The sequence below is a fragment of the Pleurodeles waltl genome, chromosome 2_2 (assembly GCF_031143425.1).
Source record: "Pleurodeles waltl isolate 20211129_DDA chromosome 2_2, aPleWal1.hap1.20221129, whole genome shotgun sequence".
In the NCBI taxonomy this organism is placed as follows: domain Eukaryota; kingdom Metazoa; phylum Chordata; class Amphibia; order Caudata; family Salamandridae; genus Pleurodeles; species Pleurodeles waltl.
The window spans coordinates 541,416,188-541,488,276 of NC_090439.1; positions in this window are offsets into that span (position 1 = coordinate 541,416,188).

Genomic DNA, 72,089 nt, shown 5'->3' on the forward strand with positions numbered 1-72,089 from the left:
CACCTCTTCCTGATGTCATTCCTAGTTCTGGGGTGCTGTCCCACGGTGTTGACCCTGTCCACGATTCTCCGCCATAGCTCCATCTTCCTTGCAGTGGATATTTGCTGCACCTGTGCTCCAAATAGCTGTTGCTCTACCCTGACAATTTCCTCCACCATGACCCTTAGCTCCTCCTCTGTGAAACTGGGGTGTCTTTGTGGTGCCATGGGTGTTATGTGTGGTGTGTTGGTGAGGGTGTGTTGGGTAATGTGTTGGGGTGTGTAATGTGGAGTGCGTGAATGGTGTATGGGTGCGAGTAGTGTGTGGCTCTAGTTATCTCAGTGGTCTTGGTATCTCTCTGGTGGCAATGAACTGTAATTGCAAAGGGTTGTGGGTAATGTGTGTGTGTGCTTTATAGTGGTGTGGGTGTGTGGTGTGTGTATGGGTGTCAGATGTCTGTTTTTTGAAGTGGCCAATGTGGAGTTGTTTTGTCTGTGGGTGTCCACTGTGAGCGCGGCAGTATGTACCGCCAATGGTGTACCACCATTGAATGTCCGCCATGATGATTTGTGGGTCATAAAGTGATGAGTGTTGTTCTGTTGGCGTAACGGTGTGGGTTTTGATACTGCAACTTTAGCACTGACCTTTGGGCTAGAGGATTTGTGTATATGGCTGAATTCTGTCAGATTGGTGTGTGTGTTATAATATGATGAACGGATATCCGCTGCCGCTGCAGTAAGTTGGCAGCCGTCAACATAGAGGTAAGCGTGATTTACCACCAATGTCATAATGAGGGCTCTAGTCTCTGTTCGTACAGTTAGGAAGTTCTACAAGGCGGCTTTTGTAAAGCTAAACGCAAACAAGATGAACAGTGGTGGGTAGCATTAAAGGATGCATCATGTGAGACGAATTGTTTAAAGTTTTGGTCCCTGGTTTCACGTGTTCCGGATAAGGGTACAGTGAACGTAACAATGAACATTGCTGCAGCAGACTGGGTAGACCTTTTTAGACAACTGTATTCTGCTGATAACTGTAGTACGGCATGTGAGCCTAACTGGGCTCTGTCCGCCCATTCTGACCAAGTGTCTAATTCTGTAATTAGCCAGATGTTCACTCTTTCTTTTGTTGTGTAGTCACTAGGCACACTCCAGCGCGGTAGGGCATTTTGTCAGATAGCGTTCCAGCTGACCTGTTCTTGACCAACATGGATAGTTAGTCTATGTATATCTAATGCAATAGCAGCAGGGTGCCCTGCAAATAAAAACCTATTAGTTTATAATATTGCTTACAGAAAGTTTTTTGTCATTGTCTCTTGGGGAAGATTCAGGATCAGATGTCTGATTTTGACATACATAGCGCATCACAAGCTGGTTTTTACAGGAAAATCTCTACTGTTGACTAAATCTTCAGGTTTTTGCTTTTATATCAGATAACAGCTTTAATTGGCAAAGAGAATCTTCATGTTGCTTTTGTAGATTCAAAATCATCGTTTGATTTAGTACCTCGTGTTAAGTTGTGGAAAGTTATTTCTGATATGGCAATGCCTTCCCATATTCCCCCTCTACTAGTGTGTCACCATTGGGGCAACTATGCATGTATTAGGTGGGGCGATCAGGGATAGCTAACTGACAAAATACCAGTGTCAAGGGGAGTACGACAAGGCGGTGTCCTTGCTCCAACTTTATTTTCATTATATGTCAATAATATTGCTCCCTTTTTAGCACAGGAGGAGACAGATGTGCCATCTATAGGGGAATATAAAGTCACTGTTCTGTTATTTGCAAATGATGTTCTTTTGATCTCCAAGTCCCGAGTGGTTTACAGAAACTCCTAATGCATTTCGAGGAATTCTGCTGCTCTCTGTGACTGGAGATCAACACTTCTAAAACTAAATTGTTGTTATTCAATCCCCATAAATCATTTAAAGGGACAATTGCACTTGGAGGCATTCCACTTGAGACAGTAAAATCTTTTTGTTACCTTGGTTTACTGATCTCGGAGAATGTGTTCTGGAAACCACACATTGCCAAGGTGACATTGAAAGAAAAGAAGATTACTGGGGCCTTGATTATGGAATCTTTTGTCTCATATACTAAATCAATTTGCCCGGCACTTCAAGTCTATGAGGCCAAGGCCATGAGTTCCACTCTCCATGGTGCGGAGCTTTGAGCTATGTTAAAGCCCAAGAACTATCTATAAATGAAAATACTTAAGTGAGGATGCTTGTTTCTTTTCCCCTGAGCACTCCGTTCCCTCTTTTTAAGGATTTGGGTATCAAGAGAATAGGCCCCAAAGCTCGCTTGCACCCTCTTTTGTATCGGAGGTGGCTCTGGACTACTCTCGAGCTCGCTTCCTATACCGCAGCTCTTCAGGTTGTGTCAGAAGCCGATCATTTGGCTTAGAAATATAAAAGAGTTACTATACTTGCTTGGTTTGCATGAGCTTTGGGACCGTCCAGCTGTTGCTTCATTTCACTCAAAGTACGACTCAAAGAAGCACTATTGGCGGGTGGTAGACTCTGAGGAGTTGTGTGTCGCGACTCATTTGAAACTGTTGCATGATTTAGCTGATTTAAAAAATGTGTGTAGATATGAGGCATTCTGGGATGTAAACTTGGTTCTAGGAACAGGAAGCTTTACTTCCAGTTTTGTGTGGGGACCCTAACATTAAGATCGCTCACTGGAAACTGGTTGTCTGAGGGAGTAACGGTATGGCCAGCATGCAAAGCCCCACTGAAATTCTACCCCATGTTTTATTTGCTTGTCCTGTCTACATAGCACCTTGCGGGAACTAGCTCGCTCCTGCTTGTAGACTCCTAGATATTGGTAGTTATGCTGTTGCTCTTTGTTTTTTTCAGTTTGGATACTCATCCGGTTTTAGATATTGCTGTTGAAAAGTTTCTTGGAGCCATGTGGCTTCTTAGAACTAAAAGTTTATCTTCATTGACATGATACTGCCCCTATTTGCACAGTTATCATGTAACTAAAGGACGTTTGAATGGGGGACATCATGGTCTTACTTTTATTTTTGTACAAATTAATTTGTTAATATAATTTGTTTGTCTATATTGTATTCATAATTTTATTTGTGCTGTATTGTACTTTTATGGCCCTAGACCCCGAAATAAAGTTTTTAAGGAAATGTTTATTCAACAAAAAGTGGACTAAATATAATGGTTAAAACTGTTTGTTTTGATCAATAGAGAGCGGACTAAGTAGAACTGAATATTTTAATTGAATTTGAGTGGTCTAAAATTTCTGTCAGAAATTACTGTAACTGTGGATTTGTACGTACCTCAACTTTATCATGTTGGGATATGGAATTCAAATCAAATCAAATCAAATCATTAACATTTATAAAGCGCGCTACTCACCCGTGCGGGTCTCAAGGCGCTAGGGGGAAGGGGGGGTTACTGCTGCTCGAAAAGCCAGGTTTTGAGGAGTCTCCGGAATGCGGAGTGGTCCTGGGTGGTCCTGAGGCTGGTGGGGAGGGTGTTCCAGGTCTTGGCTGCCAGGAAGGAGAAGGACCTCCCACCCGCCGTGGAGCGGCTGATGCGAGGGATGGCAGCGAGCGCGAGGCCAGAGGAACGGAGGAGACGGGTGGGGGCGTAGAAGCTGAGGCGACGGTTGAGGTATTCCGGTCCCTTGTTGTGGAGGGCTTTGTGTGCGTGGGTGAGAAGTCGGAAGGTGATCCTTTTGCTGACTGGGAGCCAATGCAGGTGTCTCAGGTGTGCAGAGATGTGGCTGTTGCGGGGTACGTCGATGATGAGGCGGGCCGAAGCGTTTTGAATACGTTGCAGGCGTTTTTGGAGTTTAGCGGTGGGCCCAGCATAGGGGGTGTTGCCGTAGTCCAGGCGGCTCGTGACGAGGGCGTGGGTCACGGTTTTTCTAGTGTCGGCGGGGATCCAGCGGAAGATCTTGCGGAGCATGCAGAGGGTGAGGAAGCAGGCGGAGGACACGGCGTTGACTTGCTTGGTCATGGTGAGAAGAGGGTCCAATATGAAGCCGAGGTTGCGGGCTTGGTCTGAGGGGGTCGGTGCGGTGCCGAGGGCCGTGGGCCACCAGGAGTCGTCCCAAGCGGACGGGGTGTTGCCGAGGATGAGGACTTCCGTTTTGTCAGAGTTCAGCTTTAGGTGGCTGAGCCTTATCCAATCTGCGACGTCCTTCATGCCCTCTTGTAGGTTGGTCTTGGCGCTGGCGGGGTCCTTGGTGAGGGAGAGTATAAGTTGGGTGTCGTCGGCGTAGGAGGTGATGATGATGTCGTGCTTGCGTACGATGTCGGCGAGGGGGCTCATGTAGACATTGAAGAGTGTCGGGCTGAGCGAGGAGCCTTGAGGTACGCCGCAGATGATCTCGGTGGGGTCTGAGCGAAACGGTGGGAGGTAGACTCTTTGAGATCGGTTTGAGAGGAAGGAGGCGATCCAGTCCAGGGCCTGGCCTTGGATCCCGGTGGAGCGGAGGCGGGTTATTAGGGTGCGGTGACAGACGGTGTCGAAGGCAGCCGAGAGGTCAAGGAGGATGAGGGCGACTGTTTCACCGTTGTCCATCAGGGTTCTGATGTCGTCTGTGACTGAGATGAGGGCGGTTTCAGTGCTGTGGTTGGTTCGGAATCCGGTTTGTGAAGGGTCGAGCAGGTTGTTGTCTTCCAGGAAGGTGGTAAGCTGTTTGTTGACGGTCTTCTCTGGAGAACTCTTTGACGATACTGAAAAGTTCTCTGCTGTTGTGGCTGTTTTTGTCCAGTCTGTCGGTGAAAAAGTTCCTTTTGGCTGCGCGGATCAGGTGGTGGTGTTCGCGGGTTGCGTTTTTGAGGGCGGTCATGTTGTCGGCGTTGTGGTCCTTGCGCCAGGCCTTCTCAAGGGCGCGACATGTTTTCTTCGATTCTTTGAGGGTGTCAGAGAACCAGAGAGGTTTTTTGGTGGTGGCCTGTTGATGCGTGCGTCTGAGGGGAGCAAGGTTGTCTGCGCAGTTGGAGATCCAGTTCGAGACGCTGAGGGCTGCGTCGTTGGGGTCGGTGGTGAGGGTAGGTTGGTTGACGGCGAGTGCGGAGAAGAGTTGCTCTTCGGGGATTTTGTACCACTGTCGACGAGGGATAGGTTGAGTGCGGAGGTGGCGGGTCTCGCGTCGGAATGTGAAATGTACACAGCTGTGGTCGGTCCAGTGAGAAGCGGAGGTGTGGCTGAAGAAGACGTGTTTGCTGGCGGAGAAGATAGGGTCAAGCTTGTGCCCGGCGATGTGGGTGGCAGTGATATGAATATCCTTTCAATTTTAAAAAATAAATGTTAATTGAATGTAATTTCTGGACAGAGGTGGTCTATCTTTAACCACTCGGGTGCCCTGGACCCAACGGTTGTGTCCTGGGCAGCACCGCTCGGGTGCCCAGGACGGAACCGTTACATCCAGCTAGGGGCCCACGGGCAAAGCACTAGCGCTCCCCCCGGGGGCCTGTCACCCCGCTCACCTGGGCAGGGATGGAAGGGGAATCACTTCCCCTTCCACCCCCGATCCCACTGAACCCCCTCGTGGCATCTGATGACGTCAATGCGTGATCGCACGCTGACCTCATCAGAGGCTGCCCCCACCTCAGAGGAGAAATGCAAAAGCATTTCTCCTCCGATCACGTGGAAGGGGCGAGAGAGGCATGAAAGGAGAGGAAAGGCCTTTCCTCTCCTTTCATATCTCTCTCTGCATTTCTGCTGCCTGATCACGATGCATTGGGCAGCAGAAATGCCACTAGACACCAGGGACTATTTGTTTTTTTTATCATAAGAGGAGCGGCCCCTTGGGCAAGGACCGCACCCCAGGAGGGCAATTTATTTTTAGGCCATTTCTGCCCCCCCGGAGGCAGATTGGCCTATTGTAATTAGGCAGATCTGCCCCCGGGGGGGGCAGAAACCACTAGACACCAGGGAATTTGTTTTGTTCTTTTGTATGTCATAAGGGGAGCGGCTCCTTAGGAAAGGACCGCTCTGCAGGGGGCAATTTATTTTTAGCCCATTTCTACCCCCCCTGTGGGCAGATCGGCCTATTATAATTAGGCCGATCTGCCCCTGAGGGCAGAAACCTCTAGACACCAGGGATCTTTTTGTTTGTTTGTTTGTTTTATGTATGTGGGGAGCGATCCCTTAGGCAAGGGTGGCTCCCTTGGAGGCAAATTTACTTTTAGGCTATGTCTGCCCCCCTTGGAGGAAGGTCGAACAATTTTTATTAGACCAATCTGCCCCCACAGGGGGCAGAAACCACTAGACACCAGGGAGTTTTGTTTTTTATTTAGGTTTATACATAAGGGGAGCGGCCCCTTGGGCAAGGGCCGCTCCCCAGGGGGGTGAAATATTTTTAGGCCTTTTCTGCCCTCCCTGGGGGCAGATGGGCCTAATATAATTAGGCTGATTTGCCCCTGGGGGGGGCAGAAACCCCTAGACACCAGGGATATATTTTGTTTTATATATGTGGAGCGCGCCTTCAGGCAAGGGTCGCTCCCCTGGGGGGCAAATAGTCTTTAGGCCATTTCATCAGCCTATTGTTGTTAGGCCAATCTGCCCCCAAGGGAGGCAGAAACCACTAGACACCAGTGATTTTTATTTTTTGTCCCAATTTCATGCAAGGGGAGCGACCCCTTAGGAAAGGGTCATTCCCCTGGGATGCAAATTTATTTTAAGCCATTTCTGCCCCCCTGGAGGGAGATCGGTTTATTTTAATTAAGCCGGTCTGGCCCCAAGGGGGTAGAAACCACTGGGCACCAGGGAGTTTTGTCTTTTATTTAGGTTTATACATAAGGGGAGCGGCCCCTTGGGCAAGAGCCGCTCCCCAGGGGGGCAAAATATTTTTAAGCCTTTTCTGCCATCTGCCTCCGGGGGCAGAAATCCCTAGACACCAGGGATATATATTTTTTTATATATGGGGAGTGCCCCTTTGGGCAAGGGTCGCTCCCCTGGGGGGCAAATTGTATTTAGGCCATTTCATCAGCCTATTTTTGTTAGGCCAATCTGCCCCCAAGGGGGCAGAAACCACTAGTCACTGGGGATTTTTATTTTTTTGCATCAATTTCACGCAAGGGGAGCGACTCCTTAGGAAAGAGTCATTCCCCTGGGATGCAAATTTATTTTAAGCCATTTCTGCCCCCTTGGGGGCAGATCGGCCTATTTTAATTAAGACCATCTGCCCCTAAGGGGGGTAGAAATCAATAGGCAGCAGGGATTTTTTTTGCACCAATTTCACGCAAGGGGAGCTACCCCTTGGGCAAGAGTCGCTCCCCTGGGGGGGGGGGCAAATTTATTTTAGGACATTTCTGCTTCCCTTGGGGACAGATTGGCCTATTTCTATTAGGCCGACCTGCCCCCGGGGGCAGAAACCACTTAGGCACCAGGGATTGGTGTGTGTGTATGTGTGTGTTTTGTTTGGGGGGCAGCCCCTTGGGCAAGGGTCACCACCCATGGGGGGGGGGCACAGTACTGTTGGCTATATCTGCCCCCTTGTGGGCAGATCAGCCTATTTTTGGAAGGCCAATCTGCCCCCAAGGGAGGCAGAAAGCCCACCAGAGACCAGAGGAGATTTTTTTCCAAAATAAGAGGTTAGGGGTATGGCCATACCCCCACCCCAAATAATTGGGGCCAAAGTTGTTCTGCCCGCTGATGTGAGGAAAACGTTTTTTTTTTGGCCACATTTTGAGGTTTGCAAAGGATTCTGGGTAACAGAACCTTGAAAGAGCCCCAGAAGTCACCACATTTTGGATTCCCCTAGGTGTCTAGTATTCAAAAAAGGGCGCAGGTTTGGTATGTTTCCCTAGGTGCCGGCTGAGCTAGAGGCCAAAATCCACAGCTAGGTACTTTGCAAAAAACAGATCTGTTTTCTTTGGGACAATGTGATGTGTTCATGTTGTGTTATGAGACATTTCCTGTTGCAGGCGCTAGGCCTACCCACAAAAGTGAGGTATCATTTTTATCGGGAGACTTAGTGGAACACTGGGTGGAAGGAAATTTGTGGCTCCTCTCAGATTCCAGAACTTTCTGCCACCAAAATGTGAAGAAGAAGTGTTTTTTGGGCCAGGTTTTGAGGTTTTCAACAGATTCTGGGTATAGAACCTGGTAAGAGCCCCACAGGTCACCCCATCTTGGATTCCCCTAGATGTCTAGCTTTAAAAAATGTGCAGGTTTGGTAGGTTTCCCTATGTGTCGGCTGAGCTAGAGGCCAAAATCTAAAGCTAGACACTTTTCAAAAAACGTCAGATTTCAATGTAAAAATGTGATGTGTCCATGTTGCGTTTCCTGTCGCGAGCATTAGGCCTACCCACGCAAGTAAGGCACCATTTGTATCGGGAGACTTGGGGGAACACAGAATAGCAAAACAAGTGTTATTGCCCCTTGTCTTTCTCTACATTCTTTCCTTCCAAATGTAAGACATTGTGTAAAAAAGAAGTCTATTTGGGAAAGGCCCTGTAATTCACATGCTAGTATGGGCACCCCGGAATTCAGAGATGTGCAAATAACCACTGCTTCTCAATACGTTATCTTGCCCATTTTGGAAATACAAAGGTTTTCTTGACACCTATTTTTTATATTTCAGCAAATTAATTGCTGTATAACCGTTCTAGAACGAAAACCCATTGCAAGGTGCAGCTCATTTATTGGCTCTGGGTACCTAGGGTTCTTGATAAACCTACAAGCCCTATAAATCCCTGCAACCAGAAGAGTCCAGATGACGTAACGGTATATTGCTTTCAAAAATCTGACATTGCAGGAAAAAGTTACAGAGTAAAATGTTAAGAAAAATGGCTGTTTTTTTCACCTCAATCTCAATATTTTTTTTTATTTCAGTTGTTATTTTCTGCAGAAAAACCCTGTGGGATCTACACAAATTACCCTTGCTAAATTCATAATGTTTTCTACATTTCAGAAATGTTTAGCTTTCTGGGATCCAGCATTGGTCTCACCCCCATTTATGTCACTAATTGGAAGGAGGCTGAAAGAATATAAAACATGGGATATGCCCCAGTAAAATGCCAAAATTGTGTTGAAAAATGTGGTTTTCTGATTCAAGTCTGCCTGTTCCTGAAAGCTAGGAAGATGGTGATTTTAGCACCGCAAACCTTTTGTTGATTCCATTTTCAGGGAAAAAAACACAAGCCTTCTTCTGCAGCCCTTTTTTCCCATTTTTTTTTTAAAAACGAAATTTTCACTGTATTTTGGATAATTTCTTGGTCTCCTTCAGGGGAACCCACAAAGTCTGGGTACCTCTAGAATCCCTTGGATATTGGAAAAATAGTATGCAAATTTGGCGTGGGTAGCTTATGTGGACAAAAAGTTATGAGGGCCTAAGCGCAAACTGACCCAAATAGCCAAAAAAATGCTTGCCACCTGAGGGGGAAAAGTCCTGGCAGCTAAGGGGTTACATTTGAAACTTTTTGAACAAGCTTCTGCGAACAGTTTTAGTTTTTATGTTCAATATGGACCTCATTGGGCACCAGTCCAGGAGGTAGGAGCCCAGCGCAGGGCCAAAATTATCTATGCCCAAAATTGTATAATTCATGCTATGGATATGAATCTGCTGCTAATATATTGAATATGTCAAAATATTGATTATGTGGTGAAGGATCTTCCGCTTTTGGTTTGGTTATCTATACTTGTGTTCCACATTTTATTAGAACATTGTTTAAATGTTTTGGCTTAATACCATTAGAATAAGAATGGCTAACTATGTAAACAAGCATTTGCAATGAAACGGGTATCGCGTTTGCTCAAGTTAGAGCTGATCGCGTTGTAAACTCCTAACCCGACTTTTCATCTATCGGCAAAAGTGCTTTTATGTACGTAACCCAAAAAAGTGAAATTAACTGTGTAAAGCGCTCGACTTCTGCAAAGCGAAATCGCGCTAGGAAAATAGAGAAAAAGTAGTCCACGATCCGACAGAAAACAGCACGCCTCACATGTTTTCTGTACTTGGTCGCTGCGCTCGAGGAGGGCTAACCACCAGAAAAGGCATGACGTGGGCATGCCTTCGACTAATGAAAGCAAGCAGATTTTACTAGGCAAGCCCACGAACCAATTAAACACACTGACGTGACGTCGACAGGGCTCTGAGTCCTTTTCTAATAACTAAAGCGTCTTGCTGCAATACGCATGCGCGAGCGCATGCAACGCAGGCTCGACCCTAAAAAGCGGTGGGAGGAACTAAGGGACTGCTTATTTAAGTCGGTAACAGGTGGGAGGAAGGAAAAAAAAATGAACCAGCGAAAGACTGTAGTGATTTATTTCTAAAATTAGAAAGGTTAATAAAGAAGGAATCACAGAAATGGGGGTTGCCATCACTCTTAGACAGTACTTAGAAGTCAATAGGGTCCCTAGAGAGCTTTGTATGAATATTGTTCCAGCAGTGGAAGATCTAGATGCCATACAAGCAGAACAATGGGAAAAGAAACTCTCCGAAACTTCAAGGGAGTTGATTCCAATGTTGATGGAACAGGCAGAAGCAAGGTAGAGATCTGCTTTTTGCTAGCGGTGATTACAATGGGTTATTTTTTAACTCTTGTTTTTACTGTTTGGATTTTAATTTGATTGAACACTGATTTATTGACTTACATGCAGCTGACGCTCTCTGGTCCACCACAGTGCACACCGATTGCTACAGAAAGAGCCTCATCATTTGAAATACTCACTTTCTGTTTGGGCAGGGCTTAAAAGGCTAGTTGCTTACTTTGAGGCCAGCATAAAGGCCGATGCAGGCAAGGATGACCGCAGCGGGCATGCTGATGGTGTGACAAAGGCTAGTCCATCTGCTCCCCCTGTGCCTGGACATTGCCAGGAGCCACAATCCATGCATTTTTGGGGTCGGCTTGCAGACAGGCTCATAGAACCTCTTACACTGTGGATGATTTTCTAGCACTGAAACGTCTTGAGAAGGTGAGATTTTGTTGCAATGCTTTCCTTATCTACCTAGTTAGACCGATTACTTGCCTATTTTGCAAATGGCAGAGCATGGATGAGGCCCCAAAACTATCAGCCAGGTTTTTTGAATGAACATCTTGCCATAGCAACCTGCCTCTGGCTCTGATTCTTCAGGCCAAGCAACTTATGCTCTCAGTCACTCTGAGATATCTCAGGCAAAATACTTCCTATTAAACATTAGGCCCCTGCCAAAACACATGTCTGAACTTTGGGACCTACTTTACTCCTTCTCATCTGACATAAGGTTCCTAATGGAAACCTTGCTTATCTCTACAGTGATACCAGCCAGTGCAACAGCTCTTCTGGGAAACTATTGTATGATTAAAGTAGACAGAGCGGATAGAGCAGGGGGTGGCATTGCTATTGTGTTCAAGGACTTTATCAAATTATCATTAGTAGTCTGTCCATTGCCGATTGGGAAGAAATATGATTTTTTTTTTTATTTGAACTCTCTGCGAATGACAGTGGTCATGGGGCCTTAATTTATCGACCAACTGACCCAAAAAAAACAAATTCAATCAGAAGCTCATGGAACTAAATGCACCTCATCTCCTGGCTTCACAACAGTTTGTACTACAGGGGGACTTTAACTATCAAGGGGAGAACCTCCAAGATTCGGAGGTCCTGCAGCTCTTGACTGACTTTGCCTTGCTTGGCTTAATTCAAAAAGTCTCAGATCCCACTCATAAAGCAGGCCATAACTTGGACCTGATTTTTTCAAACTCCACCTCCTTGGCCTGTGACAGACCATATCAGTTGCCATGGTTGGATCATGCAGTCATTCATTTTCACATTCTGCTGCACTACACGCCTAGAACTGCCAAACATTGTGATGTGTTTGAATTAATTAAAATGGATTTCTACAAGTTTACCAGGAATCAAAAACAGAAATTAAGGTTTCTGAGAAGGTGAATGTTTTATCCATGACTATAAGAGCTTTGGTGGACACACAAGTACTTTTAAGTTTGAGTGAAGACAATGTCTTTGGTTTTGAAGATCTTATACGGATGATGAGTAAAGAGGAGGGAGTGATGCAAGAAAGCAGTCTGCCTAGCAAATCTTGGTTTGGTCCTACATTGTCGAAAGAGAAAGTGATTGATGCATTCTTAATCTTGTTTGTAAAGACATAGATGGTATGTCGAAATGCCCCAAACCCAACAATTTGACAATAAAAGAAAAATATGGATTATACTAATTGAAGAATGATCTGAGTATCATTATAAGACGAGCTATCAGGGGTGGCAACGTTGTGATCTTAACGTTTTGTGATTTTAACATGGAGACTTTGAAGCAATTGTTATGTAAAACTTACTATGAGATCAGTAAGGGTATTGGAATAATGATGTTCAACTGGCAGCCTCTAAATTGTTGAACGTATGACTTGGCAAAGGCATGTTAGATCATGAAGGGTTTAGATATTTGGACATCTAAAATCCAAATGTGCCAATTATTTACTTTCTGCCTAATATGCATAAAAAGGTTAGCAAAAATCTCCCATGTAGACCTATAATGTCAGGCATAGGGAGACATTACTTAAGACTAGGGAGAAAAAGAAATGCAGCACACAGTCACAAAAAAAATAAGATTTGTTACAAATTTCTGTGGTAAAAATAGCAAACTTTGCAAAAATCTTAGAAAACATTGGGATGTATTACTAGTGGTCAAAAATGTACAAAGTATATTAGTAAGTATCCCTTGGTTACCTTTAGGAAAGCTGAAACTCTCAAAAATAGTTTAATTCCCAGTGCTACCTTCGGGTAGCAAAAGAGAGGAACTTGGTTGCAAGAAAAGCCTAAAGATAGCTACCGCTCCAAGAATGATTGTGTATGTTGTAAATGTATTTCTGACAAAACTAAGGATGTGTCAATCACGATAGTAGTAGGAACTTTAAATGGTCTCAAATTTATAACATTGGAACATGAGATGGTGAAATAGAAAAATATATGGTTGAGCAGGTAACTTAGACACAAGTCCCTCTATCTCTGGAGCACAGGAGGCTATTGTTAGAACGTGAATGGAGGCTCAAATCTGCTGAGTTTTAATAGATGTACTTGACTTAGTTTGCATGTTTTATGTTCATGCTGATCAAATATATATTATTGTATTTAGGGTTTTAACGGTTGAAATATTGACGTTTGACTTAGAGTTAAGACATTTCATGGAAAACTGATGTGTACAGAAGCTTGTTTCACAAAATAACATATAGCCGAGCGGATGAAGGAAACTCAAGCTGATGTAGCTCAGTGCACCGGGCTTGGTTGTTACGATATTGGTGAACGAAGGTTCGAGTTTTTGGTGTGGAAGTTCCGATATACTGATTTATGCTTGTCTACATTTTATGTTAGGATATGTCGATATGTTATTTTATTTAATATTTTAACCCACGGGAATGTTGTTGGTTTTTCTCTATTAAGACCAATGCCTGACTTTTACTCACTGACTTGAGTTTTGTGAAGTTTGAACAAGTGGGAATCCGGTACGGGTTTTATTAAAGCCCAAGGTTGGTTGAAGGATTTGAACTTTAATTAAGGTTAATGACCTAACCGTTACTTCAATTAAGGAGAATGTATAAAAGGGGTAAGATGGAACGCGCTGGTTCTAGTTGGTGGTTGAGTGTGGACCGCGGCACTTCAGTACTAGACAGGTAGGAGGAGAACGCCATCGCTTTTTTGTTCTTTGAGAAAGGAGCAGAGAATAAGGATAAGTGTGTTGGAGTTTATTTTTAGTCCACATAGTACGAGCTTTGTTAGATGTTGCGCGTTCGTGGAAGTGGGAGCACCAGGAGAAATCCTGAGAGCGTTTTCCAGTTATCATATTTTTTTTATTTAGTGTGGTAACCTGATTAACTGAAGTTTTCTAAAAGTTTATTTTGACGGAAGAGTGTGCTGAAGTTTGCAGTTGCTTGTCACTACTGAAAAAGCAGGTGTCAGTTGATTCAACTGTGGCCGCGGGAGCAAGCCATGGGGACACAATGAAAAACTGAGCATGTTCCCATTAGTTAAGAGCTTTGTAAGCTTTGCAGGGCGACCGGACTTGCTGAAGCGCTTTAACAGTTTTTGTTGCCAGCATGCGGTATAGAAGCGCTATCAATAGGAGAAGCGGTTGGGTCTATTCCGCTGTTTTTGAAGGGATGATTTAAGGTGGGAGTTAGTATTAGGTTTTCTAAATATAACTGTTTGATTCTCATCATATTAAGCTAATTTTCGTCTATTACAAAATCTTTATTTTTTATTTGGAGGGTCTTTGTTGTTATATTACCTTATGATATTCGCAAACAGATTGTTTCTCTTGCCCTTTTAGGGTTGACTGATTTGTGGGGGTTTTACTGTCTGGTTGTTTGATGGGAGTTATGGTAATTTCATTTGGCTCTCATTTTGCAGCGCTTCATCAGTTTTTGCTTTCCTACCGGTTGGGGTAGGTAGTAGTAGTAAATTTGGCTTGGTTAGGGTTTAAAAGCTGCAGGGAGTGTGCAGCTGGGGGAGGGGTGGGGGAGATGGAAGTTGCAGGCTGGGAGTCGGAGAGCAAAGCCAGAACAGGTTGGAGGCTAGGGAGTGCTTGGATGAGTTTGGGTGGTTATGTATGGAGCGGTGTTGGGGGTAGGTTGGACAAATAAATACATCAATGTTTAGGAGTCAGGTGTCATTTGTATGATTGACGCAGGGTCTTTATTAACTTGCAGTATTGTTTTGTCCCCTTTAATCTATTATCTAAAGCAACCTTTAACACCTGAACTGCAGTTCTGACTGCTGTTGTCTCACCCGACCTCTGTTTTGATGCCACAGAGGTCTCGATATAGCTTACTGGTCGTATGAAAATTGCACATGTTTTTTTTTTTTTTTTTTGTCTTAAAGTTGCTCAAATGCTCACTAAAACATCGTTTACCAACACGTTAAAAGTTAATTGGTTTACTCCACCCGAGAATGATCACTTTCTGCTTTCAATGGAGAGATAAGGACTGCTCTGTGCTGGTCCGTAATGGTTCATGCATTCATTAGACCTGAAATGTCACTTAAACACTGAAATATAAACAGAAGTATGATATATCCAGTCCTTAATTTGTGCCAGTGTTTGCCATAGCTCGACGAGGCACTCATTTCTAAACATTGGCACTCAAGTATGACAATCCACCCACTTAACAGTGCTGTCTTATCAATAAGCCCAGCTGAGTGTGCAGATCCAATTACTTTGAAAACCATATTGTAAGTGGTGCACCTAGTCTATCCTTACAGACTGAGGTGACCTGGAATAATGAGATGTTACACTTGTGTCAATGTGATGGTTGGTGGACAGCAGGAACTGATGTTTGGCCGACCTTGCAGAGACAGTGGTGTGATCTAGCATGGCCTCCTGAGAAGTTACTTGGATCATGCCTCTCGCTTTTTTTTGCAAATCAACCTATTTATATCACATTTGACTACACACCTGTAGCCTTGGGATGGGCACAAGAACATCTGGTCATAATTTCATACTTATGCAGCCATTGTTGTGCTTCACACGTAAAACAAAAACCCTAACTATGCTGATTTGCCACTGTAAATATAGGATTTTTCTATTGGCTAAATCCACTAGGGTGTTTTTAATTTACTGTATCTGCTTACCTGGGCATTGGCCTAAAATTTGTAGAGCATGTGGACTGTTTCCTTCATTTCTGCCTTGTTTTATTCCTTACTAACATCCATTTTATCTTACGCTTACAGTCGGTATTTAAGCTTTGTAATAGTTAAGTGAATGTATTTCGGTGGTCCTGCAGTGACACATGTGTAACAGCACTCGTTTTCTCAGGACCATGAATTCCTGACCTGGTTTATCTGGAGAATGAGTCAATTGAAATTAAATTGAAAACTGTTTACCTTTGTGTATTGACCTATGCGGCATTCCTCAACAAGCCAGTAATTCATAAGCGGCTGTAAGTAATTACATAGAAGAGACACACTTGAGGCATAGTCCACTAGAACTGGCAGGAACACAAGACTGTTTTGGAATTTTGCTCCAGCTTTAGCACAACAAACTTAAACCGAGACCTAGTCCTCGGTTACCAGGTTACATAATAGCATAGTATGTTCCACACTGTCAAGCTCCGCAATTACATAAAATACAATAACTAGGGATAATACGTCATTGATAACTGCAACTTACTCTCACGTGCCCTAAAAATGTACATCCACTCAGGTCTGCAACAGATCTATAGTTAAAAACACTAATAAGATTGTCTAGGTGGACTGTTTGTGTGACGAAATATCATCTAAATAAATATCTAACAGGAATATTATGTCCGCGATATAGTTGGCAAAAATATTGCCCTATTGGGCAGTTTTTTTTATCAACCTCAATTCGGCATTATTTTTGTGATCACTATTAAGGAGACAATATTTGTCAGACGATATCCTGACATCGGTATTCTGGCACCTTGACCTTTTTTGCCACTTGAGCTGAAAAACCAAGTTGGCTTAATCTAAGAGCGTGAACATGTTCACGCCATCGTCTGAAGTGCACAATATAGCTTGGTCGAAAGGAGTATGACAAGATTGACAGTGGGACATATATTATTTGTTTTAATTGAAAATAGTACCTATGTTTTACTCTGCATATTTTCTTTTGGAATTAAGGAGCATTATAGCACAATGGAAGCTTTAAAGCTGTTTTTCCTTGCACATTAATAGTGTCAAACCCGGCAAGAAAACTGCAGCAAACAATTAGTTGCTATAATGGTGCATGCACCCTGTCTAAATTTAAAGAAAGTAGATCAAGTGTGACTTACCATTACAGTTTCAGGGGTTCACATAACTCCACTAGATGTGGAAATCAACACAAGTTGTTTACACATGCAGACCGTCAATTGTGCTTTATCCAGTGAGCTGTCCACATAGCTGGCAGTCTGTTAAACTCAGTTTGGAAATGTGTGAAGGGACTGTTCTCCTTCCAACTTCTCTCTGGTAGGAATGTGCGTCCTCACGGAGAAACCAATTGGCATACATCCCTTAAATTTGGAGGTGTATCATTGCTTTCCTACTTTGGAAAGCGACTGGATTCTGATTTGCAAGAGCAAAATTCTAGGGTGGGTTACTACCTACAAAACACTTGTGAATCACCTCAAACTGAATTTTGTGGTTGTTAACCACTTTGTTTGCGGGGCACCTGCCAAGGACTACCAGCATCCCTGTCCCAGTTTGGAGATCTTGCCCAACAGTGAATTTACAGAGTTGGAAGATTGTTAATAAGATTATGGGCCTTATTTAGAACTTATCAGGCACATTGTAATGGAGCACTTATCTGACATCCTCTAACTTATTAGAAGTGCCCTAGGATATTATGCACTCGAAATAAGGCTGTCAAGTTTGACAGAGTAACCCATTTGCCAAACTCTAAATAAGGCCTATATCTAATATGTGAGTGCTAACATGTCTCCAAGTTGAGTCTGGTTATGGGATACAAATTCCCCCCTGCAAGGGTGTTCATTCTGCATGCATGTTCGTGTGTAACACCTTTGTGAATCAGGGGCATTAAAATGATCCCTTACACTTATAAGCCATTTCCACAATTAATACTTCATCTTCTAGTTTCGTAATTGCCCCCTTTTCACAACTATTTATCATTTAGTGTTTTTGCCTCTTTTTAAATCTATCTAGACCAAATGACGGCTGAGTTAAAAAGTTAGTTTCCGTGTTAGTTTCACTGTTAACTGATTTGCTTCTAACGACAACCTAATCATAAGTGGCCTACGGAGCCCTACAGTGGTGTATCACCCATTTACCCTTATACTAGTAGAAACAACCATAAGCTGACCTATGCACACACTTAGGTCATACCGAGGGCCAGAGGAGCCTGGTATCTTACTCATACAACCCTTTGTTATCGTGAAACTCTCAGTAAAGTTTACGGTTGAGGATGTTCGATGTATCCATGCAGCCAGATCCTAATGTCTACCTTCTCCATTGCTAGATAGTCACTGCCTAGGTCTAATCATGGAATCTTCTGAATAAATTCATGTGACCGATTCTTAATAAGACAATAACGGAAACTCATTGCGGTGACGCCTTAACAGAAACAGGCTGCACAGAATTCGCCTGCAGGATTTAAGATTTGTCTCGACCGTCCCACTGCCCCATCAGTGGTAAATTACCTCTTAACAAAAACAGGAGATTGAGATTTATAGCTTCTCTTGCACCAAGATCCTGTGCGGATCGATGCAGATTTTACCGCCCGTCAGATCAACCACACCATAGGTTCAGAAATCCACCCAGCACATTTGCCAATGCACTGGTGTCAATTGTCGGGCTGTGATTTTAAAAATAAAGCTACCTATTTAAAGGTCACGCAATATCAGTTTACAGGAGCGGTGTGAAGGTGCGCTTTTGGCCTACGGGGTCGTTCTGGCGAAGGTGCACAAGTACTTTAGCCAGTAATATCATTATGGTCAGTTTCTATGCACTTGCCGACGTAAGTCAAGGCTGTAAACGAGGATGGGTTTATTGGAAGAAGCAGCCTATAGACAAAGATGATGCAAGGACAAAATATCGCCAAAATCTAACCAAAAACGATGTCATGAACAGGTTAATGCAGTGGCTCAGTTGTCAGCTGTCGCGTGCATGGTGCTTCTAGGTGAGCATGTACATAACGCCAGCATGTCACATCAATCTATATTTTAACTGTCTTACTAGCATGTCTGCTGGGAATTTAATATCAAACTTAGTTTTATTGTGACACGAGTCACAATCTGCTGTTTAATGGGGCATAGCTAGAAGAGATTCACATTGAGTAATGTAGTTCACGCATTAATGATCACCATTTTCTAAAACAAATTGAAAGGGAGAAGCAACGATTCTATGGTGTGTGTGGGAAGTAGAGCGGAACTGTTTATGCAGCACGCAGTGCAGTGTCGTGTGGTTGCACAGTTCCCTTCACTTGCGTTTTACACAGCATATGTTTAGGTGCATTTTTAGATTCTGGTCGCATTTTGAGGCAAATTGCTAAGTACAAACTCTCGGAGGCAAGATACTAGGGAGGCTTGGCAATTTGGTTAGTCAACTTGGAGACTAGCAAAAGGTTTGCAAGAGAATAGAAGTAAATCGAGAACAGAAATGGCAACATACAGCGGTAGGGTGGCTGAAAAGAGCACACCATGGTAAAACGATATAAAGTTCGGTTTTAGTGACTCAAGGGGCGTCTTCCTGCAGAAAAACCCTGGAGTCCTTGTTCCTTAAGGGTCATGTAAATATGGACCCTAGAGTTTAAAGTTCCGATATATGATTTTGTTCAACATATACACATTTTCATGTTACTCTAGTACCTATTTGTGTTTTTGTCAAGTGTTTGTTTATTGATGTCTTTAAGCACACTAAATTTATCACTTGTAATACTACTTTAATCGATTTTTGTTGGAATAATGCATTCACCTCTTGTCATAATCCTCTAGTTTAGATGACATATGCTAGCGCGCCTGGTCCTTAGTAAGTAAACTTACAAGGGGATGCATATAGGTCGATGAAACCTTTGGATCTCATGGAGCATCTTAGTCTTGTAGTGACTACTGAGAGCATTAAACAGCCATTAACTTTCAACCAACATCTATAAATATTTGTTCATGAATAACCCACAACTCAGTGAAGAGTTCAACAATTTTTACTTCCCTATTGATTACAATACTAAATCATCTGTTACAGCAACTTTATTTAACCAGCTCAATTTTCAATCCATTAATAAATCCACAAAACATAGGTTGAAGAAAAACATGTGCAAAAATGCACCTACACACCCTAAAGAATTTCAGCCTGAATAGCAAAGTTCAGTAGATAGCTTGTCAGTCATTTGTTACTGTCAACGTCTCCCTAAAAGTCTACCTAACCAAGATTAGCATCAGCATGCATGACTTCATACAAAACAATTTAGAGAAAATATGAATTTTGAAAACATCTTTCTAAGTGAAAATCTATAATCAGCTCAGTTGGTACCTAGAAGAAGACACAATTAATCACATTTTCATAGCAACCTATCCACAGACTGGATCAGCAACAAAGTTAATCTTCAGGTCATCAATTGGCCAGCTACACACCAGGCTCTGAGTATGAGCTCAATGACAGAATCTCAAACAGCGTCTCCTGACGTCATCAGTTATCCCCTCATCTTTTAGTCCCTTGTCATGACTTTTTTTTTTTAGGGTCTCCAAGTCCATCCCCCTAATTCCCATTCAGTCAGCAGATATGTCTTTAAACTATATTAGAACATCCGAACGTTGGCAGCTCCATTGAAAACAATGGAGTGCTGTGGGCTTTTACTGGCCGGTAAAAGCCCACAGCACGAACATTCCAATGTTCGCTTTGTTTGCAGCTGTGAACAAAGCCTCATGGAGCCCCAGGGGAATTTAATCCCCTCGGGCTCCGTGAGCAATTTGTTTTTTTTAATAGAACATTCTGCCACTCAAGGCAGAATGTTCTAATAGCCTTAGAACCCGCCGTAGCGGGCTCTACCGGCTATTAAAGTCCCTTTCCCTTGTTAAATGCCCTCTCCTTCGGCTCGGGCATTTAACAGGGGGAGCGGGCCTTTAATAGCCGGTAGAGCCCGCTACGGCGGGTTCTAAGGCTATAATATGTTTACCAAATCTACCAATTTTAACATCCGTCTTTTCACCAGATGCGGATTGGTCCGTTATACGATGTCCTCATCATCCAGCTCTTCATGTATCGAAATTGCTGCATGTTCCTCTTCAGTCAGTGCCTTCATTGTTTAGTCCTGGGAAAGTACGTGTAGCCTACTCTACACATAATTGTATCAAATTGTCTTCATGTCCTGTCCGCCAGTACATTGCAGAGAATTCTAGCTATGCAACTTTAACATCGGGCAGTTCAGGGTCATGTCATACATCCAGCTTATTGCAATGCAGTTAATATTCCAGCTCTCTTGTGAGGCCTAGGAAAACTAGGCCATAATTTCAGCTAAGTTAACACTACAAATTAAGGTAAAACATCGGTTACACATTTACGTATGACATATTACTACATTCTTGTATATTTTTCATCATTTCATAGTTTGTTATTAGTACAATCTTGTATAAATGGCTGTCGTGCTCCAAAGGCACATTTTCAAACATGCACATTTTCTCTACGCTTAATTTCTCTACAAACTTCATTATTCACAAACATAAACATCATTGCTAATTTTCTAATTAGCATATCTGCTTCAACACATAGATTGGGCATTTATTTGGAAACTGACATTTCAGTGCAGTTAAATAAAATTCAAAATGTAAATAGGATTTTCTTTTTTTCTGCCAGAGGAAAGGAAAACGTATTTATATTATGACCTAGCACCTGTAGGTGGATGTTATACCATGGTACCTTTTCATGTCAGCTGGTACCATGAGCACAGGTTACAAACGAAATAGAACATACAGAGCATGCTAATTATCAATGTCAATTTTAATAACCTTATTTTCTTTCTATAATTTTGAATTCTGTGCCTCTGAAGGTTGCAGAACCGATATTAATATAGAAAGCTGCTTATCACATTATAAAAGTCTTTGAAACTATTGTTAATTATTCTATCAAAAAAATCAATATCTGTTTCTATCTCAAACAGATCCAAAGTTATTGAACAAAAGTGCTATTCCATTTCTGAGCAGTGCCACATCCTTCACAACACTTAACCGGTCTGTTCAGATTTGGTGATTGCTGAATTCAGACGTTAACTTGCAACTAATGTAGTGCAGTTTTACCCAGACACACATGGTTGCTAAAGTCAAAATATAGAAATTAAACTGCCATAGATTATGCTGCATAACTTGGCTTTACTAGTTGACTACTCTTGAAGTGAGTTGACCCTTCAGTACTGCAAAATTCCACTGGCCCTGCACATAATCTTCTGCCATGCATTTGTTAGCTATGGTACATATTTGTGCAAGGCAAGCTGCTCTGATGCGTTTGCATGAGTGGAAGGAGCTGAAAAACGCCTTGTCTACTCTATCGATCTCTAACTTTCTTCCTACGTTGTGCATTCGAGGCTGCCTAGCACCAATGCAGACGCTCTTGTATCATTAAGCAAGGATGTCTGTTTACAGGCAGGATCCTTTGTACAGGAAGGGAGTCATTCCTGCACAAAACCCCATGAAGCATTTTCCTCTTTCTAGGAGTGATGAATCACACATGGAAAGAGGAGATAAGGAGGAAAATTTCTCCTTGCTGCTCCTCACAGTAGTAGGCATACCAATGTCAACCAATTCCAGCTTCACAAACCTTAGAAAATCTAGATTAGTGAGAAATACATGGGTAGAGGGACATGAACGTCCCTGTCCCTCCTATGGAATGCCTCCCAGCTCAAAATGTAACATAATGCAGTTTAAGCTGCTGCATTTTTACACTTACAAAGACGCACAAGGCCATGCAAATCAGGCCCTGGCTCACCAATGTGAGGGTAATGCAAAGGCTTAGTATATCTAGGCACAAGTCTATAAAAAAACAAGCTGCTTTTTCACATACATCGAAAAGAGCACTCATTCACTTCATGCATTAAAACATTGACTGCCAATGAAAATCATTTTCTTATTGGTATTAAATGTTAAATACTGAGCTTCACATCAGTTACTGCATCGGCAGGATGAGTACAGCCTTACCTAACACATAAGAATAAGACCGGTCTCTAAAGCAGGAGGGACACCACACTGTTCTCAGATACAGAACAGGCAAAACTGGTAACTAACACACTAAAGTCGAAGTGAGAAGAAGTTGAGGTTTGTTGCATACACTCCATGAACAGACAAACATACAAAAATACAGCACTCTTACAAGAAAGTCAGGTCTCCCACAGAATTAACATATATTCATGTAGTCTCATAGAATGAGGAACAGTCTCCTATGGTTAAATGGGTTCCTTATCTAGTGTAGTGTGGTTAGTTTTATGTATCCTTTGCGCATTAGCTTCTAGCTTTAGGCCTTTGTGCACTTTGCCCTGGAAGTATTTTTATTCATTTGCTTGCAGCTTAGAGCCTCTGTGCACTTTGCTCTACATGCTTTTTATTAGGCTTCGTACTGTTATTTTTCAAATAGCCAGTTCTACGGTCTTGTTTTATATTCATATCACACTGTTTAGCCTACTTCAGCACTGGAGTTCTCCATAACACATTCCTGTTCACTCTGTGCTTCAGATAAGGATACAGTCTGGTACATTGCCAATAGACGTGGTAGGAGTTTAGTCTTTGGCATTTCTGCGTAGGGACATTTTGTGATCACGCGGACATGTTAGTTATAAAAACACTTCCTTGTCCCAATACACGCAAGAGGGAGATTCCGACCAGGGAACCACAACTAGACGCTGACTGCCTCGTTGCAGATGCTGAACCAAGATCACAGGCCTTTGCTCAGGTACAAGGGCTGATGTCTCCCCAGGGATTCAGAAAGGCAAGTTAGAAGCTTAACATGCTGTGCTCGAAATAAACCAAGCAGAGGGAGAGGCGAAACTATTAGACACCATGATAGCTTTATTATGTTTTACTCTCCTGGTGACTATTTCAATCCTACTGTTGTATGGTTCTGGTTATTGCTGCTCACGCCTTTTTATCTATCTAAAATGCAGTCGTTTCATTAAAACATTATTTAAAACTTATACTGGCTTTGTCATTTGTATATGAGATCATACTGTAAATGAGAGAGTTGGTTTGGATCTGAGTGACCACGACTTCCCTGAGAAGTTCCAAAGATGTCATGCGCTCGGCTGCCCAATCATTTCTTCCCCTTGGGAGAAATGAGGCACTGCTAGTTAGCCGGAGCAAAAACCGGATTTAGGGTGACAGTTCCTTACACGTGGGTCTGACTCAGTCCCCCACACCATTATCGATCCTGCTGCCTAGAAATCCAGTAGTCTCATTTAGGATAATGAGAGCCCACGCGACACTAGCACAGGGAAAGTTTTGTATAACAAAACTGTGCATGCATTCATCACGCATGCCTTAGAATGTGGCCTAAACAAACATCATTACTACTCATTCCTTTACCATGCAAGTTGTTTTAAAGGCGTGCATTAGGGAAGTGCTGGACTTTGGAACAGTATAATTTACTATTCCAACTGCAGTCTGTGCAACAGTAGGTAATATGTAGGACTTGCAATCTAACACCAGTCAAACATGTTCCCTAAGCAAGTCACTGTACAGACTGGAGTGGTTCAGGAATATGTGGTAAAGACCCATTCTTTAAGACTGTTTTAAAGGCACTGTGTGGTAAAGGCTATTTCGCATGGGAAGCATCAGAGTAAAATGGTTCACTGGTTGTATAGTCTCCTAGTTATGTGTTCCATAGTTTGGGCTTGGTTATGTCCCTAAAGTCAATCTATTTTCTCCCTTTGTTAAACTCAGACCTACATTAAAAGTGTCTGGGTGAGAAGTTTTTTATTTTTTTTATACTGGTGTCCTCATCACAATATACAAAACACAAGGGTTGAGTAAAGGGCACTACTTTTTTCCATTACTGTTTTGATCAACTATTGCCCCTATTGTCAGGAGCCCCAGTAGATTCAGCAGGACAGACTAGTATAAGGTTTCATCACTCACAGAACATGCACAGTTATGGTATAAGTGACATGTAGGTTACAGACCTCTGGATCAGACGTTTTCTTCACCAAGAGGAATATGTAGCTGAATGAATGTTATTGAGTTTTGATACCTTTGACACCATGGACATTCCACATTAGCAGCATGAAAGCCCTGCTGCTGTCACTTGGAGACCTGCTAGTACTGCTGTAACTCCTAGTGTTAGGTCATGCAGCATTGCTTCGGTCACTCGTTAGATCCAATTGCTCAAGTTCACATGCCCAGTGAACCTTAGACCTTAAAGGCTGACCCCCTTACCATACCAATATATTGACCTTTTGTACTCATGGTGTGAAAACCAAAGGAGTGACTTGTGCTTCTATGCCCCACCCTTTCCCCATATGCCTCTGTTTAAAAGAGGCAGAATCAGTTTTCTCTTTACCCAGCCTTCACCTCTGTCCCTTTTCTAATTGTATGATTCCCCTCTTATTCTTTACCTTCTCCTCTCGTGTACCTCCTTGGCTTACATTTCTATCTCTTTTTTCAGTCTTTTTAAATATCTTAACTTTTGTTTTTCACCTGTTCTCTTATCTTCAACACAATCATGCTCTTCATTCCCACCTGCCCCTCTCACCCTCTTCTATCCTACTTTAAAATATTACACATCACACCAAATTTCTTTCATACTGCTTTCAAATAATCCTCTTTCTTTTACTTCTGTCGCTACCTGCTCCTCCTATGGCCAGCACATAATTTTTGCCGTTCCAGGTGTATTTTTCTGTGCAATCCATTCTAGTAACGGTACCACGTTTTCTGTCTGTACTGGAAATGACAGCCTCTAATGATGGCATACAAGGCATTTGCTTAGAATTCCCCTCTGCAGAAAATGCCCATGCTCTTACGTATGTCATTTCTTGTCACAACTATTCTTTTGAACTACTTTTATCATTCACCCCTTCAGTTTCTGAAATGAATGAGCCTTGCATTTTCTTTTCTGAAAACTATCACTTTCTCTCACATCATACTCATGTTTTTACTCACACATCCATTTGTCCAACCTGATACCCTGGGCTCTCCTCACTTCCTACAGCCTCACCACACACTGCATATAATCTATTCCATCTCATGCACTCCTTTCTCACATCTTACTTTAACATAATTTGTTCCACCTTCTCACATCCTCCTCTTAAAGACCCTCTTTTCTGTCCCACACACTCCTATGATTCCATGTGTTCCTATTATCTCACTCACATTATGAAATGCCAAAACCTCTTTTAGTTCCACCTTTCACTGACAAATTCCACTTACTTGCCATTCATACACTTAACATCCCTTACACTGAGCCTTCTCTTACTCATACCATCCCCATTCTAAGCTCCTGTTTCTCACAAGCCCTTTATCTTTTTTGCTCTCTTGCTTACCTTCACTCATTCATGGATGGAGTAGGAAAGTGGATTATGTGGTGTGTGTGTGTGTGGGGGGGGGGGGGGGGTTAGTCCTCACCACATAATACAAAGTACCCCAGCGATGGTCCTTGGATTCACTAGTAAATTCTTAGCTCGCATCTGGTGTTGTGGGAGGGATCAGTTAGGCTCTACTTAGAGGGACATGTGTAAGAATTTAACAGCACAAACATGGACTATAAGTAATTGACAGGACTCGAAAGAAATATATTTTGTATAAATTTAAACACCAAAATGAAAGTCCAGCAGAACTGGAGATATTTTTTAGAAGCAATAAAACAAAATCACTGCAGAAATGGCATTTAAATGTGCCTTTGACATCAAAGGCAAAATATCACGTTGCAAAAATGCACTTAAAAGGAGTTGCATTGAACCCTTTGGCAGTCAGTATTTTTATCCAGCTCATAGCATCCTGCTTATGGCATCCAGTTGCAGAGTTGTCCTGGCTGTCCCTGGTGTTGAGCATGACTGGCATTGAAGTCAATGATGCCACTCGTGACAAACAACCACTTGAATATTGAGCTGCAGGGAACCCTTGTAGGGTTAAGGTGCAGACGCTGGGACCCGGCTACAAGTCAGTTCACTTCCATCATGTCTGTTGGGGTCTGGGTGCAGAGGTGTCCTGGTTGTGGTTTTAAACTAAGCTCACACTGATTTTACCACACAATGCTGTAACAAAGACGATGCAAAAACCCAGATGTGGGGTCATTGCCGATGTGTCACAGTACTCTTGCAGCATCAGTTTGGAGTCAGTCACCTGGCTGCTGACCAACAAGTCTTAGGTTCAGTAGGCACAGCAAAATGCTTTGAAGTTATCTGGAGGCCTGGGGGAGTGATAGTGGCCTGTTTGTGGAAGGCTGGACTATGACTCCCACAATGCACTTCACCAACTTGATTCAGTACATCCCTCAGTGGGCCTGAGGGCTGGTAATTCTTTGGTTCTGGAGTGCCTTTTTACCTACAATTTGCAGGGGACTGGTACCACCAATCCATGGAAGACAGAGGGTACATTTGACTTCCCCCGGGGTCTCTGGTCAAGACTAACCATTTTCAGCCAAGAACGAAAGTTGATCATGCAGTTGTTACCTTGGGACTGTTTCCCTTAGCTTTGAAGCAGTCAACAGAGTCCAGATGTAGAGCTTCTATTTCCTTCATAGAAATTAGTCCATCAAATCTGAGGTTCTGGAGTCGGCTGTTAAATCCTGGATTTAAAGGAGTTGGGGATGTGGATACTAGTGGCCAATATGCATCTTGCTCCTACAGCTAATCTCACCCTAAAGTGACTAAATCCGGTGAGACAGGTTACCTTTGGCTCCCCAAAAACCTCTATTCTGCCACTCCTGAGATGACTGCATTCAGCATTTAGTGCACAGACCACTGCTCACCCTAGAGGGGTGGTCAGTCTGCTGGGGGTGGTCAGTCCTGCATACCTACATCCCACCTGTCCATGAGCAAATTTACATAGGGCAGGGGGTGGGCTGTTTCCTCACTGGAGGAGAGCACTGATAGCTATCAGGGGTGGTGAAGCCTTTAAAGCTCCCCACCCTGATGGCTTTATTCACTAGCCCAGCTGGGGGGTGGAAGTGTCCTACCTGCCCCAGCCTTTTGTTAACCTCTAGGGGGGAGCACCTAGGCTACCTGGCAGGAGGTCAGAAACCTGTCTTGGTGGTAGCAGGCATGCAGTGGGGGGAATGCAGGCTGCTTAGCCAGCGCACAAAGGAAGGTGGCAAGCAGGACGGCAACCTCTAGTGTGCCATCTGGGTTTATGCTGGCTGTCCCTTCCAACAAGATTCATGTTTGATGAAGAAGGCAGGTTGTTTGACACCAAACTAGACATATCTAGGTGGTACTATAAAGGAGCTAGCAGCCCTGGACAACTGGGGCTTAAATCCCATGTTCTAAGGGCCGGCTGAAAATTCTAGTGTACCTTAATGGAAAGAATGCTATAGAGACATAGAAGCTCTTGCCTGTATGTCTGCACCTTAAATATAATACACCCTGCCTTCTGGTTTGCAGAGGTCTACCTGAGGGGTGTCTGACATATGAATAAAGCAGTGCATGGTACTTTGCCACTCTTTGAGAGGCCAGTTGAACTCAAGCAGTTTGCGCTGGTCTGGCAGTCTGCAAAGGTAGAGATGCCAACAATACTTTGGGAGGGGTCACTCAAGGTTTTACAAACTTGTGCTGCAGCCCAGGACATCCCTTTACCACCTATGCCTTGGGAGCCATCTAGTAGGGCCTAACTGGGGGGTAAAATCTTGCCAATAAGGTAATTATGAAGTCAACACTTCATTTAGGAAAAACATACATTGAGACACTATAGGAGTAAACTAAAAACTGCTTCTAGGGGCTTGGATGGGGCAAAAAAGGATAGCATCTGCAAAGATCTGTTTTTACACATCTTTCCTTCTTTCCCCCTTCCCCCAGTCAAAACACCCAGGAGACTCCACCCAACCCAGGGAGAGTTTACCGTACCTGCTGGTTGAGGAAGAATGTAAAGAAAACTGGCTGCAGTATTGCAGAACCAACTCTTCTTTTTTTTTTTTTTTTTTTTTTTTTACATCTTCCGGTCTAAGTCACTCTTTCTGGGTAGTCTCAACCCATCTCAACAGTATTAAGACCTATTTTGAACTGAAACTCCACTGCAGCTGTCATTTTCTTTCTTCCCTTTTAGTCTGGGTGGTGAGGTGCCCACCTCACCTTTGCTAAGGTGACACCTAGCTTGCCCACAGAAGTTACCCAACACTGAGCAACCCCTCCATGACCAACCAGGTCAAGGAGTTTAACTTCCTATTGACTGGAGGGGGGGGGGGGGTCTGCCAACCCATTCTGTCAGTACAGGTGAGACACCCTGCTGCTTGACAGCTGTCTCCCTGTTTAGGACTCCTTTTGGGGGCCAATAAAGACTCACCAGTGCCCCCCTTGGGCCTTTCTTTCACGAGGACCAGGCAAATGTCTGGAAGGTCAGGATACAATCTAAGGGGAGGTCATAACTGACCACCACCTTACACCAGCTAAGGGCACCTTCCTCTCCAGGAGCACTAAAACTACAGATCTGGGACCTCCACAGGGAATCACCCTTACCATTTGTGTCTGCTCCAGCACAAACCGATCAGGGGACACCAACCTGTCAACCACTTTGGTGTCATTGGTACATGTCTTAGGCCAATGGCAGTGACCCCATTCACCTGAATGGGGTGGCAGTACCTACTACCACCCTCTGGGATCACCGGCTCACCATCTGAACCTTTCTACAAGTTTAAAACTGAGGACCTGATGAGGATTCCTCTCCTATGGGTATTGTGGACAGCCCAGTGCTAACCACCTTTTTGGACAGGCTGCATCCCCTCTGAAATGACCTGCATTCTGATGTCAAAACACAGCCTATTTAATTTTTTTAAACACTTGGTCACCCTGCCTCTGATTGCCAGAGTTTGGTGTTACACTCCTCCTTTGTCAGCATGTGGGATCCTGAGGGAGTCTCTTTGGGCTTACCACCTCCTTTCTTTGCTGTTTGAGGGCCTGATTTCCACTCTTCCTGTAGTTAGTCACCCCCCCCCCCCCCCCCGGGTCTTCTTGGGTACTCTTGACCTAGCCTACTCACCAGCTTTCTTAGCAAACTCCATGGGACTAAAACTTGACGAATCCACTAGATGCTGGCGTAACTTATATTTGGTACAGTTTGTCAATGTGTTCTTTTGTAATTAAATTATAAAGCCCATCATGTGTCAACCTGTTACCATTTATTCAACTCTTAGACTGAGGAGCCCAAAAAGTCCACTCTGGTCTGGTTTTGACCTTTCTGGGTGTCCTCAAACTTAACTATAGATTCTTCAGCAGTAAGTCCAAACCCTTCTGGGTGTCTTCCATATGTTTGTAGGATTCTGCCACTTCCTCAGGAAGGGTCAGAAGTCTATCACTGCCCTTAACTGAGAATCTCCCAAAGTAGTCTCAGTATTGATGACCTAACCTCATTCCGCAAGCCCTCTCAAAGGCTGCAAACCACTTGTCAATGTAATTGTCATCAGTAAAGCGTGGAATGATCCCTTTTGGGATCTTTGGACCAAAGGACAAAATCCTTCTCCCTTGGTTTGTTCTCACTGCCACCATCCCTGGGCCTCAGGCCCAGCCTAACCATTCTCTTCAAGGGCTAGTCTCCGTTCACCAAGTTCACACTTTTTCTGTTCCAATGAGATTTAGTTAAGCTAGTCCCACCCTACCAATGGGGGAGGCACTAAAGTGACTTCTGTCACTTTCCACTGGTGAAGGGTTGAGTCATGGTCTCCACATTCTTCATCTTCTGGGAGAAGGGTATCTTCACCTCTACAGCGTGTCCTTCTGAGGAAAGAGCCTCCTTTCTCTGCTTCATAGAGGCTGAGGGCCTTTTCAGGTCTTCATTTTTTTGCTATAACCAATGCCTCTAGCTGTGTATAAGGCCCTCAGATCATTGATTTGGATGACTGGCAGGATGCACAATTCAAGACACTTGTTAGCACCCATTGTGCTTATTAACATAAGAGTTGTAATCTTATCAACACATTTGGAAAAAACAAATTCCTAACTCACTAGGTGTATTTATTTGGAATGGGGGTCTATACAGAGCCTTAAAATCCAATTAGAAAAATGGAAAAATAGTAAAATAAATTTTTGAGGCTAAAGTCAATTTAGTGGATTTCTCATGCAAAATACGTATGACCAAGTGGTACTGTGAAACAAGATAAAGATCCCACCACTGAAACACCAATGTAAAGTGGAGTGTAGTGGTGGTTAGTCCTCCCCATGTAATAATCTCAATAGCCAAGTGATGGTACTTGGATTCACACTAGTAAATTCTTAGCTTGCTCCTAGTAGTGACTATGAGCAGTCAGGCTTTACCTACAGGAATAGGTATTACTCATTTTATAGCACAAACATGAGCTATCAGTAATCGATGTGACTCCAAAGAAATTTGACCCGAATTTATTAAAAAAAAGCTTATCTTTACATAAATTTAGACACCAAAATGAACAAATGGACCAGAGGTTCATTTTAAGTGATGGAAAATCACTGCTGAAATGGCATTTAAACATGAGATGGAGGTTAAAATATCACGGCCCGTATTTATACTTTTTTTGCGCCGCATTTGCGTCGTTTTTTGACGCAAAAACGGTGCAAACTTGCAAAATGCCATTGTATTTTGTAGGTTTGCGCCGTTTAGCGCCATAAAGCGGCGCAAATGCGGCGCTAAAAAAAGTATAAATACGGGCCCACATGTTGCAAAAACTCACTTAAAAGGTGAGTTGCAATGACCCCTTGGAGGTTGTAAGCTAGTGTAGTCCCTGGGACCAGATCACAAGTCAGCAGTTTTACCTTGCCTGTGGCATTTGGCTACAGAATTCTTTGCTGTCCTTGGTGTCGAACAGGACTTGTGCTGATTTTGCTATACACACAGGCCTATAGTTATACTTTCTGACGCAAAACTGTGCTGACAGTTTTGCGTCAAATTATAATGCCAGCTAATGCCATTTCTTTGCACCCCTTGGGCGTCAAATTTATACTTTGGCACTCTGTGCACAAAACACTGGAGTCATTTTCTTAGACTCAAACCAATGCACCACGTTGTAAAGAAAAACAATGTTAAAGCTGCAAAAATGACTCATCTGGCTTAAGACGTCGCAAACTAAGTACGCACCTTTTTTTGCTGAAATTGCATCAAAAAGCGGTGCAAACGCAGAAAAATGTGCAAAGGAGAGCCAAAATGGATCCCAGAAGCTGAGACCCCAGGAAGATAACTAACCAGCCAGGAGGACCCAAGACCCAGGAGAGGGAGAAAAGGAAGTGTCAGTTCAGAGGAGCAGGAAATACTGGAGAGGTGACGGAACACCATCACTAACTTTTTGTCACCTCTAAATTTCCAATTAATACAGGCCATATGGCAACAAATTGTTGACAAGATAAACAGTGTGGCAGAAGTAGGGAGAACAGTCATTGAGTGCAAGAAATGCTTGCATGACTGCAAGCGCAGGACCAAGGAAATGATGGCAAGGAACAGGAAGGCAGCAGTGCAGACTGGAGGTGGGAGTCCAGCACTGCAGGAGGCCCTGGACCACATGGAGATGGTGGCAGCCATCATCCCAGAGGAGGTTGTCACAGGGATTCAAGGACAGGACAGCGCAGACTACCAGGAGACAACACACAGATGCAGGGTAAGTGACATGGGAACTAAAATGCCTAATTGTTAGTTGCAACCAGGTGTGGGGGGAACATACCTACTACACAATGCATGTAAGCCATGATAATCAGGTAGTGCAAAGGGGCACGGCATGGGGGCGTGGGCTGTGCAGGGCAAACCTGGGACACAGCACAACACTACAACAACCTTTGCATCGGGGTATTCTGCCATGCCAAGAATGTTGGAAAAGCAAAGCCAGTCCAGGAGGGTAGGGTACAACGTAAAACTGGCCTGCTGTCACACGACAGCTGGTATTCTCACTACATGAACTAGGGCTCAATTAAGTCTCACGCCATATCCGCAAGTGGAATTTAACATTGACAACCGATGCCCCTACCAAATCTGATGTGTTTGCAGGTCAAGTAGCTAATGGAAGTTACATGCCCATGGATCGAACACACCCAAATTAAAGGATTCAGGGTGACAACGTTATCAATCCCATGTAATTCCTAACAAAGTGCAAATCCTGTCAAATGCTAATGCCCATAGTCGCTACAAACATCAGCCATTGTCAGAAACATTATGAGGTACATAGCAGTAATGTCATACCCATGCTGCACATGTCTGGGTCCACCCTGTACCTGGGTCACAATTGCTGCAGTGCCACCATGCAACATCCCAACTGTCATACTGCTAAGACAACAGCATTGAGGGGAGAACATATGTTTCTTGATAGTGAAACACCCACACAGTCAGAAGAGGAAATGGAACACTGCTAGGACCATCAGTGCAATCCACTGTAGCACACATTGCCCAACATCACACACTACCAGTGCTGACCCCTCTATTGTGCCATGCCAATGCTATAAATAGTATATGCTAGGTCTCAGCAACATATAGGTGGATGTGAAATATCAGACTGGGGCAGTTCCACATTAAGTGTGGTGCAAGTGCCATCAGAACACCCACAGCCAGTGCAAGGATAACATGAGAATGGAAGTAGGAGGGTTGAGTAGGACAAGAAGGTGGCAACATACAATTTGGCCAGAACCTACACCTAGAGGAAGTGATGCAGACAATTCCCCCAAACTGCCCACACTACATGTGACATGCAGGTGGGGCATAGGCCTGGGAGAATGCTTATCTTAATAACCGGAACAATGAACAGGAACCAAGATCACAATGTGCAACTAATAGGAAGTCAGGCACGTCACATTACAAATGCCACAACAGACACACTAATTGTACAATATCTCATTGGAGAAGACAATGGCTCTCCTGGAGTTATGCCTGTCCTCGACTTCCCTGATGACTTGGATGATGAGCTGACAAACATCAGCCAGCAGACCCTCCAAGATGTCCTTGGAACCCTCCAGACCCCACCTTCAGTTGCAAGGAGGAGCACAGATGTAGCAGCCATCTCAGAGGACCCACCGCCCCAATAGTATGACCTGCCAGCTCCAACCCAGCTGAGGACTGACGACACTGGCACCAGCTTTGAGAGGACTGTAGTTGGAGTACAGCGGGAGCTGGCCAAGGAGGTGCGGGTGGGGATGAAAAATTTCGCAGCCAGCCTAGAGGGTGTTCGTGCATGTCATCTGCAGAACAGGCAGCAGCCGTGCAAGGGCGAACATCTATCTTGCAAGAACTTCAACAAAATGTGAAGGAAATCAGCACACCAAACCTTTCAACGTGTGCACGAATGCAATATTGACCCCCCCCCCCCTCAGGGCTGACCTGGCTGCCTACCACAGTGATGAAGCTGCTATACTTCAGAACCAGCAGCTCCAAGCTGCAGTAATGCCCTTAATAGCCCCACAGTTGGCAGCTACTGGGATTTCTGACTCCACGTCTTCAAAAACTGAAGTGTTGCCCCTTCAAACCCACCACCAAGGACCGAGGAGATGACCCATCAGATGACGTGGAGCAGATCACCTTCACCCGTAAGAGTACCCAGTAGCACTAGTCCCTGCCACATGGCCACTTATAACCAAGGTCCTGTGCTTTGTAACATGCCAGTCTTGCAACAGCTGCTCACAAGCACTGTTCTCCAGCCCACTGTTTACCTTGACACTGTTATGATTGTCTCTCACTACCTCATTGGCAATTCATGTCCCTCTGCACTGTATGACACTTCACCCCAGTATGTCCAATGACCTGTCCTTTTGCACTTGCGTAGTATCACAATAGAAGGCATCACACTAATGGACTCGCAATCCTGGACTATGTAATATATAGCATTACAGCACTTTAAAATAAATAGCACTTAAACAACCACTTTGTCTCTGTGTAATCTGACACATCAAATGTGAGGGAAATTAGTGATGTTTGCCTCATGTCAATGCCCATAGAATGTCAATACAACTGCCTTGAAAGATTGTGGACTGATAACTGTGCACTGGGGTCTGGATTGTACAATCTGCCCTTCCTGAGGGTTATTTCTGAAGTAAATAGACAAATTACAGTATAATGCTGTGTTGGACAGAGAAAATCAGCTTCAAGGGATGTCTAAGCAGAAAGTCGATCTTTAGGTATGTGACATTTGACTAAAAAATGTCATCACACACACCATACAGCAAGAATGTATCTGTACGAGTGTACATACAAATAAGTAACCTGGCAGTACAATGTTAGAAATGAGTTATGAATACTATACAACATGAGATTATACCATCACTCACCTTATCAGGGTTCACATGAACATCAGGCTGCAGGCAGACTTGCCACAGTGTCCTCGATACAAAATCTGGTCTTAAAGTATGACAAATTGAAAACAGACATCCAAACTTAACTACACATTGGGAACCATGTAACCTTGAGTGGTGGGTGCAATGGATGGCAAATTCCTAGCTAAGCAGCTTTGGTGTAGCTGCCAATGTGACAGCTCAATTGGTATTTGGATGCAGGATTGAACACAAATGCAAATACTAAATTGACACTGTTCACCCAAGTCAAGACCCTGATCCCCAAGCATATGACACATACTGTAAATGAGTACCTAATTATTTAACTGTTAAAAAAAAAAATGCTTGCTAAAACTAGGGGAAACACCTTAACTAACCTAACATATCCTAACTACACATTACCCACAACTGGCCCTAACTACCCTAAGCTAAACTTACCTATCATTTAACTAAAACTCTAAACATCAACCCCCCCACCCCCTTATGACGGGACTCATACTAACCGAAACACATACTAACCGAAATGCATACTATCTTATCCTAAACATTTATTTATTATATATTTTATTTAATACACAAACCACAACATTTGCCACCCACAAAAAAACGTGTAAAAATATCATACCCTCCACCCCAACCCACTGATACTAACTAAACTAACAGCCTATCCTAACCTATCACTAAGCCCCCTAAACCCACTAAATATAAGAACCAGGGGAGGGAGGGGAGGGAATCATGGCTGAGGGTCACAATGTCACAAGTTTGCCCTCCGCAGGGTCTTTATCCGATGCACTCTCCTGTTCATCTGGGACACCTCCTGCTGCAGCCTGTCTAGTCTGCGCGACATCTGTTGCATGTCACGTTGCATGTTACGAAATTCTACATTGTCAATGACTGCAGCAGGGGTGGTCTGTGTGCCAGTTGTGGAGGGTTGTGCAGTTGCCGGTGCCATGTTTGGAGGGGGAGGTGCAGGGGCTGCTGTCAGTCATCCAGGAACGGATGATGACGGACCTGCAGTGGTGACTGTCATCCTTACTGCCACTTGGTTCAGAGTTGTGGTGGTGGTGGCTGTTGTGGACACAGATGGCCCCTTTTGGCAAATGCCCTTCAGACCCCTGTGGCTCTCATAGCAATACCACATGCCATGTGGTGGAACTCTGACAACATCCAGAATGTGGTGGTAATGCATCACCCTCCTGGGGAATATCGGGATCTGGTTGGCATCCATATTGGCTGCTGTTAAAAAGGATAAAGCCAAACATTAGTTACATCATTGTGATACAGCTACTGATGAGCAAAAAATTCATCTAATTTAGCTTGAACAGGCAAAATCACAGTACAGATCAGATTCTCCCTGAGGAAGTACATGCCAACGCAGCCTACACATGTCCTAACAGCACAGCAATGCTTAAAGATGTGTACCTACTTAAATGTTCTATCGTTGTTCTGCCCTTAGTCACATAACAAATGCTGCAAGTACGCCACATGTGACAGACCAACTAATGAGTGTCTTCTGGATGACAATCAACGGCTAAGATCTGTGATTTGTAAATGGAATTGCTAGGAGGGTATGCAGTTGCTAATCATGAGTTGGTATCCTAGGTGGGAACAAATGAATTTCAGAATTACATGTGTGTACTACACTTGGATTCTCACACCTAGGTACACATTTCATAACCCTAAGCCTGTGCCTCTGGGGGGATGGACAAGCAACACATACTTTCAAACATAAAGGGACAGCCAGGAAGCTTTGGACAGCTATCCATGGGTTTAGTGAGTCCACTACAGGTAAGAAGGGTGTCCAACTAGGATAGACAAACATTGTACAATCCCATCCACATTTTTGTTCCTAATTGCGGACAATCGCCACCATCATTTGATACCACCAATATCTGTCATACAACAAGCACATAGATGCAAGCACCCATCTGGGCATGAGCTGCATGCACACCTATGACTTACTCAAGTGCCACATACATGTAACACATGTGGAGCTACATGCTGCTAGGAAATCAAATATACAGTCCTACATGTTCAGAAGTGAACAGTGAGGCTCAAGTCTGTGGATGGTAATTCAGCATCCCTGCTCTGTGATATTCAGGGTATGACCTGACTAAATCATGAATGGCTCAATTTTTATTACAAGAAATGTAACAAATGTCACCCTATTCACATGGCCATACCTACAGGGATGCACTGCAATACCAAAATGACTCCGCCACTGATTGTCCAACTCAAATATGGGAAAAAAGTCACACTCCAGTCAAGTCACATCAGATCATGTGCCAGCACATCATACCTTGCTATGTGTCCAACATACATGAGTCACACAACAGCTGCCAACACAACACAGAACTGAAATATCAACACATACTGCATATGTCTGGGTCTGCAAATCGAGCCACTTCTCCAATTGTATAGGGGGCAGGTTCACCTGTAAAACATGGAAGGGTGAAATGTGCTCAATGTCTGTGCACTGTACAACACTTTGAAGTAAAATTACTCAGTCCAGCCCCTCAGGCATGATGACATTCCAACAGACATACCACTGCAAACATGTATAGACCCTGTCACTCCAGTGAGTGATACGCACACATGCAGTGGCCCTAACTATCATGTGGTGACAAACATGATTCCTCAATTGGTTGCAGACTCGGTGTACTCCATTTATTCTTTTCTTGTTATGAGACATGCAAAGCCACATTCCTGGTGCACTGCAATACCAGTCACTCGGGTATTGTGGCTTGTGCATCAAGTGACAATCAGTTACTGTGTGATGCTCATGTGGGTTGAGTTTAGCTCATGATTTATTATGCTTTCTATGGTCCATTACATGTGGGCCTGTGTTGTGTGTAGGTTTCATATGCTACATTAACAGTGTACCCTGAGAAAGATATGCCCCCTATGACACCATAATGGCAGGGATCCTTTGTTGATGACAATCTGACGATTAACCTGGATTGGCCATTTATTGAAAATATTACAACCAAGAAATATATGCTGACAGTGTATATTTCTGTCATCCGTTACCGAATACATGAGCACAGGTGTCATTGCACCTGAAATGTCTCATTGTCCTGTGTACCCATATTGGGTAGGTGAATTCAGTTTGCCACATTCATCATCTTACATCAGCCAAGTTGGGTGATCTGCGGGTATACAGCAAACTGACACTGCCCCATTATTGAAACATGGTTTAGCAAATGTCCGACTGTGGCAATCATGATGTAGGTTTCAATTTGTATGTACCTAGGGAATGGCAGCAGTCACAGGAATGCTGGTCTTCTGAGCTAAGCATACACCCATGTCTGGTAGCCTTCAAACTAGGAAGTTAGCTGTTGTACATATGCTGCACTAGATCAGCAGGGGTGTACCAAATATAAATTAGCAAAGTATTTGGGGACTTTATAGGTATGATGGAATGGGTCAGGGGTCCCTTGCACAACAAAATGCAAGTAATTTGTGACCATGCAATCACCAACTTCAGGTATCCCATGATCCAGTCACTTATGAGAATTGCACGGCTTCAAAAGTTACACAGATGGCAAATGCATCAGCTCTGTTCCAGCTATTGTGCCCAAGGCAATTTAAAACACACGAACAATGAACAGAGGACCAGATATAATTTTAAATCCTCAATTTGTAGCATTAGCTTCATGTTTAACACTACAGCTATGGAAAGCCGCACCAAACATTTAGATATGAACCCGTGTGCATTACTTTTGCATACATTTCTAATTTAATTGTGGCACAAACCAAGTCAAAGTATCAGCCTAAAATATTACCTGAGGTTAGGAAGAACTTTGTACGTATGGCCAGGAATACAGTTCAGGCACGTATTCCAAATAAGCAGCGACCACATTAATTTCTTGCTTTAGATTTCTAAAATACATCTTTCCTGGTACACTCGCAGACCATGAATGAAACCTATGTTTGAGCTGCATTACCATCATCTATTGACGTCAAAGCAGCACTAATTTACAAGATCAAGTTGTGTTTTGTAGGTGTGCTGCTGTTGCGTCAACAAATGATGGTAATGTGTAGAAAATATTGTGTAACTTGGGGCCACAGTAAGTTTAATTTTTTCCACAAGTCTAAAAACATTCCATGCAGCATATCAACTGATCTGCTACTGTCACTGCAGAGCATTTAAATGTACACAATACTCTGAACTGTACTCACCAACAGGGCCACCAATCACAATACCCAGGTGGTCCAGCAGGTCTTGCTCTCTGGCAACAAGGTCAGCCCAGCGGTGCTTCAGTTGGTGGTTGCGCAGTGTTGAAAATTCTCCTCAGATGGTACAGCACCTTGGACCACCTGAGCCTCCGTGTGATACCCCTGTATCACCCTGCCACCATCCTCTATCGGGGGGGGTGGGAAGTGGCACACCAGCCAAATGAATGCCCCAGCTCCTCCTCAACCCTTCTCCCCGGACTTGGCCTACCCAACATGACGGATATAATATTAATAGGAAAGGGTAAAGAGGAAAATACAGAGAAAAGAGTGATTAAAATGAAAGTAAAGCAACCCATAAACAGCCCAACTGTCCCCAAACTAACAATACCCACAAAAAACTCCCAACAGTACAAAGACGAGACTAGACACCAAATATGACCAAAATACACTTACACTGAACAACTGAGACCATTACTAAAACAGATGACAGATAGGATGGCACACAGGGGAAAACAAAACACAATTCGGACTGACAAAACTCTCAGCACAGCCAGACAGTCTAGAAAAATCAGACTGCAAAGTGAAAGTACACGCACTGTACCATTTCTGTAAACAGGATATCCTATTGCATCACTTCATGTCTCAATGCAGTGCGTTTTTATTATGATGCGTGAATTTTATGACGCTTACGAGCTATGCGTCAATTGTTTGACGCACATGCTTTAAAATTCGCCCGCATTCATACTTCCATACATTTTTATTAACCAATTTCATGGGGTACATTGTAGGAATTATCGCTCAGGCCCATGGATGTAAAATGGCTGTGAGCATCATTTTTCAAAGGATAGGTGGCAAATTTTGACGCAAACGTGTAAAAAAAAGAAATGACTAATTTCTCATTTTTAACGTACATGAAAGCTGTAACTGTACAGAGATAGGCTGTTTGCGCCCGCATTGTGTTCCAGTGTTTGGCCACAGGTGGCAGACCACACTATTGTGGACCATAATACTCCTATTGTACTGGATGAGCAGTCTTAACTGATGCGACAGCTACCCAAACATGGATGAAAATTGGTATTACCGAGTTGGAGCAGGTGGTGCGTCAATAGAGGATATCAAGGCTACACAACTTAATACATCCACTCATGGCTTGTGTGTTTGTGTGTGAATTGGCTATTTCAGTTGTTGGGCCTCTGTGTGAACATCACAAGACATGCTTTCATTAATGTGCTTGTATGCATGTGTTGTAAATGTAGATGACCCTCAGATGCTATTGTGTGGAAATGAGTCAGGATAGGTTTGTCATACACGTAGCATCTAATGCTGTGTAAACTTCACCTGACTTTTGGGACAAAACATCTCCCATGACAAACTATGCACAGGATAGAGGACGGTTGATTATGGCAATGTTACAAGAGTAATCATCACATGTTCTGGAATGTTGGATACCCCTTCCTGGTCACTTGTTTGTATACTACCCATGAGTCAGGCATTTGAAAATGCTAAGTAGATAGTGTTTGTGACCGTCCAAAAACCAATCCAAAAATGTAATGTCACTCCACAGTTTGAGTCATATAAATGACCTGTTTCTCTTGTGGCCATGGAGGACCAGCAGACCACGTGCATGTGCTCACATTTCCAGTGGTTAATTTCACAAAGGTGCCCAGTTCAAGTCTGTGGCTTTGTGTACCCTGTGTCAGTATTGGCCTCCATGTTGTCAGTTACGTGCAGGTCTAGTCAGGAGTCTGTGGAGCCATTCCCTGCATTAACAGAGTATCCTTCAAAGCAGAATTGACCGAAAGCCAAAGAGGAATTGACAACACACATGGGGATAGTCCAGCTATGGCACTGCTAAAGTTTTATGAGGCTTACAGCAGGGTAACCTTGGTGTGCTCACAAACTTAATGGATCAGTAATTAGAAACCAGCAGGTTTCATCACAGCAGTTGTGCACAGGGTGGCCTTTAAAATTCCCACTGCAACAGGGAACATCAGTGCCTCTGTGCTGATTAATCTCACAGCTAGTCACCACACAAGCACCATCATTGGTTTGCAGCCATTGTGAATCTGTGTGGAACATCGGGGCACAAACATTGTCCTTTCATGTACATTAGGAAACGTTGGTTGTGCTGGAGGCACCATACTGAATCCTTGGATACAGCCATGGTACACTGTCAGTGTTACTCATGCATACATAAAACCCAGACAAAGGATAGGGCTGGGATTAGGCTAGAAGAATACATGTCCCAGACCATGATACAATAAGTAAACTGATTAGACTATACAATCTATTTGAGGATTCATGGTAGACCTACCAGACACAATACCCCATGAGGAAAGAGGGCATGGAAAGCAACTATGATACAAATGTAGCCACAGGGAACCTCTATGGTAACAGACAGGAACCAGTCAGGCTAATAGGATACAGGCTCTGTCAGGAACTAACATTAACAAGGCAAATGCACAGTGAGCAGACTCTGAATGGGAAAAGCTGGAACACTGTGGAAACTAAACTGTTTGTGCTGTGGGCTGCAACGTTACACAATAACCCAAGGCCTGTGTTACACAAGTGATTTATACGGCAATGCACAAGGATATACATAAAATGGCAGCTTCTAAGCAGTTCCAGACAGCAGCAATGGCAGTGCATGTTCAAATGGCTGGTCGGCATGGAAGTGCTCACAGGTGTGTGCAGCTTCAGTCTCTCGTCCTGTAGGTGAGAATCCAGGTCAAAGGGCCAATAGTACCTTTCACATGGGAAGCAATGGACAGGTTATTACAGGTCCTACAGACTACCAGGCAGTGTATTCTTGGACCTGAAGTCCATGCAGACAGATGAACTAGGACTATGGCATATCATACTAAAGAGGGAAGCACACAAGTCAAAATGTGAGTCTGGGTGTGTGTATAGATGAAGGATTATCAGGGTACAAATAGTCCAGTTACAGGGCCCCCTAGAGAAGGATGGGGAGAGACTGAAAGCATGCCTGTGGCAGGACTTATAACCTGGGATGGCATGTCTTGTGAGCAATGCTTGTCATACCTGGGGCACTCGTGTTATCGATTTTAAGCTTAGATGGACTTCTTGTCGCACATGCTCCTTGCAGAGATAGCTGATGTCACTTACTGCTGTCAAGAGTCTGGTCATACATTCCTGTTACCAATGCAATAGCACATCCACTGCATGTATGAAGCAGTTTTTTACCTTATGATTGATGGCGTCTTAGTTATGTGCCCTATGCTGCAATGAACCATGTTGCCAACATGGATGTGTGCCATAGCTGTGCTACTGGACAGGATATAGGTCACTTTCACTGTGTGAATTGGGTGTACATTCATACCCATCAAATGTGATATGGCTTTTTCAGTATCCTAAATTGTATATCTGCAATGCTCCATGAGGCTAAATTATGATTCCTAGGGATCATGTGATGCGTAAATAATTACCCAGACCATGATTTAGTGATGAAGTGAGGTGTTTAATGACATATGGTAAGACAGTGGTGATGGTGACTAGAGTTAAAAAGTTTTGTACAATGTGTTGTCTCCAACGCAATCCTGCTGCAGTGTTTGAATGGTCCCACTCATGTTGATGGACAACATCCTCCTTCAGGCATTTGGCTCTGGTTCATAGAGGGGAATGTTCCTCCTTACACATGTTGTGCAGGATGGCACAGGTCAAAATGATCTTGCAGACCATTTCAGGTGAATATAAGACGCTGCCTCCAGTGATGAGGCACCTGAATCGGGACTTAAGGATGCCGGAAGTCCTCTCTACTATGGTGCATGTCCTCTGATGTGCCTCATTAGACACACTCTGCTGCTGTGCTTGGGTTGACGAATGGGGTCATGATCCATGGCTGGATCCCATACCCCTGATCAGCTGAAAGAAAATGAGTGAAAAATATTTTGATGTAGCTTGCACCATGATTATTAATTTGCATTTATCTTGTGTTTATGACTCATCTGTGTCTGTGTGGAATCCTAGGCTTCTAGGATGTACTATCAGCATTGGGTTGTTTAATTATCTAAACTGGTGTTTGGCTGATGGACCGGATATCAGCGGTATTTTTGTACACTTGCAGTACATTGTGTACTCCCATGCATTGTCATGTGAAAGAAGTGTCCATGTGCCTTCACTGGAGGTGACATGAAATTGCCACACAGAATTGATTCCACTGTGGTGGTAACACGGTTGCACGATATGGCCTGAACAGCCCATGCAATTCAACATATGTAATAGCATGTGAAAAACAGTGAGGCCCTTTGAGGTGACAATGTACAACACATCTCCATAAGTTGGCAGCACTGAAGTGTTGACAATTGACAATGCACAAATATCCCATGTGTGAAAAGTGCTAGGCAAACCTATTTATCTGCCCTCAGAGTTGGCTCACGTGTAAACATGTACGTACACTACTGAACTTGCGCCAGGTAAGCTGGCTAACTTGGTTGTGGGGGTGAAGGTTTAAGTGTCAGAAGGTCCATGTGCCTCTACATCTGTTGTATGTGTAATTGTCTCAATCCGTATGTGTAGCAGTGTGCATTTTGCATTAGTGACACATCAATGTGTTCTAGCACAGTCCACTTGCTTATTGGTAGCGGGCAATGTCACCTCAGGAGTGATGTGGGATGTTGGTAATGCTTCCATATCACCTTCATTTGAGTCATCCGCATCATGCAATGTCTCATGGTGTTTGACCTGCAGTGAAACACATTACCCACCCCTTACACAGTAGGTATTGCTTGGAAGGGTGTGTGATTGAGTATTACGGATGTGATATTGTAAGATTCATTTTCAAAGTTGTACTGCCAGTTAAGGCCATGTCATATTGGTCACTTGTCTCTGGCGTGGTATCTGTTTTCATCTCATTTGTCCATAGGTGTGTATCCCATTGGGTCAGGATATCAAACATGACTAGCAGTGTCACAACCTCAGTGTCTTCCTGGCCACGTGTCAATGTAGTGATGTATGTTGTCTTACAGGGTTGCTGCCCAGTGTGTATATAACTGGGTTTATGTACTTAACAAGTAGGCCATTGCCATATTGTCCATCCTGGAAGTGTTGGTTGATGGTGCAGAGGCAGAAGATGAATGAATCATGTACACTCCCAGGATACTTTCCCACAATGTTAGTGATCAGTCCCTGGTGATCAACAATGGCATGCACATTGATGGAGTGTGCTTCCTGTTGCGGTATAGATGTTTGGTTGCAGCAGGTGACACAATCCTGACTTGTGTGCAGTGAATGACACCAAGCACATGTGGGAAGCTGCTGATTTGGTAGAAGCCCGGTTTGGTCTCCTTCTGCTGTTATGGAAGCTGATGTGGTGGGGTGTGAGGGAGATGATGGCATCCAGTACCTTGGGTAGGAATGAGGGCTGTGTAATCCCGGCAACTAGGGCACCAGTGGTTTAAAGTCCCTTGCCAACATGTGCAGGACTGCTAGCAGCTTGGTCTCTGGTGGAGTGGTGCTGGGTGTCTGCAAGCTGGGTGCCAACTGTGGCTCAATGTTGCACAGCAGCTGCTGTATGGCTTGCCAGTTTAGTCTGTACCTCCGGATGATGTCATGTTCCCTGAGGCCCAGAAGGGTTGTCCGGAATGTCCTCTCCTGCCTTCGGTGTTGTCTTTGGGGTCCCTGTTGGTGTGGTGAAAGCTGCTGGTGTTGGTTCTGTGCTCTGTCTTCGTGCAGGTCGGATGACTAGCACTTCCAGGTCGGATGACTAGCACTTCCAGGTCGGATGACTAGCACTTCCAGGTCGGATGACTAGCACTTCCAGGTCGGATGACTAGCACTTCCAGGTCGGATGACTAGCACTTCCAGGTCGGATGACTAGCACTTCCAGGTCGGATGACTAGCACTTCCAGGTCGGATGACTAGCACTTCCAGGTCGGATGACTAGCACTTCCAGGTCTTCCTTTTGGACCTCTGATGTTGCTTCTTTGTGTTCCTTAAGTACTGGTGTCTTTGCCCTATTTTAACGCTTGCCCTGACACAGGCGTTAATTTTTGGCGCAAATCGAGCTGTGCACCATTTTCCAACTCTGCCTCCCAGCCATGTGGCATTTTTGCACACGTGTTGAAGTCATTTTTTTGGACATGAACACCTACCTTCCTTGTCAATAACACAAGGCGGTTTCACGCATTCAAAAAATGACGCACACAGTGGAATTTTGGCATTCACGGGGTCGGGTGTCAAAGCATAAATATGGTGGTAGGTTTGCGCTGAATTTGCGTCAAATTTTGACGCAAATTCAGCACAAAGTATAAATATGCCCCCCAGAGCTGTGACAAAGGAGATGCAAAATCCCAGCTGTGGGAGTCATTGCGAATGTCTGTCACAAGTGATGGGCAGTGCTCACCTCTTGCAGCGTCACGTTAAGTAGTCAGTCACCTGGCTGGAGACCATAGGAAAATAGTTATAAGGGGATTCCCTGTACCAATGAGTGTAGCTCAAGCAGGGAATGAACCAATGTAGAGAACTACTATATGAGCTACTCGAATACATATGAAGATACCATGATCTTTATAAGAACAATAAAGTTAAGGATAATATGACCTAAGTATAATAAGCCAATGATACACATATGATATCGCACTGCTATATACTTATTATTAGTTACAGATAAAGTAATCCCATTATATGGTTTTATATATAATTTTTAATTTTCATTTGTCATTCAATAATATACAATTATAAAAATTATTTTTAATTATATACATCATTTAATAAAGAAAACAAATATCTAAATCAGACATACCACTCACATACACTAAACACAATAGGTAAGAAACAAGTCTTATAAACTAATGAAACATAATATCGATGAGGCTAATCCTAATATCATAGTGAAGCTAAAACAATTTTTAATAATGAAGATATATTGACATAAATTCTTCTAATACATTGATAGCATTATCTTTTCCTTTTATGCATTAGACTAACGTGGTTCTATCGGAGTGGTACCGTAGGGACCAAAAGGCCTACGCGCGTTTCGGTGTTTCGTGATGTTATAGGTCACCTTCTTCAGGGCCGTTTCCAGTGGTACTGTTCAATAGTGATCTAGTCTTAGCAGCCAAATCTTCTGATATATTTGATTTTAGATGTGTAGTATGTTCCTTGATAATGTAATCAGAGTCTGATAAAGAAAATTATATGGTAATTTATATAAATGATAGTGCTAGCATATTAGGAGTCACCTATCTATATTTTTAGATATATATCAATCAAAGGTGATGTGTCGTCATCTCAGGCTGAATGCCCAAAAAGTCGGAATTGGCTTTAGGTAGTGTAATTAGTAGTAAAGCATAAAATATAAAGGCCCGTATTTATACTTTTTTTAGCGCCGCATTTGCGCCGCTTTTTGATGCAAAACAGCGCAAACTTACAAAATACAATGGTATTTTGCAAGTTTGCGCCGTTTTTGCATAAAAAAAACGACGCAAATGCGGCTCTAAAAAAGTATAAATACGGGCCAAAGTGCTAAAAGGTGCAGACATTTAGTTAGTAAACATGGATTGGCAGGTATTTTAATAGATGACAATGGTATATCATGAACATAGCTTACAAAGCCAGTGATTAGTAAGTCATAATTACATGGTGCCTTCCTTTGTGTTACCAGCATTCTTTAATTCCCCTCGGTGGGTACATGCATCTTGGTGTATGTTAGATAGTACAAGTAATAAGTTCTCATGCAGAAAAGTCTTACTTGAAAGATCTCTTCTAGCTATTTTGCATGGCAAATGTTGTCCCGGCTGTCTGTCTCTTTATAGGGCAGATATTAATTGGTAGACCAGGAGATTAGCTAAATAAATGACAGAAGCCACAGGATAGATAGATGTATCAATTGATGTTAGAAATGTTCAGGGTATAAATAGATAAATTAATGTTCCTGGTATTGTTTGTAAAAGCCAGAATTCACCTGTACACCTGCTGGTAGCAGTTGTTGAAGTTAGGTCCTTGTATTAGGTTTTGGTAAATCCTTAAGATTGTAACGATAAAGGGTGAGTCCAAGATATATTTATCTAGGTATAGTAAACAAAACCGTCATTAATGGTAGAAAATAAACAAAGAGTAAGAAAAGATGAAAATGAATAAAAAAATGAAAATAATAGAAATATGAATATACATGAAAATAGCAATGGAGATAGAAATAATACTGAAAGATAATTACCGTAAAAATAACAGTAATGAATATAAATTACCTATAGACACAAATATACTGGCAAATTCTAAGCAGTTCTTTTTAGCACTTTATATTTTATGCTTTACTACTAATTTCACTACCTAAAGCTAATTCGGACTTTTTGGGCATTCATCCTGAGATGATGACACGTCACCTTTGATATATATATCTAAAAATATAGATAGGTGACTCCTAATATGCTAGCACTATCATTTATATAAATTACCATATAATTTTCTTTATCAGACTCTGACTACATTATCAAGGAACATACTACACATCTAAAATCAACTATCAGAAGATTTGGCTGCTAAGAATAGATCACTATTGAACAGTACCACTGGGAACGGCCCTGAAGAAGGTGACCTATAACATCATGAAACAAGCTCGTAGGCCTTTTGGTCCCTACGGTACCACTCAGTTAAAACCACGTTAGCATTATCTTTTCCTTTTATGTATTAGACTATCAATGTATTAGAAGAATTTATGTCAATATATCTTCATTATTAAAAATTGTTTTAGCTTCACTATATTAGGATTAGCCTCATTGATATTATGTTTCATTAGTTTATAAGACTTTTTTCTTACCTATTGTGTTTAGTGTATGTGAGTGGTATGTCGGATTTAGATATTTTTGTTTTCTTTATTAAATTATGTATATAATTAAAAATTTCTTTTATAATTGTATTATTATTGAATGACAAATAACAAAAATAAAAAGTATATATAAAATCATATAATGGGATTACTTTATCTGTAACTAAGTATATAGCAGTCCGATATCATGTGTATCATTGGCTTATTATACTTAGGTCATATTATCCTTACCATGATCTTCATAAAAATAATAAAGTTATCTTCATATGTATTCGAGTAGCTCATATAGTAGTTTTCTCTACATGGCTGGAGACCAACAAGCCTTGGTAATGGCACATCAAAATACATTAAATGTCTGGGGACAGTGTGGTATCAGCCTGTAACTTTGTGGAAGCTGAACTGTGACTCCCACAATGCACTTAGGTCTGCAGTAGATTTTCTGCAGGCCCAATGGTCAGAAGTTCTTTGGTTTGGAAAGTCTTTTTACCTGCAAGTTTCTGGGGACTGGTGCCACCCCCGAATGGGCTGTTTTGTCCATGCCCAAAGGGCTGCATACATCCCTGTAGTCTGGAGCCAGAACCGGCAGGGCAGCGACTCTGCACTTCAAAAGCCTCTGAGGTCTCTTACTTCAAAGGCACTTCTGGTTATAAGTTCTAGAACTCAGACTCGAACTCAATACTCTTCTGGACATGTGGATACAATACCAATGAGGACTGCTGTGCTGCTGAAAGGACCGTTGGTGCCGCAATCCTGCTCTGCTGACCTTCTTTCTTAGTAGTGAGAAGTACTTGACCTGCACCTCTCAATACACAGAACAAAAATGACTAAGGGCTTGCCTCCTGTTTTATGAATCCTCAGGGGCACAAACTACTCTCCCACAGCACCTGGACTATGACCTCAGTCTTGCCCTGACAAATGGTGCCAATCCAGTCCTGGGCCATTGAAAGTTGGTATTAAAAAGCTGCTCCAGTAATCCATGCGTCAACATAATTGCAGGAGTCTGAACCAGTGCATCAACAGTTGCCAGCATTAGAACTGGCACATCAACCCCAACGTGTAGATCAGACTACACACTGCATTCAGAACCAGTGCATTGAACTCATTCGATGCATCCTCTGCTAGAGGAGCCAGCGCTGTGCATCCCATTCAGAACTAATGCATTGCCATTGTTGCATGGAGAAAATTGATGCATAGCTTCCACTTTGTGACCTGACACTGATGCGTCACTTCAGCAGCACCACACATTTCCCGGACTGCAGTGCAACCCAGATCAAGGTACTTTTGTTCAGCACCCCAAGGGTGGTTCCTGTACCTGACCTGCATTCGAATGTAGTTGGCCTGTACTTCTGACTTTGTCCTGGTCCCACGCGACCAAATACACTACATAGGAGAATAGTGCTTCCAAGTACTATTTTAGTTTATTCTTTAAACATTCATCTTGTTCTATTTATTGGATCCTTGTCATTTTAGTCTTGTATTATTTTTGCTCTATTTTTCTAACCAAGTGTGGTGTCTTTGTGTGATGTTTTGTACTTTTATTTACTGTTGTACAAATACTTCCCCCACTTCCTCTTCAGATAAGCCTGACTGCTCTCTGCCAAACTACCAGAGGATGAGCATAGTTTAATACAGGGTGTGTATCTGACTTACCATGACTAGGACTGTGGTTCTTGCTTGGACAGGGTGCATACGTCTGCAAACCAGAAACCTGATTTCTTACACTCCCTCAACAGTAACACCACCAATATAGAACTCGTTCACACTAATCAGGGCTCATCAGCCAGACACGATTTGGTTCCAGTAACTGTGTACATGGGACCCATGTCTGAGCATACTAATCCCACTTAGTATGAAACACTGAAGTGTACAAAGTGATGGATGGGATGCTTCAATTGTAAAAGCTTCCTATAGCATCAAATGTGAGTATATAATAATCCTTGTTATTCTATGTCTACTACTCCCACAAACTTACTAAGGAGGACTGTGAACTCTTTCGACTGCTCGTTTTTTTTTTTTTTTTTTTTTTTTTTTTTTCCTGACCATGGCATTTGGGAGAACATCTTAGCTAAGTTTCCATGTTGAGAGGAATTCTGGAAACCTGTTTTTGGCAGTTCATCACAATATCTGGGGTCCGATGTAAACTTGGAATAAGAATAGGTCTGGTGGGGAATGTAGTAGAATTGACAGCTGTTTTACAGTAAAGGCATATTTTAGTTTAAGGCCCCTTATTGCAAGGCCAGTTGCACTGCAGTTGTGGAATTCAGACGAGGATGAAAAATGAAAGTATTAAGCATAGAGAAGTGTTTTTATCAACAAGTTGGACTAAAAGAAAAATATTGCTTTAGTGTCCATTTCAAGGGAGATCAGACTGGCCAAGAACACAGCCTTAACTGAAGAAGGCAGCTCGTGCATGTTCTGACACTTATTAGACTGGTACACAAGCTGGAAATGATTTTAGAGCTTTTTTGGCAGTAAAAAAAGTAATTATATCATTAGTGATTTTGAGAAGCCATGGCTGCTACAGGGATGTCCTTTAGGTTAAGAACGAGGCACTTTACGATCTCATCAATGTGTGCTTGAGGATTCAGGCAGTCTAAAATTTGTGCTTTTCCAAAATAATGGTATTAAGTGTTTAACCTGATTAGAGATGACAAATATTACTATCTGCACAATTGTGACTACACTTTGAGGATTTATTATGGGGACTTTATGTAGGGCAATGTAGCAATTTGTCTTCCTGCACTGCCCTATGCCAATGTGAAAAGGCAGGAATGCACAAGGGCCCATATTTATACTTTATTTGAACTGTGTGTAATTATGATGCAAAAGTGGCACAAACGTACAAAATACAATTTTGTAAGTTTGTGCTGCTTTTGCGTGAAAAAATGCTGCAAATGCAGTGCGAAAAAAGTATAAATGAGGGACTATATTTATTTATACCATACAGTGCATTCCTCTCCCATCTCCCCTCACACTGGTGCACAATTGGCTGTCTACTACCAACACAGGTACCCTTGCACTGCACTGCATTGCATACAAGATTTTTTGCAGGAAGGGGCACCTTCTCCACAAAAACAATCCAGAGGAGTTTTCTCCACTGAGAAAATTAGAGCAATTTCTTCTCGTTGTGCCTCACCTGTGGATAGTAAAGTTTTGGTGTTTCCCCAGGTTTACATGATTAAGTAAATCTCGGGAAATATCGATCCATGGGTGAGTGGGGAAATCTCACTACAATGCCCACGAATGCCTTCCAATTGCCAAGTAAGTCAATGATTGCAGCTTCGCTGCTTTCTTACTCCAGATCTGAGGCAATTCAGTCACGCAAAGTGGGTTTGAATGGCCTCCTAGATATGATTTTTAAGGTTGGTGCTGCCGTTGTCAGTGATGCAATGGCAGCACAAGGGGCTTGTAACTCTGCCCCAAAGTGTATTGTTGGGTATCACGTCACCTTCGACAAGCAGGGAAAAGTGATTGCTTGTACCCACTTTCCCCATCAAGTTTCTAATAACTTGAGGCCATACCAAAGAGGTTAATAAAGCTGTAGAGAACCAGTGGTAACTCAACAAAGTCTGAAACTTAAAAGGTGTTTCAAAACGGGTGGCTGTACTCCTACAACTGAACTGTTAAAAAATCTGTACATATGACCTGTCTGCTGTCACTTTTAATGTGCTGAAAAGGGAGTTTCAAGAGCTCTAGAACTGCAACAGAAGTACCTCGAATGGTAAACAATATATACATATATAGAACTTTCTCCAGGGAACCCACAACCTAGGAGGTTGAAAATTAAGCAACGAAAGGAGCTCTGGACTTATGAGTGGCAGATAACCACATACAATTCCTGATTAAGACATCACCCAGTTTCTCCTATACTCGCATCCCTTTTGTAATGCACTTAAGAACAAAGCTATGTGCTAATATGAGCAAAATGGAATCTAGGGATGAAGAAAGCATGTGAAGATTATTCATTTCCATTGAGCACGTTTGGAAACGGGTCTCATTGTAGAGCTAATTTCTTTAAATCCATCATCTGAACTGAAAGTTTCACAAACAGGGCCATGGCTACTAAGTCCTGCATGACCATGGCTATTCAGCTCTTCAAGACAAACCTTCAAGTCCTCCTACATTGGCCCAAGTATCGCAAATCCTCCCACGAGGTGACCTAGCATGCCTGCAAAACTGAAGCTTAACCAAAATGAGAAATAAAGCCAAGCACACAGAATACCTATGGCCATAGCAGGTGAGGGGGAAGAGGAGTAAAGTGAGCTGTAACTGAATGAACAGAAAATATGAACATTCATTAAATATTCATAATGCCCAGGTTAAACTACATTTCATAAATATATTCATCAGTGACCTTAAAGGTTTTTGTTTTTGTTTGTTTTGTTTTTTGTTTTTGTACACAATAGCAAAAAGGAAAGCATTTAACTATGATTAGGTGTTAGTCTAAAGCTCACTGTTCCATCATACTCATCAGTGGCATAATGAAACTTAAGGGAGCCTTCCCACAAAGTACCTGTAGGGGGGCCTCTACGCTGGACCCATTCAGGGGCCTGCCACATGTGCAGTGTGCCTTGCTGAGGGGGCCTCCCTGGAGCTAGGGCCCCCCTGCAGTGGCTGTTTAGCTTTTGATTTCCAGATACAATATTTCAAATGTTTCTCACACAGATTTGTATATTTTCTTAAACTTTATCAGTGAATTTAGGGTGTTTTATACTCTACAGCAACCAGCTCCTATCCTCCCATCCATCAGTCCAGCTGCACAGAACTCTAGCGCATGCAGCAGGGGTTGACTACAAGGCCTTTGGCTAACAATCCCTGACTGGAAATGACGTTGGGCGCAGCTTAGTGTGGTCAACACATGCTTTGAATAATCTGTGGTCATGTACAGAGTGGGTTAGTCACAATAGAGGTGTACATTATGGGACATATTTACAATCTTTTGAACCAGTGTAGTGCCACAGCCTGCCTTGTGGTGCTACCCTGCATCAAAAGAAAAGGGCAGGGATGCGCTGTATCTACAAGATGTCCTGTCCTTTTTGCCATATGCTGGTTCACAATGGGCTGCCATGTGCCAATGCAGGCACCAGTGCACCATAGGGTATCTGCATTGCAGGGATTACTTTTGTGCCTGAAGGGACACCTTCCTAGACATAAACAATCCAAGGTTATTTGTTTCCTCTGAATGCAGCACCCAGAAAAAAGAGGAGAAATAAAGGTATTGCTCCTTGTTGCGCCCCCCCCTTTACACCTCTGGGGAGGAGCAGGCTTTTGGCCCATTCTCAGCTTGTAAATCTGGGAATGTGTCAAATCCATGGGTGCGGTGTGGTAACACTTACCGGAACACCCATGGAACTGCTGACACAGAATAAGGCAATGCAGCAACTTGTGCTGTTGCTGTACTCCATACCTACAAGGCCATGTAAAGCCTCTCAGTGTGTGGCCTTGTACATATGGGATGGGCCTCCAACCTGGGCCATTGGTGCATCAAAAACAGTGACTTGCAACACACATGCTTCCTTAAGGCAGCATGGAGACAAAGAATACCAAGATGTTTAAAGAAAATGAGAAATTATGAAGATGCAAGACAATACATTTTTCATGGAAAAATAGGGGTTCTTAAAATATTTTTGTATTCTTTAGTTTTTGCATTTGGGCCCATATTTATACTTTTTGACGCAAACGGGTGCTGGTTTGTCAAATTTTACCGCCTAACGCCATTCCTACACACAATGCGGGTGCCTTATTTAAGGAATGACATTAGCCGGTGCTGCGGACTGTCAGAGTAAAGACTCAAACCAGGCAGCGTAGGGGAAAATGGGGGTTCTGCGTCAAAAAAAAACGCAAGTCAGGTTTGAGGCAAAAATCATGCCTCAAACCGGACTTGTGCCATTTTTGATTTACAACCCCATTGAAATGACTCCCGTCTTAGCAAAGACAGGAGTCATGCCCCCTTGCCCAATGGCCATGCCCAGGGGACGTACGTCCCCTGGGCATGGTCATTGGGCACAGTGGCATGTAGGGGGGCCCAAGTTAGGCCCCCATGCCACTTCAAAAAAATAAAAAAAATACTTACCTGTACTTACCTGGGATGGGTACCCCATCCATGGGTGTCCGGCGAGGGTGGCAGGGGGTGTCCCTGGGGGCAGGGAAGGGCACCTCTGGACTGCTTCCATGGTCAGACCATGGAAGTAAGCCCACAGGTCCCTTAACGCCTGCCCTCACCCAAGCGTTAAAAAAATGGTGCACATCAGGCTGTGGGCTGTTTTTAAGACCCGCCCCCCCCCTCCTGTGCATCATTAACGCAAGGTGGTTTCCTGCATCCCCAAAAAACTGACTGTTTTGGACGTCCGCGGGGGTCGGGCGTCAGTTTAAATAAGGGGCAAGGTTTGCGCCAAATGTGCATCAAAAGTTTTGACACATTCAGTGCAAACAGAGTATAAATATGCCCCTTAGTTTTGGGGAAAAAATCACTAGCAAATGGCCATTTTAACTCTACGTCGTGCAATGTCCAGGTGAATGGGCCCCAGTTCTGGTCACCTGCTGGATCTAAGTAGGAGTGTCATTTTCCATGGAGTACATGACCATTTTAACAGACTTCTTGAACGTATTTTATTTCTCCAAGTGTTTTTAGAGTAATCATGGTCGGATTGGTCTATAGAGCAATCTCTCAGTGCCTGATGAGCTAGCCTTACAGGTCAGGGTGTGGGCCGGTTTTATGGCTAGTGGAGGACTTCATGGTCTGCTGATTTCACTGATATAACAAATAATCCATGCCTGCAGCAGGCTCATATGAATGCAGTCTCCCATTTCTTGCAAAACACCTGAACAGCGTCTTTAAAAATGTTAAACTGTCCAACTTTATAAAGGCTAGATATTTCTTTAGCTATCTGATTCGCTAATAGTGAACACTTTAATTTTGGTGCATTAGTCTATATTTTTTTTTTTCTTCCAGTCCCACCCTTGTAACAATGTTTGATCTCTTGTTGAACGGACTGGCTGCTTGTTTAACTTTAAAAATTTGCCTTAAATGGTCATTGTCATGCTTTGACTGAACTTCCAGTATGAATGCCCTCATACTGGATGCTCTGAAAGAATAAACTTCTGCAGGGCCGCTGGTTAAAAACTGGCTGCTAAGCTCGTGTTACATTGCAAGTACTGCCTTTATTTCGTCAGGTGACTGAAAGAACGCAACCCAACGGAGGGATGAGTGTTTGTTTGACGTTCTTGCCACAACAAACTCCATTTCCTCCTCGTTTGTTTTACTGCAACTTGGGATGACCTAATAGTCTTCTGTTGGAACAGGATGTATGTGCGCCTCCTACGGAGGACAATCATGGAAGGTGCTTTTAGCAAGCCTGTTTCTTCATAAGGATAGGTGTGTGGGCACTTCAGAGATGAAAGGAAGTCAGATGCAGGAGATAGGCTCCCCAGTTTGGTGCCAGGATTTCAGCGACTTGGACTGCTAGCGGAAAACGTTGGTGTTTTATATTAAGTCATTAGAGTAGTGTGTGGTGCAATTGGGTGACTTCAAAAGAAAATACGCAGGACGCACACAATCGCCTGTTGCTTGAAGTTTTGGGTTACTATGTTATGTTACTTTGGGTGAGTGAGGGGGAACAGTGATGTAGTTTGGTATGCCCCTCGTGGAGTGTACAGGGTGGAGACCATACATTACTTTCAGCGTCTGGGCTGCTAGTAGAGAATGGTGTTATGCCATGTTTGGGTGAGTGCCTGGCATGGAAATTAAGTGTGCTTCGGTGTAGTCTGTAGGAGAACAGCATGGCAGGCAACCTTCTATAAGGGGTACATTAACAATTTAAGACATGCAAAAGAGGTGAGTGACTGGGTAAATACGTAAACGAACGTATGAATTAATCATGTCTTTGGGGGTGTAATAAGGACAGGAAATGAAGAAACCTAGTGGCAGTAGAAGGTAGTCAAAGAAGAGTTTCGAACTAAAAGCAACCACCCATTTACTTTTCCCTGAATCCACTAATCCAACGACAGTTATGCAATCTTGTGAATAACTTAATTCCTTTAAACTGGTCCAAGTAGCAAATTTCATTCTGCAGGCTTTTTACAAATATGGAGTGCATCTAAAACGTGGAATAAAGCGTTCAAGGTAAAGATCTGAAAAAAATAGCAGTTTGTCCCTGCTTTCCAGACTTCTGATTTGTTACTTCGGTATCTAATTTTGATCTGGATGTGAATTTATATTCAGTCCTCTATGGATCTTCAAGTTCTTTTTGTACGGATCTATGTATGCTCTGGGGATCCTTATTAAAGAAGGTTTTGCTGTGGCATCTAGTCAGAACTCAAGCTATTGTGTAGCGCCTCCTGAATGTAGTTGGATCCATGCAAGTAAAACTACCCTGGACTCACTGGATTGTTTTTTTCAGAAATGTCTCCATTTGATGGGTTTTCTGACTGGCAGCTGAGCCCCGACCTGAACACCAACTCCCATATCAATAAAATGGGTCAGTTATGGAGGGGAATAGTTAATAGCCCATGTTCCATTTTGCGGCCTTTGCTGCTACGCACACTAGGTCAAAGCCAAGCAGTATATGCAAGGTAAGATTTTTTTTTTTTCTTAACTTTGGGAATGCTGGGTGGCAGTGTTTTTTTGGATCCCTGTAGAATGCAGAAGTTTCTCTCTGGAATATGAGGAAAATGCATGATTTAGGCAACGTCTGAGGGTTGCAGGGCATTCTGAGTAGGAAAACCTAGTGCACTCCACCCATATTAAACCACTCTGGACCCCATTGTCAGTCTTGTTTTCAGTAAGGCCTGGGGTTTAGTAAGTTTGGGTGGTGGCCAAGAATGAGCATAACACTGCAGCTTCCCATATTAACAAAGGGTAGTTTTAATGCCAAAAATGTCTCCACGTCATGGCCTGTATTTATGGGCTTTTGGTGCAGCAAGTCACCTTGCTGTGCTCCCCTGCATCAAAGGGAAAGAGCAGGAATGCTCTATCTAAACAAAGGTGCATTCCTCCTTTCTCACCGCCCTGGTGCCATTTTTCTTTTCTTTTTTTTAGCCTAGCATCAACACAGGCTCCCTTGCACCATGGGGTGTTAGGTGGAATTGTTTGTGCTGGAAGGGACACCTTCTGGCACAAACCAGCCTGGGAAGCTTTTTTCTTTGTATATATGCTGCACAATGCAGCACACATACGGAGGAGAAATAAAACGAAATTGAGACTTCTTGCTGTGCCTCCCCTGGTTATGCTTACGTTTTGGCACGTCACCTGGTTTACAAGCTCTTGTGAATCTGGGGAATACATCAAAATCTGTTGGTGTATGGGAACACCCACCGTCCATGGAATTCCTCCGTTATGCAGGGTGAGCCAATGCAGTAATTTGTGCTCCTTTGCCTCGCTGCATATCTGAGGCCATTCAAAGTCACACAACGTGGCTTTGTGTGGCCTCCTAGATTAATCGTGGCATTTATTTAAAAAAGAAACAAACAATTGTTGTCCAGTGATTTGTTTTTTCTTCATTAGATGAGTAATTTAGCTTTAGGTAGACATTGCTGATCCTGGTTAAGTTTTTCTGGATGAGATATTTAAAAATGGTGGATTTCTTGCAGTGGTTATAATTCAGGAGCAATGAGACCTATAGATTTCATTTTGGTGTCAAAACATAGGTTTTGAGGGTCAAGTTGACTTAGAGACAAAGTCCTGCGATCAGCCCTTTCTGCCATTTTCTGAAAATATCAGCCGTAATAGAGGAAGAAAAGACCTATATAGAAATGAACAAATAATGGTTTTAATCCTTTTATGTATACACAACAATGCTTATATTATGAAAATAGTTTATCACACCTTTTTAGACACATTTTCATAGTTCACTATTTGTTCTGGCAATCTCTCGTGGATACATTAGCAGAATGCTGAACATTTGAGAAGAACATATCGACGGACAGCTTTTTGTAACACTTTGCAACTACATGTAAGCTCTGTAGTTAGAAGATTGACATTTTTATAGGTTTTAGCACACCATATCTTCCCAACCTAATTCCTAGGGATCTTTCTCTACATATGCAGAATCCAAAGCTTTGATATATCTTCTGATGAAGTAAAATGCTCTGTCCGTTCACAGAATGACATTGGTGGACAACCACTTTGTGGGAGGGAATGATCTCTTGAACTCACTAAGATTGTCAAATGTGACAGAACTAATTTTCCACACTAGGCTTTTTTTTACAATTCTTTAGGAAACTTCACAGGTTCAGCAGTTAAAGCTCCAAGCTCTGTTCTAATTTTGCTCAGTCATTCCCCAAATTCCCCAAAACAAATGTGCCTTGATAAGAACACTGGGCATCTCTGCATTAGGTTTCTTGTTCATAATATGAAGCAGGATCAAGTGTCATCATGCCTTTTCCATAATGTACCCATTACTGACAATCCTTGACTTAACATTGCAACAAATTTAAGTAGCACAATAACATTTGTGTCTTTTGACAGTACTGTCACGTAGGCTCATTCTGAGACTACTGGATTTGAGCGGCAGAATCACATGCGGTGTGGGGAGACTGAGTAAACCACTACAGGTGACACCGGTCAGCTTAATCCAGGTTTTGCTGTGGCTAACTAGCAGTGCCTCATCTCTACCCAAGAGCAGGGATGATTGAGCAGCTGAGCGAATGACACAATTGAGTCCTCAGGGAAATCGTGGTCACTCAGATCTCCTCCGTTTCTCTGTTACATTAGTCTCACATACAAGGACCAGCAGAGGCAGTATGTTTCAATAAGGTTTTTAATAAGGCAACTGCATCTTGGATAATAAAGCATGTACAGCAATAAGCAGGATGATAAAGCATGACAGGATTAAAATTGTGACAAGGAGAGTAAAGCATAGAAATAATGCTACCATAGTGTCACTAGTCAATAGACTAATTCCTACCTAGGCTAAATTAGAGCACAGCATGTTAAGCTCTAGTTCTGCCTCCCAGGTTCCCCTGGGAAGACCTCCCTCATACCTGAGCAAGAGGCCTGAAGTCCACATAAGCAGCTCTAGCAAAGTGTTCAGCAATCGGCATAGTCATGTTCATCTGGCTGGAATCTCCTAACATGCATGGGGTAATGAGCTGTTTCTATAATAAAACAGATGTTCTGAGACTGTCCCTACGTAAGGATGTGTGTTTCTATGAATACCTGAGACAATGTGTTAACCTGTTTACCGGCAACCTATCTTACTGCAGCCTTGTGACAAGTCTGAGAAAAATGTCTTAACGCAGTGGTGCCTAGACAAAGAACAGCTAGATAGAGAGCTAGATAGAGAGAAATAACTGCAAAAGTGGTTATTGTTAAAATAATAAATTAAGCTGAGTAAAATATATCTGGGTTAAAGTGCACAACAGCAGGCCTAGTGCTAAAAAAACATGCATGGAGCTATAACTAAAATGGCTACACAACAGTACAATGACTCCATTAAAACCATGTGGAACACAAGTCCGTTTCCTCCAACTTGCTGTTAAGTTCCTGAACAATATGACTGTCATTGAGGAGTGGGTGTCTGCAGAGATGTATTCAAAAGGTAACAATCATTCCACTTCCAATAATTGGAAATTCAGTGTTCACTGAAGCATCAACGTTTTGGTGAGTTAATATCTCCAAGTTCATCTGGTTCGATGTTGATAAGAATTTATCAAGTTGCACAGGTATAAGTGTCATTTTTTTTTATGCAGGCAAGGTCAATTGTTCCACTTGTATATTTGTCTAATCACATTCTTTGACATAGTTCAAGAAAGCTGTCAGACAATGTGTAGTTATTGCAAGGTGCACACTGACTTTATCTGTAGAAAAGTCTGACTGAAGTTTTGCATAGATTAAATCTTCACCATTCACTATTGTGGCAGTCCACAACAGCAGTATTTAAGGAGGACACCTTATTGAATTACAAATCATCAGGTGAAAGTTTTCTTACAATTGTTTCACTGGTTTGGTTTCAGCATCTCCATCAAATAAGTTTTCTGGAAGATCATGCAACAAAATGTCCTTGATAGTCACCCCTTTCTTTTGTTACATCCATCTCTATGGTTGCGTATTTTTTTATTTATTTTTGGTAGTGGCGGGTTGTACAAAACTCTTACGGCAATTAAAGCATGGTAGTTTAGCTTTAGTGAATAGGTCAGTTTTTTCTCTTTAAATACAAATCTCTCCTGCTTCTTTTATGCATATATTTTCAATCCATATTCCAGGACATCTAGTAGATGTGTCTTTATATCATTATCCACATTGTTTTGTCATGTTATGTAGTCCTACACTTGGTCATTTCAAAGAGGTTGCCTTGCAGCTGCATCAAGTGAAAGCTGTCCGCATGTTAAACGAGTGGGAAAGAGGGGAACATTTTGTTGTGAGGAACTGTTTTACAATGGTCCATTAATTTTGAATTTGTTTTCTCTGATAAACATTGCAAATCGAAAGGACTTCATGGTAAACTAGCTGTCATTGAGCAATATATTCACTTTTATGTGTCCAACATTTCTGAGCTTTTCTGTGATGTCTGATTTCCTGTTCCAGTTTCCTTTGAAGCAACAGCATTGGACCGTTCCCTCTTTCACACCAAATTCTCTGGAATAGTTTTCTGTGGAGGTATGGCTTTTCCACTTCTAGCTTCTTCACTCTTTCCAAATACCAGTGCCCATATCTTGGGTAGTTTATGCAATCAAATTTATGAATGCCAGTAATCAGTGACTCAATTGTATTCACATGCAGCTCACAATCACCTTAATCATGTAACACATTTTTCACTACTACCATGTGTAAAACATTTCTCCAGTAGTTGCAAACTTTCTATTTTTCTTCATTCTTTGACAAACTCTATGAACTTGGTTTTCTGATTTTGAACTGAGTGGATTTGACATTGCCTGGCTTGTCATTGTCTTTTGAATGCCAGTTTTGCTTCTGAAGATTTCAGTCTTAAGTGCATCATTTATGCAACATCCACTGAACTTCCTGCACACCAACACAGCTTTTGTCATGTGGAAATCACCCATCAGATCAAGATAATCAAATTCAACTGGATTGCTCATAAAATGTCCGCTACAGTACAGAAAATAGTATTGCAGAATATTGGCAGGATAGGCTGATCTTCAAGCTGAGCCTGCACATTTTAGAAATTATTTTAGAGCGGTGTATTCTGTTGTGTAGTTTGATTGGAGATGGTATTACTGGTAAAAACCCAATCTTCAGTAGGATGGTATTTTGGGAGATAAGAGCATGAATTCCCACCCACAGAGGAACTGGCTTTTCTTCATCTTTCAGTCTGCAATAAATAAACAAGGATTTTAGTTAAATCCGCTTTGCTGATTGAATCATTCGGTAGAAGATCCATATACTCAGCCACTTTAACATTTTCTGCTAGACTGGGATTTGTTGATGGCTTGTAGTGATTATGCACATGTTGGCAAGGCAGTTGTGTTATGTTTGCAGCTTAAGTTGTTTGGTGACAGCTGACACTGCTTGTTTTCCAGCAGCTACTTCATTGGTAGTCTTGAAAGCACCATGGCAGGATCCTGGGTGCTGGATGTTCCAGGCAGAGTGGTCTTCAAAATCAACATAATTGTAGATCCTTTACTGGTAATGTGACTTGGAAGTGGTGTGCTGTCAGTCACAACTTTACAGCATGAACTTCTAACAAGCTACTGTTTATGCTCTGAACTATGTTACAACTTGTTGGTAACACCAATCTTTTTCTTTGCAGGGATTACCTTGCTACTTTTGCACTTAGTGTGTGGACAATTATGTGTAGTGAGTCATTTTGTTGTGATGTAATTCATAAAACATGATTTGGAAAAGACAGGTTTATGCTGTGCAAATGTACTGTATCACAAGTCACAATGCTAGGGAGTGCACACTGTACTGCAAATCCCAAAACATACTGCTGACAACCGGTCAGCAGCCAAACACTCGTGCAGCCAAGGAAAACACAATGCACATGTTACATCCTACAAGCCTAGGATGCAACACAATAACACGAGTCAGACCACACAAGACAACTGTCATGCAAGGTGAGATTAATGGGGCAAGCTACATCAACATGATCCCATTCATTTTCTTTCAGCTGATCAGGGGTATGGGATCCAGCCATGGATAATGACACCATTTGGCAACCCAAGCACTGCAGCAGAGCGTGCCTACAATGACTCACATAGGAGGACACGCAGCATAGTCGAGAGGACCTTCGGCATCCTCAAGTTGAGATTCAGGTGCCTCGACATCATTGGTGGTAGCCTCCTATATTCCCCTGAAATGGTCTGTAAGATCATTCTAACATGTGCCATCCTGCACAACGTTTGCATAAGAAGTAACATTCCCCTCTTGGAACCAGAGCCACACATGCCGGAAGAGGAGGATGGTGGCCTGCCACATGAGGGGGAACAACAAAACACAGCTGCTGGATTGCATAGGCGCCAACATATCGTGAACAATTTCTTTTAAAAATAATCACCATCACCACTGTATGAACTAATGTAAATAAACACCAATAATAATCACCATATCCTGGTCTGGCTAATCATTTTTGCTCACCTTTATCTCTAACTATCAGAATAAGAGTGTAGCCTCATGGAGCATTGCTGATATACCGATCAGGACACAGAAAATCCCAGGGCAATTGTGATGCCTATCATACAACAGTCACATACACAAACCATGCAAATGACACATATCCTGTACATTTCACCTTTGAAGGGCGATAGCAGAGGACCACACCTATTTCACACATACATGTTGGAAACATGGTTCATCGAAGCATATGGCACACTAAGACACCATCACTCAATAAGGGGAAAACAAGCCTCATACATTAAGCAGTTGATGTGCTATTGCATTGGTAACAGGAATGTATAACTAGACCCTTGACAGCAGTAAGTCCAACTGCATCCAATCTTTGCAAGGACTATCTGTGACCAGAGTTCCCTAGAAGCAGAACATAGACAGCACAAGTGCCATACCTATGACAAGCATTGCTCACATGACATTCCATGTACATGTCAGCCCATTTCCTAACTCCTGACACACCCATGCTCCTGGTCACAACCCACCTGTCTGAAGAGGTTCCTGGAATAGTAATATGTACCCCGATATTCCCTTTCCTATGGTATACCATTGTCATAGTACATCTGACTGCATGGACGTCAGGTCAATTGATACAATGGCTTGTAGTTACTAAGCCCTGTTACCACCTGTACATTGCTTCCCATGTGTGGTACTGTTGGCCATTTGAAATCAAATCTCATACAGGACTTGTGAGAAACAGATGCAGCACACACCTCCATGCACACAACCCATTTCAACATGCACTGCCCCTGCTGATGCCTGGAAATGCATAGAAGTTGCCATTTTGTCAAATACACCATTATGCATTGCTAGTAATTAAGCCGTGTAACAGCCCTTGGGTTCATGTGTCACCTTCAAAAACACAGGACACATAGTTTTACATGTCAACTGTCTTGTTCTTCCTCCGACCAGTCGTCAGACCATTGAGTATGTAACTTGTGAAATTGCTGGCTCCTGATTGACCCTGCATCCTGTCAGCCCGACTGGCACCTGTCTGTGCGTTACCCTAAAGGTTCCTTGTGGCTACATATGTACCACACTTCCGTTACCAAACCTCTCATTCCTCAGAGGGTATTTTGTCATGTGCTTCATCAATGCATACCCAAATACATTGTATAGCATCTGCCTTACCATATGTGTTAAATTGTCTTTGAATACCAAAATCATGGCCCATCCCTTGTCTGTCGTTCATGCATAAATGAGACCCAAAGTGTGACAGTGTACCAGGGCCATATGCAGGGATTGGGTACGGTGCCTCCAGCAGAACCAGCTACCTCTGATAATGTCCATGAAAAGTCCACACGTTAGGACCCTAACAGTTCACACGCTGAATCACATTGCTCCCAACGTATTGATGAGTCCTGCGTGGTGAATAGCTGCGAGAATAATCCGCACAGAGGCTATGATGATCCCAGATGCAGTGGGAGCTTCACAGGCCAACATGTGTACAAATGTTGTAATGACACCTGCCGGAACATGACACCTGAGACATGATCTCACTCAGCACACCAAGGTTGCCCTGTTGAGTCTCATAACATGTCTTCATGTGACAGGGTGGGACCATCCCCATGTAGGTTCTCATGTCCTCATTGACTTTACTCACATTGATCTCTGAAGGATACTCAGTAGATACAGGAATAGTTGCCACTGACTCTTGATGAGACCTGGACGTAACTGTGACAACATACACCCCTAAATATACAGGATCAACATTGGACCACACACATGAACGAGACACCTCTGTGCAATTGATCACTAGAAATATGTGGACATGTGCTGCCTCGTCTGCTGGTCCACCACAGCCACTGGAGAGTTGTGGCTTAGTTATGACCTCAACTGTGCCGTCTTAATACATTTGTGGTTCACCTTTGGCTGTCTGGGCCAATTACATGGTACCCACTTCGTCTATGCATGTGCCTGACTCACTGTGGGATTCACCAACAAGTGCCTAGGAAGCAGTTACCAAAAATCTAGGACATGGGATGGCCAACTTGTGGACCATTGACATGGACAAGCGTCTGCCATCTATCTGGTGCATGCTTTGTCATTTGTGGTGTCTAAGTTACACAATCTTGGAAGTGCACACAACGGATGTTGCTACATGTATGACTAACACATGTCCTCATTTCCACAATGACTCATCTAAGGTATGGACACATTGACTTCACATTCATACAAGCATATTTTCAATAATGCATCTTGTAATGCACACACACTGGGTTGACTAATACATTAGTAGCCACTGCGCACACATTGAGCCATAGGCATTGAGGTATTGTACTCATGTGCGTCACCTTGCTATACTCTCCTGATGCCAAACATGCCCAAATTGTGCAATACATATATGTAGGCCACACATGGCCATCTAGTGCATCAGCCAAGCGTCAAAATCCTGTTAAGGAAGTAGCAGGTCATGGTCCGCTGCAGTATGTCTCACATGTGAACCTACACCATCAACACAAGTGGGTGCAATCCGCCTATTTCAGTTGTGTCCCAAATGTAACATAACATTAAAATGGAAAAAATCCCCAAAACCAGTTCATGCCCTGAAACTTCGAAGTTTTTATCGTTATGCGTCCTATTTTCACGCATACAGATTGTGCGTCATATTTTTCGACGCACAGGAGTGAAAATTAGCCTGCATCCAAATAATTGTAGACTATTTATTATTTGGATGCAGCCTAATTTTCACTTGTGTTGAAAAATGAGGCACAATCTGTGTGGAAAAAATGACGCATAACGATAAAAACGGCAGCCATTTTATGCAGAAAGTGATGTAATAGGATATCCTGTTTACAGATTATGTATAGTGGGTGTACTTTCACTTTCACCACAGCCAGTCTAGAAGATTCACAGACTGCAGTGTTGTCCTGTGATTTTGTGTCCTGTGTGCTACCTTTCTTGTTACTTTGTGAAATAAACGTTGTTGTATACTGTCTGAGTTTTTGTTTACAATTGTCCGGTATTGTATTGTCTTTGTTGTTTGTGGGAGTCTGTTGTGGGTAGTGCTAGTTTGGGGATAGTTGGGCTCTTTTAGTGGTTAAGTTTACTTTTCTTTTTTTTCGTACCCCTACTTCCTCCTTTTCTCCTACTTTATCCCCTATTCCCCTTTTCATTTCTGAGAAGTCCGGTAGGCCACGTCTTGGCAGGATGGGTGAGGAGCTTCTTGTGGGGTTTATATGGCTGGTGTGCCATTTCCTCCCACTCATGATCGAGGCAGGGTGATACCGGGGTATCACACTGAGGGACGACAAATCCAGTGGGGAAAGGTGCTGCATCACTTGCAGCGCGTGTATTGGAGCCAGAGGAATGACCACCAGCTGAAGCACCGCTGGGCCGACCATCACCAGGGAGCAAGATCTGCTGGCCACCTGGGAATAGTGATTGGTGGCACTGAGTACAAATCATGTAAACCTGCGCAATTAAAAGCTCTTTAGTGACATCAGATCTGTACAATATCTGCCGGCTAAGTTTCTGACTGTGTGGAATGCTGCAGAAACATACAGGGTCATTGACGGACTATGGGAAGGACCACAATTGCTAGCTGTCAGGAAGCACGTGCTCTGCAAACTTACAAATTACTTTTGCTTAATGTAATTTAGTGCAGCCTTTGTGTCAGCCAGCAACACAAAATGGGAGCCAATCATGTCTAGATGTGTCATATTTGACAGTTAAGTATAGATTTACTAAAATATTGGCAACCTTTGACGCAATAGGTAGACTGACTTTAAAAACACTACATGATGCAGAAAATGAGTGCTGGCGTCACGTCAATTGAGGATAGCAGTGTGGGCCAGACATGTCTCGTGTGTGTAAGGAAAGTGTTTTTGGAAGTTCTATGAATGTTAGGGATTATTGTGGTCCTTCATCTTTTTGGATACATGTCAGATCTGGATTTGAAAACATCGGGAAAAGGTGTAAGGTGCCCTCAGCTAAGATCTTACACTGTATTTGGAATTTGTTGTGCCACATTCCAATTAAGGATGGCAGTCCAAAGGTATGCACATGGGTTCATATCTCTGTTTGGTGCAAATCACCATTGCTGGGCCACATCAAATGAAGAAACTAACAACATGAGGGCTTACAAAAGTCCCGGCCCCTCTGGACATTGTACCTGTGTGTCATGGCCACATAGGCTATTTGACTGGCAATGCAGTCCTCAAGTAACCAGGCTTTGGATGTATCTCTTGGATGCACACGATGAGACGATTACACACCATTATTTCTGTTCACTAATGAAGGAGCATGTTTGCCACCACATGATAGTTAGGGCCACTGCATGTGTGCAGATGTGTGTAACTGTCACAGGAGACCCATGCTATATACATGTTAGCTGTGCTATATCAGATGCAGTATCCTGTCTGAATGGCTTTCATTACTTATGTCATCTTGCACATTGTTTTTGTCTTTGGAATTGTTGGTCGGTGCACAGATTTTGTGCACATTTCTTCCTTCCATGCCTTACAGGTGGACCGGGACCCTACACTGGGAGAGGTGGCTTCATTTGAGGACCCCGACCACTCCAGTAAGTGTCTGTTATGTGTTTGCTGGTGATGTGTGATGGACTCCTGTGTGTTGAACACATAGCAAGGTATGAAGCGCTGGCCAATCATTCGTCTTGTTCTATGAATGGGATTTCAGTTTCTCACCATTTTTGAGTTGGACAATGCTTATCCTATTGTATTATCTAGGGATTGTAGGTCATTCCTGTAGGCCCCGCAATGAGAACTGGGGTGAGTCATGTGGATAACACTTGTATCAACAAGAGTCGCACTGGAACTCGTCTCAGATTTAGTCTGCCTGTCAGACCCACATTCTCCCAGATTGGGACTGCAAATCGCTTTCCAACAGACTTTTGCTTCCCTATTCACCAAAGTACTTATGAAACTGTAGGGTGAACTTCCTAGCAGCATGTAGCTCTACATGTAATGCTACAAGTATGTGGCACTTGAGTAGAATGACCTAGGTGTGCATGCAAATCATGATCATGGGTGTTCTTGCAACTCCAAGTCATGCCTTACTGGAAGTAGATGATGTGGACAAAGGTCTGCATTTCCTGACGTGGCGCTAGGATTGGTCAAGGGTTAACTGTCCTATTTGTTGATAGACCTTACCTGTGGTGTGTGTAGAGCCAAACACATGTCTAGCTTTCTATAGACTCCTGGGTGTCCATGTTTGGAATTGTTCATTGTTTCTCCACCCCACTCATCAAACACAGGCATGGGTTTGTGAATATGGTACCTAGGACTGATGCTACCAGTATGTTACACAGACATGTGAATAAGTGAATGTTTGGTCGGAACTTAGTATACACACTTAGGTATGGCACATGGGTACTATACTGGCAAGTCCTGTTACAACTTGCAGACCATGTGGTTTTGTTTTGCATTCCGTACACTGACATTTGTAGCCCAGGTCTTGGAGGAGGATATGCAGTATGATTGTTAGCTGATAACTGGCAGAACTCAGATGGTAAGTCCATGCCAGTTACCCATCTTGTAGGTTTTGGATGTGCTATGTGTGATATGACCTTTGTAGGCTGCCCTACCATGTACTTCCTCAGGCTCATTCAATGATCTGCATGATATGAGCTGTTTCAAGTACAGTAGATGTACTGTCTGATTTACTACTTGTGCCATTTCACACAATGCAGTTCCTAATGTAAATTGTTTGCCTTTGTCTTCACAGATGCGAACATGACACCCATCCAGGTCCGTGAGTTCCTGAGGTGGGCTATGAGATACCAGCATATCCTGCTGGTAGTCAGTTCAGACGGATGGTCCGAAGATACGGAATGAACAGGCCTCCGGAGCATGGAGAGCTTTCCCACAGGGTGGCCCTACTTTGCCCACCACAGCCACCACCAGCACAACCACCACTTCCACCCAGGTGGCACCACCCACAGCTGGGACTGTTGTCCCAACGTCTGCAGTTGCTCCAGGCCCCAGCAGTGGAACACCTTCAGGGCAGCCCACAGGCATTGACTCTACACGCCCATACACATCCTCTGCCGGACTGCCCCAGCTGCTACAGTTGACACTGCAGCTTTTCAGGCAATGGAAAGAAAAATGGACCGTGTGCTACGGGAAATCAGCCACCTGCAGTGGGATGTTTGATATGTAAACAGGCGTGTGCGGTCCATAAAGCGGACCCTCCGGAGGGCCAACCTCTAGACTTCTAATATGGACATGATTCCCTCCCCTCCCTCTTTCCTAGACTTAGTGGGCTTAGTGTTAGGTTAGTATAGGCTGTTAGTTTAGTAAGTGGGTGGGGGGGGTCCTGATTCTTTCTAGTTTTACTTTTTGTGTGGGTGGGGGGCTATGTTGGGGTTCTTGTGTGTTTACAAAATAAAATAACAATGAGATTCAAAAAATACAAAACATATATATTTGTTTAGGATAGTATGTGTTTAGGTTAGTATCTGTTGTCCTCCATGTGTCCCGTCTCATAAGGGTGGGGGGGTTGATGTTTAGAACGTTTCGTTACATGTGATAAGTAAGTTTAGGTTAGTTAGGGACAGTTGTGGGTAATGAGTAGTTAGGGTAGGTAAGACTTTTCCCTGAGTTTCCTTTTCTGTTACTACCGTTTAATAAGTATATAGTGAGCCCTTTACAGTATGTGTTAAATGCTTGTTGATCAGGGCCTTGGCATAAGTGTACATTCATTTTGTTCTATTACATTTGTGTCCTATGCTACGAACAAATCCCAACTGAGCTGTAAAATTGGCAGCTACCCCAGAACTACCTTGCAAAGATTCAACCATTCATTGCAACCACCAATCACAGTTAATATGGATCCCAAAGTTTTTGTCAATGTATGTTTTCAAAGTCACACAGTGCTTCCAGATTTGGTATTGGGGGAACTGTTTTAGGTGTGACTGCAGTGTGATGTTCAAGGACACCCTTATAAGGTGAGTTGTCGTAAGCACTCTTGTAGTATTGTCTTCATGACTCACATTGATCATTTGTGACACTGTTCAGCATGATTACTTATTTGGATGTAAACTCCGACACCTTCATTCATGCAGTTTTTGGAGTGTTTGCTTAGATTTGTGGGCACTGTTATGTGTTCGTATTGAATGGTGACATTTTGCTGCCACTATTTGACTTAGATATCCCTTGAGGAAGCATTATTCTGTCCAACACAGCATGATGGTGTATGGTTTCTCACTTCATCAGATATTACCCTCAGGAAGGGCAGAGTATGATGCAATCCTGGCCAGTGTGCAAATTTATCTGACTACATAATTTCAGGACCGTTGTATTGACAAGCTATGTAATTTGACAGGAGTCACATTTCAGTTATCTACTGCACAGTTGATGTGTCACATTACAGAGACAAAGTGGTTGTGTAAGTGCTATTTATTGAAAAGTGCTGTAGTGCTATATGTACATTGTACATGATTGTGAGTCCATTATTGTGACCTCTTCCATTGTGATCCTACACAAGTGGTAAAGGAAAATGCTTTTGACATACTGGGGTGATGTGTCAGACAGAGCTGAGGGACAGGATTTGCAAATGAGTAAGTGAGAGACAATCACTGGGCAGGATGACAAGATTAACAGTGATTTGCAGAACAGTCATTAAGCAGAGTTGTTTCAAGACTGGCATGTTACAAAGCACTGGACCTTGGTAATAGTTGGCCATGTGGCAGGGACTAGTGCTTCCGGGTAATTTTCCGTGTGAAGGTGATCTGTTCCATTTCTTCTTCTGATGTGTGTTGCCTCCTCTGTCCATGGTGGTTGTGAAGGTGCAACACACACCTCAGTGTTAGAAGACGTGGAGTCAGACATCCCGGTCGCTGCTACCTGTGAAGGTCTTAAGGGCAGTACTGCTGCAAGGGGGATCTGCTGATTCTTAAGAATAGCAGCCACATCACAATGCTACGCAGCCAGGTCGTCCCTGAGGGGGTCATGATTGCATTTGTGCATGCAGTGGAAAGTTTGGGGTGCGAGGTGTTGTGGCAACTCCCTTATTGCAGTGGTGAATTCCTTGACCGTTTCTTGTAGTCCTTGCAGGATGGATGTTAGGGCTTGCATAGCTGCTGCCTGATCTGCAGATGACATCATGCACGAACGCATTCCCTCTAGGCTGGCTGCCATAGTTTGCATCCCCACCCGCACCTCATTGGCCAGCTCCCGCTGTACTCCAACTACAGTGCTCTCAAAGCTGGTGCCTGTGTCTGAGTCCTCAGCTGTATTGGAGCTGGCAGGTCTTCCAATTGGGGTGGTGGGTGGATCCTCTGTGATGGCCGCTTGTTCTGTGCTCCTCTTTGTGACAAGGTGGGGTTGGGAAGGTTCAAAGGACATCTTGTATGTTCTGCTGGGGAATGTTTGTCAGCTCGTCATCCATGTCATCAGGGTATTCTGGGACAGGCATATCGGCAGGAGATCCATCGCCTCTGAAATGAAATAGGGTACAATTAGTGTCTGTGTTGTGGCATTAGTGATGTGACATGCCTGCCTTGTGGTGATTTCACATTCTGAACTTGTTTCCTGTTCATTGCTCCAGTATTTCAGATGGGCATTCTTCCAGGCCCATGGCCCACCTGCATGTCACATGTATTGTATTAAGTTATTGGACTTGTCAGCATCATCTCCTCTAGTGTTTTAGACCAAATAATGAATTGCCACCTTCTTGTCCTACTCAAGCCTCAGTCTACATCCATTCTCATGGTGAGACCTTTCACTGACTGTGGGTGCTCTGATGGCACTGGCACCTTACTTAACAATCTGGACCTGCCCCAGTCTCTGATCTTTCACATCCACTTATATGTAGTTGACATGTAGCGTACCTTATGCATAGCATTGTTATGGCACAATATGGATGTTGGCATTGGTAATGTGTACAGCTGATGTTGGTGAATGTGTGGAGATTGGATTGCCCTGATAGTCGTTGCAGTGTCCCATTTCCTCCTCTGATTGTGCAGGTGTCAGTGACCAGTTACATGTGTCATCCCCCTCAATGCTATTGTCTGAGCAGTATGAAATTTGGGATGTTGCATTGTGACACAGGCACAGGATGGACCCTGACATATGCAACAGGGGTGTGACCTTAGTGCTGTGTAGCTCCTCATGTTGATGACATTGGCTGATGTTTGCGGCAACTATGGGCATTCACATTTGACAGGACTGGAGCCTTTGTCTTGTTTCAGGGGATTGTTGAAGTTGTCATCCTCAACCTTCTAATTTAGGTGTGTATGATCCATGGGGATGTTACTGCCATTGGCTACTTGAGCTGCACACAGAGCAGAGGTGGTAGTGGCAACTGCTGTCACTGTTACATTCCAGTTGTCAGTATGACTAGAGGTTGTTAATTGGGCCCTAGTTATTGTAGGGGGTATAATGGCTGACGTGTGCCAGGATGTCAGTTTGACGTTGTGTTCTTCCCTCCTGGCAGCGCTTTACCTTTGCTCCATCGTTGGCATGGCAGCAGTCCCCCATGGGACAGTTGGTGTAGTGTCATGGTGTGCCCCAGCTTCTCTGGGCAGGCCATGCCCCATGCCATACCCCTTTACCCATGCCACTCAATGTATGATGACTTCCATGCATTTTGTGGTCGGTATCCCCCCTGCTTACAGTTGACATTAGTGCATTATTATTCCCCATGCGACTTACCCTGCATGTGTGTTGTCTCCTGGTAGTCTGCGCTGTCCTGTCCTTGAATCTCTGTGACGATCTCCTTAGGGATGATGGCTGAAACCATTTCCTCCATGTGGTCCAGGGCCTTCTGGTGTGCTGGACTCCCACCTCCAGTCTGCAGTGCTGCCTTCCTGGCCATCTTTTCCTTGGTCCTGCGCTTGCAGTCATGCCAGCGTTTCTTGCACTCTGACTGTTCTACGT